The sequence below is a fragment of the Lygodium microphyllum genome, chromosome 20 (assembly GCF_053477565.2).
Source record: "Lygodium microphyllum isolate KBCC chromosome 20, Lygodium_microphyllum_v1.1.10, whole genome shotgun sequence".
Taxonomy (NCBI): Eukaryota; Viridiplantae; Streptophyta; class Polypodiopsida; order Schizaeales; family Lygodiaceae; genus Lygodium; species Lygodium microphyllum.
This window is the reverse complement of record NC_141154.1, coordinates 118,331,081-118,403,169: the sequence shown is the minus strand read 5'-3', so window position 1 is coordinate 118,403,169 and position 72,089 is coordinate 118,331,081. Positions and strand designations below refer to the sequence as shown.

Sequence of the window (72,089 nt, the reverse complement as noted above, 5' to 3'; positions counted from 1 at the left end):
TGTGTGGTGGAAGTGGTGGTGGCGGTCTGAGGTGTGAGAGTTGGAGGGAGTGAATGCAATGGGGCCTTGCCCTTCCCCACAACGACTGGGACTACTTTAGCACTTCTGCTTGGTTTGCCTTTGTGCCGTGGGCTCAAGGTGGTTATTCCTATGGAGCCATGGGTCTCCCCTACATACCTGTGCATGGCCTCCGCCATGTCTTCATCTTCCTTTCTCCTTAGCTCTTTTGCCTCTTTCTCGGATCTTCTCTTTCTCTCATCTTTGGTCCTCCTGGACTCTTTTTGGGCCTTCCTCAACTCGGCACATTCCTCCCTTGTCATTGTTTCTTTTATCTCCTTCTATAGCTTTGATGGGGTTTCCTTCGTTTGTGCCTTTGGCTCTCCTTGGCCAGTTTGTGTCTCCTGCTCTTCCTTATCACTTATAGTCCTTTCGCTTGACTGCACCTGTTTGTGGTGAGGCATCGGCAGGGATTTTCCCTACTCCCTCTCCACCTTCCTCTGTGTCCTTCAAGGCCTCCTAGATGATGGCTGTTAGGATCCCACCGAACCTGATGATGGATTCTTTGGAGGAGGACTTCTTTCGAGCTGATCTTGTTGTGGAGGTCGGGGATTCTCCTCCTCCTATCGTTCTACCACTGGTCAAAGCTTTCACTGAGCTTTCAATAGTTTTGCACAGATGGCATTCCAATCCATTTCGTCTGGGGATCCTGCTATGATGCTCTCCAACAACGGCACCCCGATTCTGCTCATAAGGGCATTGTACCTTTGACTGGAGAAGAGAGTATGGACCATCTTTGCTTACAGCTTGATCTTAGGGTTTGGAATATTTGCTAAACTTATCCCATCCACTGTGCATATGGCAGCCTTGTTCATCCCTAGCATGCTGTACACGTCCCTCTTTGGGCATTGCTCGGTCCTATTAGTTAAGCCTAGGGCCTTCTCCACCACCTCAAGGCTCAATTCGACCTCTACTTGGTGGGATTCTTCCCCTTTCCTGATCCTCACCATACCATGCTTCCTTTCGGCATTGAAGCTCCTCAGAAGCTCTGCGCATTTTTCATAGTTAACCTCCTGCCCAATCTTTTCTACGTACTTTTGTAGGTTGCACTGGTCCACGAGTTGTTTGACGGGTGGCTCTTCCATGACGACGTCCTCTAGGTTCACAGCATGCTTGAATGTGAGCTGGCTGTAGCCCCTCGTTTCTACCGTCATGCCATACTTAGCTTGCTCTTCCTACGTGAACGGAAGGTTGCTGCCTTTATGTTGCCCTACCATTTTAGGTTTGTGTCATATATCATGGTTCACCATTAGTATTCCTAAGACATTTTCTTGCTAGAAAATAAATAGGACATGATCATGCTTTTATGGCAAGAAGAACATGTTTTAAGCAACAAAAGGAATTTCCCCTTGAATAGCTCTATTCATTTCCAAGATCTTATGACACTTTTCCTTTATTTCACCTTTCTTCACCTTTACCCCCTCTCCCCTTGGGAATGGGAAGAATCCTCCCTAGGGTTGGACATGGGAGAGGCAAGACATTTGAGCACCGTAGGGTGCTATCTACTTTGGCATAAGCCAATCGTAGAAATTAGGGTTGTATTCCAAGTGGGCATGACGATCGAGATTATGAGGACTAACACATATTTGGGTAATGTAAATTAGGACATCGGTTAGAAAATCATTCGAGTTGATGCGACTAGCCACATGTAGCTCTTTTTCTGTAAGGATATGATCAATGTAAGGATGGGCTAAGACCTAGTCATCTAGGTGTTTGGATTGAGTGGTGGCCAAGACCCTAAACGAGGTTGGTGCTACGTAAGTTGAGTCATACTCAGTTGTTTTGATGGCATGTCGCTGCTCAGCATTAGTCATTATTTGGCAACCTTGTTTCTCCCATTGGAGACATAGGTTACACCAATTTTGTGAGAATGATGTGTTAGAGTCAGCGAGACAAGTGAGTTCCTCAAGCTCAATGGGTGATGCAGGCCTTTGGGGCTTGTGGTATGAGGTTATTAGTCATCTGATGAATGCATGCTCTTTTGAGATTTCACCATTATCAATCAACTCATTTGAGACCTTGGGGTATGCTATGATCATGAACTCGTATTCTTCCCAAGTGCAGGGTAAGGAATGAACCTCAGAGGCAAGGGGTTCATCAAGCAAGCCAAGGTTAAGTCTTTCGTAGCTCCTAGCGAATGTGGTGAAGGTGTTATCCAAAAGCTTGATGCAAGTCACCAAGTCATCTCCCGTATTCTCAACAAGGTCCTTGGCAATCAATAGAAATGTACGTCACTCGTAGGAAGACCTAAGACTTGCTGGTGGTTGGGGTGGAATTGGGCTAGACAATGATGGTTCTAGTGGCAATGGACTTGACCATGGTGTGTCTAAGGGTATCTCCGTAGTCAGATCCATGTGTCTAGTGTTGCTTTGGGGTACTAAGGGTGGCTCCAATGCCATAGATGGTGCGTTGCCTTCCTCTTGCGCAGTTACTAGGGTGCCAAGCTCTCTAGACTTAGATGATTCCAAAGTATCAAGATGCTGTTTGGGTCGATAGATTGGTTGGGGTTTTTTGACCAAAACCATCACGGGTTCTGTAGGCTTTGCAACTTAGATTTCCTGGGTGTTCACTGCCTTAGCGGGAGTGTGGCTATGTGGGGGTGGGGTGGTGAGCGATGGTCGTGGTTGGGCTATGCTTCTGGGATTTCCCTTCTTGGGAACCCATATCTAGGTGTTGCCTTCGTAGTATTCTTGGGCTCACAACAGATCTTTGGGGATCCATCATGGCTTGATTGTGTGCCTACATCGATAACATTGGGTCGGTCTCTTAGGTTTCGAATGATAGTTGTTAGCCCTACAGGGTTGTGTTCACTGGCTACGAGTAGGTCACTTTCGGTGCTTTGGCGCCCATTTAAGGGCGGGCACTGTGACTTTGGGGATGGCCTTGATTGACAATGGTTTTGTAGTCGGGGTGTGTTGTGATGACCCATGACCCCCCTCGCTAGGCTTGGTCCTAGGTAGCTCTATCGGTGGCATAGCAGGCTTGGGTGGAGCCTCGCTACCCTTGCTGAAAGCTGTCATGATTTGAACATTACCAATGGCAAGGTGAATACGCTATAGATCATAATCTACGTTGCACTGTGCTTGTTTATTGAAAGTGTGTCCTAACAACGACATGCATCCTTTGTGTTTGCCAAACATAGAATATGACTGATAGGCTCTCAGACTCAATAGAGACTGCAATCTTGCACTTCCCTAGGAGTGCATATGACTTGCCCATGAATGGACTGAGTTTAGCGTTGGTGGTTTGTAACAGTGGTTGACCAATGAGGGTCCAATGAGCGTCAGTCAAGACATTGAAGTCAGCTCCCTCATCGATCATGGCATCAAATGCATGCGTGCACTGGGCAGTGGCTGTGATGTTCATGTATGGTGGTGCTGGAAGTTCATAGAGAACTGGACACCCGCGATCTTCACTGGCCAATTCTTCAAGATTCAAAATGGCCTTACTTTCATTTCCATTGGCTAGGGTGATAGTGAACCTAGTGGTTTCGATAGGCGGGTTTCCCCAAGCTTGGAACATAGTGTGGCTCAACACACTCACTCTTGCCCCAGCATCTATGATTTCCTTCCATGTTACGTCTCCTAGGGCTAGGATAGGCAAAACTGTGTGCATCTCAACGCGTTCCCAAAAGGTGTTAACATGTAGTGACTTCGGCATTGAGTGCCACATCAAGCTAAGTATATGCGTGATTGCATCATGATCTTGCCAATCAGCGACAACATGCTCCATTGGCTCTTCTACCTAATGTTTCAACTCTTGCCATAGCGTGGGGTGCTGTCTGAGCAGGTCTCTTAAACTCAAAGTCATTGGGGTGGTCATTAATGTGGCGAGGAGATTGCCAGTTCCTTGCCTCTCTCCTAGGTTCATGCTTCTTGGCCATTGGTCTTGGCTGACTGGTTGGCCCGTGGTATCTAAACTTGGCCTAGGTGGCACCGCCTGTGGCATGGGTGCATCTCTTGACCTTGGTTGTGCAGGTGAGATTGGCATGCTCACAACAGAGAGGTCCTCAATCTTTTCCTCTAAGATAGGCTCAATGTCCTTGAGGTGCTCTTGGGATTCCTTTACCCACTCCTTGACTTTGGCTATTGCCTCGAGTTGGCGCCTAGGATGGAGATACTCCCCTACCTTGGCACTCCCTTTCTCTGCCATCTTTGGAGTGGTGGTCTCTGCCTTTGCATTTGTGACCTTCTTGCCAATCACTAGCGTTGTCGCATCCTCAATCTTAAGCGTGACCTTTGCGTCAGTTTTTTTTTTCCTTCTCCTTCAGATCTTCTTTCCTATTGAGGCTACATCTAAATTGATGGGCCCTGGCAGTGATATGCATGCCTGCTTCGTCTGTGCTCTGGTCATGATATGCAAGGGGATGGGTGTGTCCTCACTGTCAAATGTCTCGACTCCAAATGGCCCCAAGGGCACTAGTGGTATGATTTCCGAGCTAGGGGATGGCTTCCATCTAGGGCAATTAGCAAAGAGATGAGTGACGCCGCACTTGACACATCTGAGGTCGGATTTTTCCTTATTCACTTGTTCTCTCTCTGGACAGTGTGATGAGATATTGCTCAAGTGACCGCAAGTCCAACACGATATTGGATCTTGGGTTAGCCATGCAAATCCTCTTCCCCTACCTCTACCTAACACCATCACTGGTACTAGTTGATAGTCCATCAGGACTGGATTGCCCTCTTTGTCGTATGAGACATAAGGGTTTACATAGCCTTCATCTTCGTTAGGCTCCTCCACATAATGAACTGGAGCATCACTCAATGAATGGGTCACGTAGGGTCATGGTGGCTTGGGTATGACTGTCAGGTTGATCTCCATCCTAGGGATGATGGGTTTTGCATCATGTGGTGTTGGAAGTGCCAACTGGGCTCCTCTTTCAAAGAATTTTGGTGGCCTATTCCCCAAGTATGACAATGACGGGGTGTACTACTAAACATAGGGGGATCTCCTAGGCAACCTACAATGCATAACATCGTGGTTGAATCTTCCACAGTTCGTGCAAGGCCTAGATCTAGGATTTTGGCACTCGATTGGGAAGTGGTTGACACCACAATGCACGCATTGGATGTGTGGTTACGCTGGTCTCCTCACCAGTTCTTGTAGTCATGCTAGCTCCATCCTCACCTTGGCTAGCTCCTGGCCTTGATCTACACTCTTCCCTTTGTCCTGCGTGCTAGGGGTTGATCCCTCACTAGAGCTTCTAGACCTCTCTGAGGTCCTTTGACTAGAGTTGTCACGGTTCAAACTTCGAGAGCTTCTCTCTTAGCTTGTCATCCACCATAATTGCTTCATCAAAGACCCTAGCAAGCTAGAGTTACTCGTTAAAGAATTGCACAACTCCTCGCTGCGGATTCCGTTTATGAACATGGTGGATATCGCTCTTTCATTGGGTCACTCATTTGTAGGGATTCTCTTGAAGAGGCTGCGCATGTGAGTGATGTAGTCTCTTATGTCCTCCTTGTTCTTTTGACTAATGTTCATTAGTCAGACTATGAGGTTGTCAGAGTACCCCGCTTTCGAGAATCTCTTAATGAAGAGATCTTTTAGGTAGGAAAAGTTCGCTCGCTCCGCCACGTCTAAGCTAGTATACCACATCCTACCTTTATCGCCTAAGTAAAGCCCAAATGCCTGAGAGTGTTGTGCAAGGTCTGTGAGACTGTTGGACTCACAAACTTGCTCGAATTGCTCTACGAACTATATGGGTCGCTACTAAACTGGTACTTGTCCAACTGCTTAGCTAGTGCAGGGATTTTTGATTGGCTCTTTGCCCCTTGAGTAATTCCTAAGCCTGAGAGTAGAGAGGTTGCTAGTGTTGTTGCACTCTGTTCGGTAGCCGTATTGTCCATGAGCCACTTGGTCACAAGATCACTCAATGTGAGATTTTCCTCTCGCGCACTCTCTCTCTCCACTTTTGGTCCCGCCTTACTTTTTCTAGCTAAGGCTAGCATGCATAAAACTTCGTGCACATCTACATCTTGCTGCAGCTTCCTAGCTCTCTAATCGTGGTTGTAGGTCGCTATGCCCTACAACACTTTCCTAACTGCTTTCCTTTCTTCCTCTAGGCTTGCCACTACCTCCTCTACTGGTCTACCGTGGATTACTGTTTTGGTCAGTAGGTTGTATTCATTGACCATGTCTTGGACCCTGACTTGGAATTCACCCACATCCAGTTGATCGTCTTCCCGGTCTACGTTTGCTCTTGACATCATTCCTGCTTTCTGCTCCACGAGGTCGTCAATCAATCCGAGCAACTTTGGTAGTGCCTTGCCCTCAATCTTGTTGTCCTTTCAGTCCCCTTGCCATCTTCTCAGGTCCTATTAATGGGGCTCTAAGATACCCATCTATGTTTTGGGGTCTCCTCCTACTGGTAGGTTCCTTCGAGTTATTACATGTGAGTGTGTTCCTTGTTATTGAAAACAATCCTCAACTTATGTACACTCAGTGTGCTGGGTACTCTATTGTGCACAGTGCAAATTCAGGCTTTCCATCTTTCTGAAGCACTTATGTAAAAGAAATCATTGTGGGGTGTGCAAACAAAACAAAACAAAACAATATTACAAGTATGGCTACCCCTTGGCTTGTCTACGACCTAGTATGGCTCTAAGCAATGTCTCTGGTCGCTCCTGGAGTCTATGCTACTCCCTCTTCACTATATCAAGGTTGGGTTACTAGGTAAAGGTCAATCTCTAGCTCTAAGTCAAGTTGGTCCCTTGGCCAAGCTGTTAGGGCTGCTTCTAGACTATTCAATTGCAGTTTTCTCCAGTTTGTAGCTTCAGCGAGCTGGGTCGGGTCTCTAGGGGTGTTCGAGAATGTGTTCTAATTGGTCCTAACTTGGGGGGTGGTCATATTCCTAGTTCCTCTGTCTTCTGCCCAACTGGTCCGATTTTGGGTGGTCCGAATTTTAGAGTTCGTTCCAAATGTGGTGGTCCGACTACTAAAGGTGGTCCGATAGGAATCAGACAACTTGGTTCGATTCCTATTGGGTTCGATTGCTATGCCACGATCCTTGCCTGCCTGATTGACATGGGTTCGATTGAATGATCGTCTGGTTGGAAAAATGGGTCTCTGACTAGATATGTGGTCTGATTGGAGAAGATTGTTTGATTGGACAGTTGGGTGTCCGATCGACGGTTGGTCCAATCGGACCAAAGGGGTTGGTTCGATTGTCAAGTGTATTCGACTGGACGATTTAATGGTCTGACTCCTGGCAGTTGAATGGTTTGATTCTTCCAGTCAGATGGTTCGAAATTTCCAGTCGGATGGTCCCGACTACCCGACTTTGGGAATCAGACCAAGACACGTTGGTCCGTGATGGCGTAATGCGACCAAGACACGTTGGTCCATGATGGCATAATGCAACACGTTTTGGCTGATTTCTCCATGCAATGGTTGTGGCCACCTGCAAGACTTTCCAAATCAAGAAAATACACAAACATGAAGGTTTGTATCTACCTGGTATGGCTGAAAAACTCCAAATCAACAGGTATGATCTCTCTGTGAACTGCAACTCTCTCTCTCTCAAGCTCTCTTTCACTCTCAGTGTGCATAAATGAGCTCTTTCCCCCTATCCTTGGGATTTTAGGGACCTACCTTACTCAATCCTTACCTCCCAACTCACCCTCCTTAGTCATTAGGCTTGGAAGCCCATCTTTTCCCAGCTCTTTTCTTGGTTGTGCCATGTTTACAATAGCAAAACCCTATTGCTTTCTCATCTCTTGGTCCTATCCCACCTTAATGCAAACAAAAATCACAAGACAATGCTTGGGTTGCATCAACCTACTCATCTACACATTGGAAACCCAAAATACTTACTTGTTTTGTAGATTAAGATGCCTAAATCTCCTATCTACCTCAAGCACTGGTTCAGGGATGAAACCCTACTTCCATGCTCGATTCAAAGCGCGCGGCGATCAACGCTTGAATCAGTCGGTCTCGACAACAAAACCAAAATGAAGGGAGCTCTCTAGCTCAACCCGCGAGACCTACGGATTGCTTATTGGTCAAGCATTTCAAGCCAAGCGGCCATGGCTACCTCTCACATAGCCTATGTGCTATCCCTACCCATGGGACATAGTGAGCTTACCTTGATGCTCAATCGAGTACCTTCCTCTCTCTTGCATGACGGTAGCTCCACAATCCTTGAAGCAAGCTCAAGCAACCTCAATCCCTCTCTATCAAGCTCCATCCTCCATAGCCGCATGAGACAAGAGAAGAGAAGTGAAGAGAAGAAGATGAAGAGAGGAGATGGGAAGCTTCTTCTCCTTGATCCCTCACTCTCACACACTCACTCCCTCACTCTCACACACTCCCTCACTCCCTCACTCAAGCGCTCACAAGACAAGAGAAGAGAAGAAGAAGAAGAAGAAGCTTTTTGCCACATACCCAAGAATGAGCTCTCATTCATCTTTTGAACTTTATATACAAAGCCATCAATCCCATTTGGGTGGTCATCTCCTTTTTATATGGCCGGTCATAGCCTAGGCTCTTTTTTTCATTGTCCTCCTATCTTCCTAGCTTCCTTCCTACCGCCCATCTACCTTTACAATTTGCATGGGTGGGAGCCCAGCACTCTTAAAATAAATCATGGTGCACCTTGCACTTTTTTTACAAAAGTATTGACTTGTGCTTTTTCTTGGCGCACCTTCGTCTTCTATTTCACTTTTGCCTTGGCCTTGTCCTTTGCTTTAGAGTTTCCTGATGTTCCACCTTGTTTGTCTGAGGGTTAACACACACACACACACACACACACACAGAATTGGTTGTGGTTTTGACAAGGAGGAGGAGAGTAAGATGTGGTGGTGGTGGTGTAGTGCTAGTGGTGGTAATGTTATTGAGGGAAGTGAGTTGTCAGTTATTGGTTCCCAACATAGAGAGAGAGAGAGAGAGAGAGAGAGAGAGAGAGAGAGAGAGAGAGGGGAGAATTGGTTGTGGTTTCAATGAGGGGAGAGAGAGTAAGATATCATGGTGGTAGTGATAGTGCTAGTGGTGGTGGTGGTGGTGGTGGCAACTGAGGAGCAGCATTGGTGCTTGATATATACCCAAAAGAAAAAGAGGACCAAGTGGACTATGTGGAATAAAGCTCGAGGCTGCCAAAAAAAGCTTGCTTCTTGCACAAACTCAATCAATTTAAGTAATATGATTGAGGCATTGCTTTGTGCCAAACAAAGTATGTTGAGATATTTTTGTATAAGAGGATTACAAGTTTATTTCTACTATGGAGACAAGTTTGTAAGTAAAGCCTTCATGATGTTGGAGACTGCTTTGACATATTTCTCTACTCAGAGGTTGTTGAATACTTGATTTGTGTATGTATTACAAGGCCCGACGTTTAGTTTGTAGTCTCACAAATGATCAGATTTATGCAAGTAATGAAGCATATATTTTGCTATATGAGCAATACTTGGAAATCAAGGATGTTTTATCTCAAGGTGGAATTGTTTTCACCAAATATACATGCATTTTTGGATTTTAACAGGGTGGGTTGTTATGATGCTTGGGTATCCATAAGTGGTTTTTGCTTCCATTGTGGATTGTGAAGGTTTCACAACAGCTACTATTGACTATGTTTGGCTTGGATGCCTTTTGATTGATTGGAGGTGTTTGAAAACCATGTGCCACCACCATCTTCCCTAATAGTCAAAACATTTTAGCAATTGCATGAAACCTAGTATTCCATGCTTACACTAAGCATATCGAGGTGCATGATCGTTCTGTCAAGAAGAGATATTTGTAGGAGAGATCAAGTTGGCCTATGTGCCAACAAGATGGCCTTATATATTGCTTCATAGAGGCTTCACTTGTTGAGAAGTTTCAAGGCTTTTGTAAAACTTTGGGCTTACTCAGCTCCATGGACTGATCCTAGTCTACTCAACTTAGCACTTTCTTATACAAGTGCTAGCTCTTGTTCACCACATCACTTCTAGAGAGATTTGTAACAATATTTCATACTTAAGATTATTGAGGCACTTATTTCCTTCAGTAGGATATTTGTTTCCTTGGTCTTGTGTAAATACCCATGCACTGTAGGGTAAACATAGTCTTGCAAAACCACTTCTTCGATAACTCTCAAATACACATTGTGTTCTAAGCTCTCAAAATTCTCCCTCTCTGAGTGGTACGTGTGCATTCATGCAACCCTTAATCCATCAACATATTGTAATCTGGTATCTCTTTTGAAATTATGTCATGTCACTTCAACTAAGCACTATGTTCTAAGACAAAATAGTATGCAATAGTATATTCATTTAACATAAATACATTATTTTGTTAAAAGAGAGAGTGAGATAGTTCATGCAACCCAAAAAGTAGAAAATATAATTTTGAAAGAGAGATAAAAACGATCATTACTTAATTATGAATCAATCAATAAGCAATATAAGGAAATATGGTTGTTTGAGGTGGTCAAACCACAAGAAAATATTTCTAAATTGGAGGGAAAAGGAAGGATGGAAAAATAAATAAATATTTGATTTTGAATTTATGTATCTATCAAATTGTGTGTGTGTGTGTGTGTGTGTGTGTGTGTGTGTGTGTGTGTGTGTGTGTGAGAGAGAGAGAGAGAGAGAGAGAGAGAGAGAGAGAGAGAGAGAGAGAGAGAGAGAGAGAGAGAGAGAGAGAGAGAGAGAGAGAGAGAGAGAGAGAGAGAGAGAGAGAGAGAGAGAGAGAGAGAGAGAGAGAGAGAGGTTTCACCTAGTATACATAATATAATAAGTGAATAAATTATTATAAATTCATTTGACCAACTTAATTAGTAGATTATGTTATTTGGAGAGAGTGCATGTTTGTTATTGATCATAGTGTCAAGTTTTGCCTCAATATCATTTTTCCATTCATCACTAACATTGGTATATGTTTTTCATTTTGTCTAGCTCTATATCCTCAAAAACCCCACATGTTCAACCTCTCAATCTCCATAGGCACAAGATCCATAGCATTATCCTTACAAGCATCATTTGTAAACATCTAAAAATTTTCATTAATAGATAACTTCAAAAATTTCTACAAAAAGACTAGAGACTTTTCCAGTCTCCTTTATTATTTCCTTATCATCATCCTAAACACATTTGTGGCATTTCAAAACAAATCCCAATACATTATCATCAACATCATCAACCTATTAGATCACATGAACATCCTTATGGGTAGGCATTGCTAGTACTTCCACAATTTGTTATCTTTGAGACCTCATTATCATACCACAATTTTAGTTTTGCAAAAGCCTCTACATCCATTATAGACTTTCCAGACACGCCTTTCAAAAATTAACATACTTGGTCCACTATTAAAAGTTATGTAACACCTTCCTTCTTAAACATCTTTTTGTTAGATCCCATTAACAAAGTGCTCACTCTTTGATTCATTAGGCTTTGGTTCTCAATGCCACTTGTAGAACTAGACCCTAGAATAACAAACTTTTGCCCCAAATGAGCTCTAGATTTAGCTTTCCCAACTTCAACTTAGCCTTCTTAGTGAATATATTTTATCTATTCATTTAAAACTTAGGGAATAATTCCAAATTATCACAGATTTTCTTTTCTTTGCTTACATTGGATGCATCCTTGGTCACATTTAATGGTATGCTCATGGAACCCATAGGCATTATTAGAACTTGTAGGCAACTTTGCTTTGACCTTCCTTGTATGGGGGTAGAGAGAGATATTCTCATATCATGCAACTCCACATGCTTATTCAAAGATCCTAATCTTGTGCTCTCTCTCTCTCCCAAGTTCCAAAAAAGTAAACTTGTAGCATAATGTGCTCAAAACTAGATTTCCCCAACTAAGGACGCATTCATTTTGTGTATACCACATAATGTTGTAAGCATATTCAAGAATGGCATTAGTCTTCACAAGGTGCACGATGTACTCCTCTTGACTAATGGTGTTAGTCTTCACAACCTACATGGCCCACTCTATGAATTAGCAAAACGTAGTTTTATGAGTGATGCAAGATCTCACAAGGTATAAATATGGTGGGTCCCTATCACTTCACCAAACTCTCCTTGCATCTCACACTGTGAGCACTTCCATACTTGTGGCTTATCACTATAGGGCAAGTGAAAGACATCCACTAAGGCTAGACTAAATTGAACTAGACCCCCAATATTCCCCTTTGTTTTCCTCAAGGTTCCAACTATATCGGAGCATAAACATTATGCTAGCATCGTAGCTAAAGTAGATCATGTAGCCACTACTACATTTTTGCATTATCTGAATCTTTAAAAATGAGCCTTAGAATGTGCCCTTATTAGATGGAGATGGAACACTATAGCTCCTTGGGATGGTAAGTATTTAATTATGTTTGTGTAGAACATTCCTTAGCACTATCCAAAATATGAATTCGTGCCATGATGGTAGCTCCATCATCTCAACTTTCCTTGCTTTCTTCTTCATATTATAGGTGCACATCACCACGGTTGTTGAGAGGTTACAAGGGTGACAGAGTCAAGCTAAAGCCTCTTATGGCATTAGCTTTAAAGAAGAAATAGATTAACAACACATGGAATCTTCAAACAAAAAAGAAGTTGCATAGCTATTTCCCCAACTTCAAATCATACATGCCAACATAAACTCGTTCTTTATAAGTTGATTAACCCATGAATGCCTCCCACACTAGATAACACAAAACATATAGGTTGAGATAATTTGATGGCAACAATTAGTTCTACTTATGCTAAATGGACTCTTCAAGAGACAACTTGAATTCTACAACAATTCTTAGTTAAGGTACTTTAAACTCCATATGTCCACAGCTTCCAACCCATATATCGCATTGTTGTTACCTTATAGACAATCTAGAAAGCCCAAAGTGCAAAATCTAGTTCTTCTCTCCCTTTATTTTCGGCATCAAAATTTTGTTAGAGCTTTTAGCTTGATCATTCACCTATGGATGATAAGGAGTAGAATCTTCATGTAGAATAATGTTTTTTTTTTGTTAGGAAACATTTGTCTTGATTACTAATCAAATCTTTATGTCCTAATGTTAGAATACAAAACTTTAGCAACACTACTTGATGTATTATCCTTTAGGACTTGTTCTTGAACTCACTTTTGTGCAATTTGTGCGTACCAAAACATACTGATTATACATATACTTTGTAGGTGGCTTAATGGACCATAGAAAATTAATGCCCCATCTCTAAAGTGTCTCAAAAAGGAGTAATAGGTGGTATTGCATACTAACCCAAGCGTGTGGTTGGCCCTCCTTTGATGATATACTAAATATGTTGTGATGGAGGGAGCCTTTAACAAAAAAAAAAAAACAACAACAACATTTGTAAGAATTCAAGAAACCAAATAGCCATAGCCAAGTCACATTATGCTTATGACTTAGTGTAGCACAGACAAGATACTCCTTCAAAGCCTATTGCAGAGGCAAATAGAGAATTCAAATATGATAATTTTATGGTTATTCCTTCATCGAACAATGCATGTGGCAAGTACCTATCTAATGACATGTTGAGGGATATGCAATCAAAAAGATTATGCTTTAAATACAATGAAATATGGTCTCCCCATCACAAGGATAAGTGCAAGGCAAAAGAATGATACTTGTTTTAGAGTGTGTCCATGCCTATGGTATCTCATGGCAAAGAATGTTAGATTGATACTTATTTTTATATCTCATGGATATGGTATGTCCATTTTTGTATCTGGTGTAGATAAAATAGGTGTCCCATTGTAAGCATTTGGAACTCTTTTCTAATGCATTAACCCATCCTTGTGGTAGCTAAAATAGTATCATCATGCACCCTTGTTTTGGGTTGAAAATCATCATTATAATGAAAATATTCATCATAAGACCATTGCTCATAAGACAATTTTCCCAAATAAAAATGATCAAATACATCATGTTGCCCAAAAGAATATTGATTATGAGCATGCTTTCCAAAAGATGATGATGATCATCATGCTGCCTATATTCACACTACCCAAAAGAACTTTAACTTTGACTTCAAGTAACGACATTTTCATTTGCATGTTAACAATAAAGCTGGCCATACTCATGTTGCCCAATGGAACTTTGCTCATAGAAATAATAATTTGCAAGTTGCTTCCCATATGTATATACATGTTGTTTCCCAAATGAAGATGGTTCATATGGATGATGTGACTGTATGAATAAGCATGATGCTACCCATGATCATAACCATGACCATGTTGCATATATGATGGAAGTGCTTCATAAACTTCATGATTGAATCTATGGGGCTGATTTGAACGATTCATTGTAATTGGGTGTCAAGTGTTGTAATATGCTTTGTCTTATTAGTTGAGAAGCCTCATATTATTATGTCAAAGTCTGTGGTAGATGTTGCATATGATAAGGTTAAGCTATTGATGGTCATCGTCTTTACTTAAGCATTATAACAATGGCAATGAATTCAATAAGAGATACTACAAATTTTTGATAGATTTCTAGTGAAAAATACAATTATGTGGATTGCATTGATTTCAAGATACTCTACTCTAAAAAACTAGAACAAGTCATACGTGCTAAAGTTGTAAAATGGGGATTGGGGGGTGATCTCCTAGTAGGAAACACAAAGATGGATCTATATTGCCAATGTACCCTTCTTGAAAAAGCTTAGTAATTAATAGCTTGTCTGCCTATGCAAAACATTATCATAGATTGAATCATGAGCTGCAATTTAGCACCTATTGTACTTGCTATCCTTGAAAACATGCTATTGAAATCATAATATTGTTTCTCTAGATTTGCTGTAAGGTTCTTGAAAGAGGTGTTACTTGACACTTAAAAGTGTTACAAACCACCTGTGTTTGCCAAGTTTGAGGTAACTGCACATATTATTGCAATTGGGATATGTTTTGGTTTAGAATAGAAATTGAGATGAGAGATGTGAGCAACTAATGCACTTGGATTAGCAGTAGTTACAACTATGCTTGCCTTGGCATATGCAAAGTTTCTAGCATCTCAAGGATCAAGAGCTTGAACTTTTTGCAATCAGGAGCTTGGATTGTTTACAATCTTCAATGGTCATCTTGGATATCATGTACCACATTACTTGTAGGGTCACCTCTCCAATAATATAGTAATTCAATCTCATTTTATGAGCAATCCAATGCTAGCAATTTGCAAAGCCTACAAAATCATCGATAATATGATTCTCATGTTCTCATAGTTGCTGGTTCTAATTCAAGAGTAGGTGCAAGCATATAAGTTGATATAAAGACATGTGGTTTTCTAGGGGTTTATTGCTCCACTATTATGATAGCAATCATTAAGATTATCACTACTTTGTGCACACAATTGACTTCACATTTAGATTATGGAGACAAGAGATATGTTAGAAAACCAGTGACCTCTTTGCACCTATATAGTTGACTCTCAAGAACTGCACCAAGTGCTTACAACATTAGTAACATGCATCATTCTTGCTATGGATAGCATATAGAGATCTAGAATATTAGCAACTCTTTACAAGGATGAACGATGCTCACTATGTTTTTAGGGCAAAAGTTCAAGTTCAGGAAAACACATGCTTTGTGATGCTGATGCTGATGCTGAATCATGTCGTCCTACTAAATATGTTGAACTGTTTCCCTAAAGATAAATGGCTATTTTTCTTGAAATTTCACCAATTCTTATTGTCCCTAAGCATTCACCACTTGTCACAACTGTAATTACTATGTGAGCTTCACAATGTTAGTGCTTTCTACATCAACAATACTAGTGTCTATTGTCCTTGAATCTACACCAAAATCTCGCAAACATGTTGCTTTAGAATTGCCATGTTGCTATCCTATGAGCCTAAAAATACAGGCTATCATGTCAAACCTAAAAAGAAATTGAAAGGCTAGGCAAAACAAGTGCCATTTGTTGCATAACTCCCCATTGTTGCTACCTTAAAGCAAGGTAAAGATCTACTGTTTTGTCATTGTCTATTGTCACAAAGCGTAAAGTATTCACACTAACCTACTGCCACTATGGAGTAGATAGAGATGGATAACATCTCATGAGAGAATTCCAAAGTTATTCTAACTTTGAAAGATGTTATTTCTAAAGCCTAATAGACTTCATTTCCTCCCTACTGACTTGGGAGATAACAAAGTTACTGATGGAATGCTTGCTAGCAATGCAACTAATGTAGTCGTGCATTTAGCTGATGTGTCAAAAAAACTTATATTCTCTTCCACTTGTGCTTTTGGAATCCATGAAGAAACACAGTCTCCAAAAGCTTATGGTTGTTTTTACCACTAAAACAAGCCAATTGCTAATCATGCTAAGATATGCAAGTTGTTGCCGGTCACTACCTCAAATATGCAAGTTGTTGGTCCATGTTGGCTCTCCAAAGAGATGTCTTTAAGTAAGATAAATACCTTTCTAAAAATGATCTTTTTGAGCCAACATGTGGTTGTTATCCTCATGAATCAACTCTAAAAATTAGTGCCATCACATTGAGATACACAAATTGCTACCGGTCACTATATAAGATACACAAGTTGTTGGTCCACATTGGCTCTCCAAAGAGCTCTCTTTAAGTAAGCTAAAGACCTTTCTAAGAATGATCTTTCTAAGGAAAAATGTGGTTGTTATCTTCATGAATCAACTCTAAAAATCAATGCCATCTGCTATGTACTACTGCATTCTTAAATGTTTTTAGCCACATGAAATGATGCTTACTCCATGGCATTTGATGTTACTGATCAATTGTGATGCTCCTTGGGACAAAGGTAACTTAATGCTCAACTAAGAATGAAATTGTGGCTAATTCTGCCCTATTTGTAGATTTGTCATTCAATGAAATTTGCTCCAAATTCTTGGTTTAAATGGCTGCCTACTTGAAAGAGTGGATTATTGAAGAGAACAGCTCATAAATAAGGAATATTGCTCCCACAAAGTTCCAATGACCGACCTCTTGGTGTAAGAAAGCAATACTTTGATTCATGAAATAGCTCCAATGTCTTCAAATCTTGTTGTCCATCTAAGTGCCCTGCTTGTTAGGGTTTCCTTGTTATTGATATATCATGAAAGAAAGCTTGAGAAGGCTCTATTGTGACCAATGAACAATCCTATCAAAGTAATAGCAAAACTCAATGCTAATGGAAAATGATTTTGTGGAGATTCATGGAGATGATTGATGATGTCTAGGCTTGCATTCAACACATTTTGCACCTAAAATCTAACGGCAGTGGCCAAGTGAAACCATAAAAAAATGATCATGGATATGCTCCACAAGGTAAGTAGAATCAAGCTTTGGCAAGCTTTGAAGTCATAGTGAAGAGATAAGAGAGTAAATCCACCATGAAAGTTTCAAAGAGAAGCTTGAGAAGAGCTTAAGAAGAACCATCTTTCAAAAAGTAAAAATGATTTTAGTGGACTCTATCCCCTATAGGCTCCTATTTTGTCCAAAAGGGTTCAAACTTTGATGGTAGCTTACTGAATTGGGAAGAAGACCACAATGTTGCTCTAGATCTTGGACAAAAACTTCAAGATGACCATGATTTAAAATAGCATAGCTTGCCTAGTCACATTTAGAGGAAATAACCAAACAAAGACTATATCTTCAACAACTGCAAACAATCTTTCATGCTTGGGACCACACAAAAGCTTGAAAATGATGTCTTGATTGGATCAACGACTTGCTTTGATATCAATGTAATGGAGGGAACCATTAACCAAAAAATAAAACTAGTGCTTTCCAGATATAGAATAGCCATAAGACAAGTCGCATGATGCATATGACAATGTAGCCATAGCCATGAGATACAAAAGTGGACATGGATGAATAGCAAGAAACTCACCTCTTGCAATGGTGGTCATGGAAACTCATCGCCATGAAAGATGGGAGGATGGAAACTACAAAGGAGAAGAATTATAATTGATCTGCAATTACAAAGATGTTACATCTCTCTCCTTTTATACCTAGCCTTAGTTGTCACAACTTATGCTAATCTCTTAAACTAAGACTAAGGTAATTATGCTACTTGACATATGTTTTGGCAAATTGATAGGAGCCATTCAAGGCTATAGGCCACTACAAACCAATCGCAAAATCTTTCAACCTATAATTTCTCTTGAAAAATGACCACCCAAAAGACCTTTATATGCTTCCTTAAGGACTACGAGGGATATGAGCCTCTTGTGCTAGTCCCTCACCCCACGATGTTGAACCAAGTGCGTCATGTGTTGATATCACCACCCTTACCTATGAAACCAAGTCCCTCAAGCCCTTCGGCTCCCTTGAACATACTCTCTTGCCTTTATGCTCACTAGAAATACAACTCTCATCCCTTAAGAGGGGCCCTTGTTTTTTGACCCCATGTCACTTGGTGTTTACTTGTGTCATGTCGTGTTGCACTTTTCGTGCTTGTGGGCTTGCTGAGTGGTGGGTAATACCCCATGACGCAGGTCACCATGGCAAGTTTGTCACTCTTGCTCTCTTTGCTCTTCTTGGGGGACACAACTCCATAATGTATCCTTGTTTATGTAACCAAATAAAAACAACCTAAAATGACTTGCTATGATAGGCTATCTTCTTGCATTCATTGGCACTTAAAGAGTCAATTGCACTACTTGAAAGGAAAACTTCAGGAGAGCTGGTCATAATCAGAGTCTATATCTAGCACAATCAAACATCCCAACCTTAAGCAATTGGTCATTAATGCCGCTATCATGCTCCATCCAATTGACTCAAAAGGTATGCTTCTTCCTTGGTGTTTGCACAACTAAATAATAAAACTCATGTACTAGTAACATCCATTGAGTAAGTTGACTTATCAACTATTGCTTTTGATAAGATATAATAGAGCTTGATGATCCAAGTGAATTGTAACTTCATTAGCTAGCAAGTAATGCACTAGATGATACTAGCCTAGAACTTTATCTTGCATGAAAATAGCATTGATTGTCACATTTGATCCATCCATAAAACACGAAAGTGAAGATTCTATTGAAGAGGTTGTAAAATGGGAGTCACCATCAACATATTTTTAAAGGCCTTTGCCTATGTATCTCTCTATGCAAAGTGCATTCCCTTCTTAATAAAAGTAGTTAGTGGATGAATATATTGGCCAAATATCTCAAATACATGCTATGTCATTTACCTTGGCCAACAAATCACATGACTTCATGCACTATCTTTGGTTGCTAGACCTTGCTTACTACTTCAATCTTCCTAGGATTAATTGCCATCCCTTCTTCAAAAATGATATGACCAAACAACACATCCTACTTTAATGAAAATTTTGATTTAAAAGGTTTAAGGACATCGCAAACATGCAACACCTCTCAAAACACAACCTCAAATGATATAGAAGGTTCGCCTTAGATCCACCAAATACACAAAAACCATTCTAAACGTGCATATAAAAGAAGTCAAATATGGATCCAATGTTTGTTGTACTACTCCTTGAAATTCAATAGGGCCATTCTTCAAACCAAAGTTCATTACTATGTTTACAAATGCTCCACACTAAAAAAAAAGGTTATTTTATGCATGCCCATAAGTGTCATTATGCTATGGTTGTAGTTAGAAAACACATAAATGATACCATACATCTGGTGACTCGTAACATCATCTAGCAACAATGAATCTGCAAATGGCAATATAAAATGTAAAAAACAATTGTTGCATTCATCTTGCAATAACCGACACAAACCATAATTTTACTTTTTTCTTTGAAACCACCACTATGGGAGACAACCAACTAGCTTCATTGGTGTGATTGGTTTCTTGAATTCTACATTCAATAACTTATCAAACTCTAAGATGTTTTGAATTATCAGTTTAAGGAATAGGAATGCTAATAGGTTTTAACCCAAACCATTTTTTAAAGAGGTTTCAACCCAAAACATAGTTTTAAGAGAGCATAGCTATGTATTTCCTTCTATGTTTGATTGATACGTAGTGCGTTGAGGCATGCTCTCTACTACTATAGCACTTAGGAGCTCAAAATCATCATGTGTAGATAATGTTATTGTTGATAAACTGGAGTTCTTTGCTTCTTAGTAGCTATAACCACATCAAGTTTCATGAACTTGATAGGAATGCCAAAGCGTAGTAGTAAGGCACCTTCTTTAAAAAGTGACATTTGGATCCGCATAGAAGGAATTTAACATGTGTTCTCTTAACAGTATCGAGCTTAGATTTGAGTTTGATATTGAAATGAGATGGAGATTCCAACAAAAGCAATTCATCAAGCGTGTAAGGCACACCATGAGGACAATTAGGATCATGATTGGAATATCAATTCGACTTCCTCAAAATGCTTGGTAAGGAATATCACATCAATGCATTGGCTTACTTTTCTAGAAAACAAATGGCTCTGTCTTTCTTTTTTGATGAGGATGCATGATTCATTGTGGTTGTGTCACACATAGAAGATTGGATAAACAAAATCTTTGAAATTGCAATTTATCACAAGAGATTGTAGCAAAAAAGGAGTTTATAAATGCATTAGAAGATATGCATGATGAATATGGCCTATCTACACTAATACTTATGTATAAGTTGTACACGGCACTAGTATATGCATACATAAGGAAATATATGGATTTTGTACAAGACAAAAGTGCCATTAAAGTGAGAACCCCTAAAAGCAAAACACCCATACCCCAATTTAGTGGGAAATTTGCACAAAATGCATGAATTTTAACCATTTAAGCTATGATAGAGATCTTCTATATGAAATACAAGGCACTTTGTGCTTAGATTCTCCCGATGCTTTGCATCATTTTCTCCCAGTGCTTCACATCATAATTCTCTTTCCACTTCACACTGAGTTCAAAGCACCAATATTTGTATGACTCAAGGTACTTCGCATCCTAATGCATGTCTCATTTGACTTTATACATTTAATAACATTCTATATAAATGTACATAATATTTAAATATTTTTCAATATGATTCTAGGGTGTATCTAAAATTAAACTAAGAATGTTGTTCGAATTCACCACATAAATTTAACTTACACATGCACTTATATATGAATATGCAAGCAATATCCTTACTTATAGTAATACTAAAGTACCATAAAAAGATTAGTGTATAATCTAATTTTTTGTATCTCAAATATACTAAAATATAAATAAATAAAAATATACATTTTAAAAAATAAGAAAGATTCATTGTCTCATATCAAATTGAAAAAATAACTTGATCTTCAAAAATATAGTTTCACTTTTTGATAATGCATCAATTACAATAGATGATCTCTTAACTTCAATATCTAGAAAGAAATCAATAACATTAGTCACATTGCTCACATAAATTTGACTTATACATCCATTTATCTAAATCATCCTTAGTATTATTGGAAAGATAGCTTCCTCTTTCTGCTTGAAATATTGAAAGTTGATGTGGGTCACACAACATATAAGGGTGATGTGCCACGTCCCCTCTCAGATTAGCAAAATTTGGATGAAACTAATGTATAGTAACAAAACAAGAGAGATCCTAGAACTCCCATTTACTCCAATCGTTTGGTATCTGTCTAGTGTGTGAGTAGCATATAATGTAGTCATCATTTGTTTGCATAATGTAATATCACTAGATATAACCATAATATAAAATCTATATACATAAAGGAGAGTTTCCGTTGGTAAACCCATTTATTGGTAATCTTTTGATTACCCTCCAAAAAGATAAATGAATGATATCATTATTTGCTAATGGTGGTAATGCCTCTAACAATTGCATTTGATAAGGTCATGCATGATAATATTGGAAGACTAATTGTGCCATCTAATAAAACATATTTATAAAAGTATAAAAAAGTAGTCTTGATTTTTTTATTCTTAAATAATATCAACTATAAAGATAATACATCTTTGAACTAAGAATATTACACAAAAAATAAATGAGCAACGAAAAAACAATTGACTTAAGGAAACTAAAAAATAGTCATTATTATCATTTTTGAGTTTCTTTAATCAATTCAAAAGATAACTCACCTTATGATAATAAAATAAAATAAAAACAAACAAGCAAAGAGAACAAAGATAACAACTTTGATGATAGTAAAATTGAAACAACACTTGATACAGAAAATTCAAACTCAAATAACTTTTAGGTTTTACATTTTTTTACAATACTTTATATAAAATTGCTTTGTATATATGTAAATAAATAAAAAATTTATCAATAAATATTTTTATGTTTTGCAAAGACAATCGATGCACTATATCCTCTATTAGTGGCATCAAAAATGCGTACCAAAGTACACCATATTGGGCAAGGTGATAAAAAAAACAAAATAGACACAAAGAAAGCTCTTAAATGTGTGGTAATTTGTATTAATATAGCTTCATGCAAGCATGTTTTCCATTCTTCATTAGTTTCCAACAAACCCTTTGACATGCACGCCTCCTTAAATATAAAATACATCACATTCTCAACCATATGCAATGCCCCAAATGAAGTATATCCCTTGCATATAGTGAGGAGTAGATGCAAGTATTATCTCTCTCCATATGTAGGAGTAACAAAATAAATTTAACCACATGCATTTCTTTGCTTTTTTTTGTTCACATTTTTTTCTACACGTTCTAAACTTAGTACATTGGAAAGTATTAGTATAGAGAATGTTATTTGCCTTAGGATGAAGGTGATTGCAAGTAAGCCACTCTATAAGAGTTGGTTTTTTAGCATTGTCATTTTGGACCACATTATGAAAATTATTAGAGTCATGAAAAGCAATGCTATTTTCTCCAAGAAAATGAATTTGCAACCATTGAATATTGGGTTTCTCATCGTGAAGTTTGTATCTAAATATTTGCCAACATGCTTCCAAAGTTGATACATATCACACATCTAAATAGCTCTCAATTTTATCGATATTTGGCCTATCATTTCCATTATTGGATGTATAACCATGCATAGTTATAAATCGAATAGTTGCATGATCATGGCCCTTAAAAATGTAGTTATACAAATATTTTACTACTACAATTGTCGAGCACACCTCTACATTTATATGAGCATAGTACTTGGAACTCAAATAAGGATTGTAAGGCACAAACTATTGATTGTCCAAGATGTTACCCTTGACATTAAGCTTTTTTCTATCATCTCAATGTCTATATAAAGGATAGCCAATGCTATCAATTGTAGTTCTTTGGACATTGTTTTTGTACATTGGCCATCCCTTGTGCAAGGACCTCTTCCATTGAACACCTCGTTTGGACCATGTATGTTGCATTTAGAGATAATTTCATACAAAGATGGGAATTTTTCTTTATTAGGAAGCTTGACACACACCAATATGTCATAATGGTGTGGTTTTAAGGGCTTAAAACATGGCTCTAATATCAAGAGTGTGTGTGAATGAGGTAAGCCCCTCTTTTGAAACTCTATAATAGACACATACCTAGCAACCTTGCCGAATAGTTTTTCTTTCCTATCAATTTCATCGTGTCCTTATGTTTCTCACAAAAAACTTGTGCACTCAAATAGATTTCCCTGGCAACAAATCATCCATAATTTCTTGCCACTTAGAATTAAATGTCATGGTAATAAACAAATTATACTTTTCTTTGCTACACACAATTGCCATAATATCCCGATATAATTAGTGCATGAATTTAGGTCCTCTTGCAAAAGAATATGGCAATACTATTCTCTTGCCCACAACAACTCCAACAATATTAGTATCAACTGCATCCATGGCATTCATTGTATTTATATATTTCAACTTCCAGAGTTGTTTGCTATGACAACATCAAGCTAATCTACATTGCTCAATACTGTAACAAGTATCAACAATGTACTGTTGTTGTAGCAAGTAGCGACCATGTAAGAGATATGCATTAGTGTCATCGTGAATTTGAAATCGAAAAGCATAATATTGCATTTGACTAACACAACCTTTGTTTATGAGATTTTTAGTACATAATTAAGGATCCACATATCTATAAGGAACTCAAATATGCCATCCATTCTCTCCATTTGGAAATAAAAGAACATATAATAAAGGCATATATGCCTTAGGCAAGTTAGATATAGTAATCAAAATGCCCTTATCAAGTGCAAACTTGAATATTACAATGGTCAAGCGTGTCATCATCACCTTGTCCAGGCATAGTTGTAGCAACTTCACTCACAGTTGGAACATAATATTGTTTAGAAGTGGATAGATTCTCATACTCCTCTAATAAGTTTGACAAAAGCCCAAACATAACCTTCATGCGATTCGATAGCTCATGTTTGGTATCATAAACATAAAGTTGTGCAAACTTTGGCATCTGTTGTTCATTCTCATTTGGAAGTAAAGAACTTACGCGATGATATATTGATCCATGGACCTGAAAAGTTAACCAGTTCCATTTTGAGACAAAATCTCATCAAAGTTTGCATCCATAGAAACAAACACCAAAGTACTATTGTGTGCACATATGTTTTTTTTTTTAAATTTTATACTTTGTGGATGTGAGTCGTCCAACAAACTACACAAAAGTTGTGGATGTTGTTAAAAGTAAATCTTCACCTCTGCAATAATATTTCCAATAGAAACAACATATACATTGTTGGTCTTGGATTGCCATGACATAGCCATGCAATACTCACAAACCTCACAAAGCATATTAATTGTTTCCACATTTCCTTGTTGGAAACGTAAAATAGCTGTTGAGGGATGAACTTCTAGATTAGGTGGCATTTCATGGAGAATTGAACAAAATCCATCATTTTCAGGAGAAAGAATGGAGGGCCATTTTCATAATGCTTATATAGCATATCAATATTTGTATTATTTGTAGTTGCATTGATTTGTTGAGCAATGGGCACGATGCCGATACTTGTAGGGGTCTTCCATGGAGAGAAGGGAAAATTGGTACACTTAGCATTTGAACATGTAAATTGCTTCTATATGCATTATCTTGTTGATGGATTTTGAGTTCATTTAAAATCCCATATTATGTTCTAGCTTTTGTTGTACACCTATGTTTAGCTCTAGTAATGTTAAGCATTTGCCTACATGTACTTAATCCACCATTTGGATTTGTTTTATTTGCACTACACTCGTGTTGACATGGCATGGGTGGTATTTGAACACCTATACTGCTTTTATGTTTATCACATTGTTGGACACCAACTTCATTACTTATCAAGTGTGTGAGAGATTGCATGCCATTGCATCCACATATATCCCATATAAGGTGATGTAGCTATTATAATTTTACTCTTGCAATGTGTCTACATTTAGCTCTATTCATGTTCAATATTTGCCTACATACATCTAATGTGATCTCTACTCATAGAATACACTATGAGTACCATTGTTGGGATGACCTAAGATAAAATAGTAACATAAAAAATATCTTCATATTAGTTTTAATACAAATGTTGACATAAGTGTTAAAAAGAAACAATGCCAAATCAAAAAGCATACTATAACTAGAAAAAATATAAACTATCCTTTATATAGGAGTTAACTCACACACTCTATCCTTTGTATAAGTACTACCTCTCTAACCTCTTGTAGATGATGCTCCCTTTATATCTATCTTACAATTATTTCTCAATCCTCTGTAGAGAATAAGTTGCATCGTTGTTGAGAGAAACCTACATAGTTTGACTATTTCATAACATTCTCAATTGTTTCTTAATTGCATCTAACAATGCATGATGCATTGAAATGAGAGAGAGAGAGAGAGAGAGAGAGAGAGAGAGAGAGAGAGAGAGAGAGAGAGAGAGAGAGAGAGAGAGAGAGAGAGAGAGAGAGAGAGAGAGAGAGAGAGAGAGAGAGAGAGAGAGAGAGAGAGAGAGAGAGAGAGAGAGAGAGAGAGAGAGAGAGAGAGAGAGAGATTGTAAACAATATAACAAATAGACATAAAAATGTTGAGAGTTTCATAAGATGATTCATCAAAAAGTTCTTTCAAATATTGCATATGTAAAGGGAACTATGGATTTGGAAATGAGCCTAAGAGACGACTCATCTGGATTAACATTGTCGAAAACCTATTGAGACAAAATTTGAAAGAGATAACTTGTACATTTAGAGAAGTGCTCTGTGTTGCATGAATGTTATCATTTTTGTGAGCAAGTAACTCACACACTCCATCCTTTATATGGCCAACACTCTTAGCAAGTTGTTCTAGCTTGTCTTCTTGATTTTTCAAAGATGTTGGTGGCCACTATTTTTGAATATATTTATATATCTCTCCTGTATAGTATTTCTTCTAACTTGCCTTGCATAGTCACTACATCAGCCAAGTTTCCTTCATATTTTTCATCTAATATTTTCTCGATCCTCTACATGTGAGTACCAACATCTTTACTAAGAGAAATTAAAGCACTTTGTTGTTTATTTTAATGACTTCATTTGCTTTTTAATTGCATTCAATCGACGAATAATCCTTAAGCATCCAACATTATTGTTATATTCATTAACATGCTTAAGCACACAATGAACAAACTTTTTTCTTGCAATCTCTTTCATTTCACACACAGGTAATCATGTAGTGGGGAGGCAATACACAATAGATGATACAAATGCATTGTTCATTGCACCAGAAGCTTCAATATGCTCCATACTGTGCAAAATATGTGCTTGGAGATTAAGTCGTATATAAATCGATAAGCTTCAACATTATCCATATTGTGCAAAATGTGTGCTTGGACATGAAGCAGTTGACATGAATCGAATCGAGAGTAAAAAATTACATTGATTCTATTTACAACTATAGATCAAATACATAAATTTCTAATTAAACTATGTTTTGCACAAATACACACACACACACACACACACACACACTCTCTCTCTCTCTCTCTCTCTCTCTCTCTCTCTCTCTCTCTCTCTCTCTCTCTCTCTCTCTCTCTCTCTCTCTCTCTCAATTAGTTGCCTTGCCTCTCCTAATATATAATGATCATGAGAAAGAGAGAGAGAAACATGAGAAAAACTAATATTGAATTAAGCTAAATTTATAAAAAGATAAAATCATTCGTAATTGTAAAAATAAAAATAACATATTTTATTGCAAAAAAGTTCAATTAAAAGAGAGAGACAAAGAGAGAATAATTCTTTAAAACGTTTATTGTAAAAAATAGAAGATAAATAATCAAAAATGCATGAGAGAGAGAGAGAGGACAACATGAAAATAACAATTATTACATAAAAACTAAAAGATCTATTAATCAAAACATATGAGAGAGAGAGAGAGAGAGAAGAATGGAAAAAAAACTATTACACAAAAAATAGATTAAAATGTTTGAAATTGTAAAAATAAAAAATAACATATTTTATTATAAAATATTTAAATAAAAATGAGAGAGAGAGAGAGAGACAACATTTTTAACAAATAATTATTATATGAAAAATAAAAGATAAATAATCAAAACACATGAGAGAGAGAATTAGAAGACAAAAAAATCAAAACAAGAGAGAGAGAGAGAGAGAGAGAGAGAGAGAGAGAGAGAGAGAGAGAGAGAGAGAGAGAGAGAGAGAGAGAGAGAGAGAGAGAGAGAGAGAGAGAGAGAGAGAGAGAGAGAGAGAGAGAGAGAGAGAGAATGAAAGAATAATATGAGAGTGAAAAAATAGATTATATAAACCCTAAACTAATATTTATAAATCTAGATTTATGAAAATAGACAAAAGTGTATGTAATAGTGAGAATATAACACTAATAGATCCCTTCTAGGAGTGTAGAAAAGGAAAGTGCTATGACTAGTGGACTACAATCAAGCTACAAAGGGGAGTAAGTCTAAAGCCTTGTGAAAATCTTCAAACTTCTTAAAACATAAAGCCTTTGTAAAAGAATATATAAGGTTATCTCGTGTTGGCACATAGGCCAAGGTGATTTCTCCTACAAAGAGTGTCTCCTTTACATAATGGTAATGCACCTCAATGTGCTTAATATGAGCATAGAACACTAAGTTCCATGTAATTGCCAATGTATTCTAATTAATAGTGCAAATGGTAGTGCCAAATGATTGTGCAACACCCAAATCAACAAAAATGCATAAAAGGAAACACATACAATTGTAGTTGTGAAAGCTACCCTATACTCAGATTCACAACTAGAACTAGTCACATTGGGTTGCTTTTTACTCAACCATGATATGCATGAGTTGCCAAACATGAAGCAAAAACTAGTTGTGGAAATAGGAGTGTCATAACAACCAGGCTAGTCAAAATCTAAAAAAGCCTGTAAGTTCATAGTAGTAAAGATCCCCCTTCGGAATAAAACAATCCAAGGTGTTGAGCACAGTCAAATATCAAAAGATATGCTATGTGTAAACTTGCTCATCTATGAGATTACGAATTAAACATTGGGCCTCATACTTCATAGATAAATCATACATATAACAACTTGTTGATAGAGTCTGCAATAGTGTCTTGACATAATTTTTTTGGCACAAAGCAATACATCTATCACATTGCATTAACTAAATACCTAAATAATGATGCAATAGGCCCAATTTGACATGTCAAAATCCGCATTCAACTGAGCCTTAAAATCAACAATATGTGACTCATTAGGATTAATGATAAATATATAATTGAAAATATACCAAAATTACTAGAGGCACTCTTCATGTCTAACATATAAGATGCTCACAGTTAGAGACTATTCTAGAAACCAATGTAGTCAAGTATATATGTATCTTCTCGTACCAATCCCAAGGTGCACTTCGTTGAACTATTCTAGAAACCACATGGAGTCAAGTATGTATCTATGTTCTCAGACCATACAATGCTTTAATTTGCACACTTTCTTTTCCTACCCCTTTTGAACAAAACCACAATTCTATAAACACATACACTTCCTCATGAAATCTACCATTCAAATATGCAATTTTAATGTCCAATTGATGTACATTCAACCATTATGAACTACTAGTACACAAATGTTGTATATCATGTAGCAAGTGGGAACAAAGGTTTCATCAGGGTGAGTGCTTGTCTACTAAGTATAACCCTTTGCCACAAGTTAAGCCTTATACCAATCAACTCAACCATCTAGCTTTCCTTTCAACTTGTAAACCCACTTGATACCAATGGCCCTTTTCCCACAAGGCAAGTCACATAAGAACCAAGTACCATTTTTGACAATAGCACCATAATGAGATTGCATAATAACCATCTAATTTTGTCTTGTACCCCTTCAAAAGAGACAAGCTCATCCTCATCTCACAAATTAAAAATAGCGAATGTATAAATATATGATGCATAAGAGGCATTATGAGAGTTAGAACAAGTACGACTAGATAAAGTGTGTCCAATTTACTGTAACAAAAAATTTGCATTAGCCATTTTGGCATAATCCTAAACTATTCAATTTCTACTCTCTCATTAAGAAGTGTATCATTCACATTTGCATTAGAAATAGCGTGATTTGTTGATTTGAGAAACTTGTGTGGGTTGAAACTACCTCATTTGGTGCTAATTTGACTGCCCATCATTGAAAGGAGGAACAAAGTGCCACAAATATCTTGTGAGCATATGTTTATATGTTTGGTATCAAAAGTAAAGGCTAAACAATATTTTTCACAAAGATAACATCACACCTAGTCAAATATATTAGGATCATATATCTCTCTCATTGCTATACAAAAGTAAATGTTGAATACTATCTTCCACAAGGACAACATCAAACTAACTAAAATGCACTTACTTTGTGGATGATATAACTTGTGGCATTTGCTTTTAGTACTACAACCAACAAAGATGCATTTTCATAGCTTTGTAATCCAATTTTTTTGTTGCACTCCACAAGCTCAATGATGGGATGTTGGACACCCTCTTATTTGTTCAAGAGGTTCAATCCATGAAGTACAATGGCTATATCTTACCTACTCTCTAGCATGATCCACAAACATAATGATTCGCTTGTAGTACGCTTGCTAGGCATTCCATCGAACATGATAATAACACATGGCAAACTCCAAGATCCAAGGGAGTGACCTTTGATTCTCAACCCTCTATGACCTCCACATGTATAAGAGGAGCATGGATATTGCAAGAGAGAGTGAGGAGAGAAGATGAAGAGCTTTACTCACTTAGTCCCTCACTCTCACTCACACTCTCCCTCTCCCTCTCAATCTCTCTTCCTCACTCACTCACTCTCACAATGGAAGCAAGAAATCAATCTCACCAAGTTTGCACACACATGAATAGCTCATTCTATTCTTTCTCATCCTTTAAACATACACTTTTAGGGGTAAGGCCTTCCCCTTCCCTCTTAAGCATTCAATCCTCTTTTTGGTCCAATGTGATTGGTCACGATTTATTGCATGCTTTTCCTATGGTGATTATAGAATTAAATCTTTTTCTGTTTTGTCTCAAAAGTCTATGCTAATATTACAAATTGCATGGGATTGAGCCTAAATTATGGGTTTACATGGCAACTTAATTCAACTAATGTAATTACTCGGTGATTTAATTATCCAACTACTTTGTGCACATTACAAATAATGATCTTTGAATTACCATGGAACAATCCAAAAAATATTCTCCATTTGTGCCAATATATTATGCTCCAGCATTGCTTCTTGTGGGCAATGTTATCCCCCCCCCCCCGCAAGACTAGTGTTAGTCCCATAGAACTCACCAATCATAGATGGCATGATCTAGCTTGCATCAAAGTTGTGGATTCTAGAGACAATTGTGTTGTCCATCGAGGATTACTTCAAATTGTTGATTGCAGGATCTTCTTGGTACAAGGTAAGTTGTGGCTGGAGTGGTGGTACAGTGACATGTCTCCTATAGTTAGGGTATTCTTGGGATTTGCTTGGTGAGTTTTCATGGTGGGTCGAAGGTCGAAGGAGCATTGAAAAAGAGCTAAGGGCACATGGATCCTTGGAATCTTCGGTACCTACAATTGAACATAATTCTCTTGCAGTCTCTCCCTAAGGGCAAGCGCTAATCTTCTTTGTGTGCACATGACATACCTTGGTGGTTTGGGAGATGGGTCAATGTGTTGTCTTGTACTTGAGAGCCCAAATTGTGCATAGGTTTTGGTGCAAATATTACATGCATGCACATGCATATTTAGATAGTACTTTAGTTAGAAGACAACCATTCTGTTTCCTCATACCAGTATTATTAATGAAGTAAGGGGGTACAATAGGTGGAAAAAATGTTTCATTCTGTGGGAAAATGCACTTGAAGAGGGACTTGAAGACACCATCATTATATTAGACAATATGTATCATAGCCACATGGCGTGAGTATAAAGTTCTTCAATAGTTGTAGCTGCTTGCAGTAATTGAAGAGAATTGTTTCTCCTTCCAATTACTTGATGGAAGGTTAGGTTTTCATGTATTATGTTATCTAAGGATAGTGCATTAAGGTGGAACTATGCATCAGTGCAAGTGTATGTGTAAGCATGTACAAGAGCACACAAGTGCACATGAGTGTGCATGTGCCTAAGTGCAAGTGCATGTAGGTTTGAGTGTAGATGCACCTAAGTTAAAGTACAAGTGCAAGTTTGTGTAAAGGATTCGGATAGTGCACAAGTATATGTGCACTAGGATATTACACTAGGGCATGTGCTAAGTAAGGCTCAGTACACTAGTAGTGCACTAGAGTCGAAAGTTTGTGTGCAATTGCAAGCAAGTGTGCTAGTGCAATGCACTAGGCCTTATTCACTAGGGTGTGCAAGGTGTAATGAATTGTGTTAAGGAATGGATTTAATGTAATTGCAAAGTTCTAGTGCACACTACTACACACAAGTGCACATGCTAGTGCTAGCTTGTGTATGCTCAGGTGCACATAGGTACACTCAAGTGTATACAAGTGCACAAGGATGTGCAATTGGGTGTGGCAAGTGCATGTACAAGGCCTTACTATCTTCCCCTACTACTCCCTTGAACCTTCTTTGTGAACAAGGTGGGCATAAGGTTGTGGAGGAAGAGAGTGCAAGTCTATAGTGATTTTCCTATATATGGATAACCTTCTTATTATAGGTGACTATGAAGATATGATCCATGAAACTCAAAAGGCTTTGAGCTTGGAGTTTGAAATGATGGACTTAGGCTTGTTACACTATTGTTTGGGGATTGAAGTCTAGCATGGCAAAAACTTCATCTCTCAAAAGAAGTATGCATGTGAGATCTTGAAAGCATTTGGCATGACTATGTGTAAGGAAATAGCTATACCTATGGAAGTCAATGTGAAGTTATCCATTAACAAAAAAATACATTAATTCTAGGAGATATTGGGAGGTAAAGGAGATTGATCACTAGTCTCATCTATTTGTGCAACACTAGGCTAGATATCCGTTTTATTGTCGGTGTGTTGAGCAAGTTCTTAAATAAACCATGAGAATGTCATTGGCAAGCAGGGATACAAGTACTCAGATACTTGAAGCGAACTCTTGACTCTGGTACCACATACAATTCCAAAATTTTTCTTGTGGAGAACTATAACTTAGATTGGGCAGGTGACAATGATTCCAGGAAATCAATTTTTGGATATTATTCCTCTTTGGGTTTAGAGATCTTCTCTTGAATCAGCAATAAGAAGCAACCAAAAGTGGCATTGTCTTCTATCGAAGCAAAGTACAAGGAAGGTTATTTTACTACATGCAAAGTAATATGGTTAAGGAGGATCCTATGGCATATGGAAGTGCAAGATGAAGATCCAATAGTGCTAATATATCACTATGTGCATGACTTGATCAAGGATGGGATAGTAAGGCTTGTAGTTCATATGTGGGTGGACATTGAGGGGGGATATTAGATATGCTCAATGCCCCACCCTCGTAAGGTGCCTTGAGCCCCACCCTCATAAGTTGCCACCAATGATCCATGGTAATGTAAGTTGTAAAGCTCCCATTATGAGGAGAAGCTATGTGTGAGCTTGGTGGATCGTGACTTGTATGTCAAATGAGGTATATGGGGCAAAATGGCAAAGAGGTGACCTTTATGGATCTAGCCTTTGGGTTAGATAGAGTAGTTATGATGTTAGTAACTCAAAGCACAATGCATCGAGTTACAAGATGTGGGAGTTATCAAGAAGCCCTATTTTGAGGTTCTACAACCCCTAGTTGGTGGCGTGACAATAAAGGAAATATTCATTTTTTAACATTCCTTGATCAACTAGGAAAGACTTTTAATATGATCAGATAGGTCGACCATACTATCTTTCTAGGCTATAAAAGAAAGATCTCTCCCAAGCCATCATTAGACTATTTTTCACCCAATTAGAGTTCTTCCAACTAGCCTTAAGCTCTATGCCTCATTTGTCTGGATCACCATCTAAGCTTCATAGTGGAAGTGCACATGCAAACAATACCATCTTTGTATCAATTCATTTGTTTTTTTTCATATTTCATTGTGTATTCTCTGCTCCTTTCTCAAATTTTGTCCACTATTTTTACATTTTCTAGCTACCTTCATCTTGGCACTTGGTGGTGCTTTGAGTTATAGTGGTATGAGCTCATCTATGATCTACAATTTAGTTCCCTTGAAGCATTTTGATTGCTTTAGTGTTTCTATTTTATCTAGTACATCTCCAAACTCAAAGGTTGTCTAGTTATTCACTTGTTTGGTGATGCGCAATGGTGTTATCCTCTTGAAACCTTCATTCTCAAATATATTGGCCTTAGTTTTGTTTCTATTTTGTACGACTCCAAACATTCTTGGAGATCTTCATCCTCTAGTTCCTTTTACTAGATGTAACTAGCTCTTCTGCTTTAACTTGCCTCACACAAAGTACAAGTTTAAAAATACAAAATTATGTGTACTCATGTGCATGTATACATTAGATTTTGTTTTGAGCCATGTATATGCAAAGGTGCATCTCTCTCTCTCTCTCTCTCTCTCTCTCTCTCTCTCTCTCTCTCTCTCTCTCTCTCTCTCACCTTAGGACAATGAATCTAGACACTTCTAGAAATATGAGAGAGCATAATATCATGCCTTAATAATCCTCAAATATTGCATCTAAATTTCTAAAGCATGTCATTGCCTTATTTATGTTTATATTCCTCACTTCTAAAACTTTGAGAGAGAGGAAGCATATCATCATAAATTAAATTATGTAGATGGTTAATGTGTTTGTAGGAGAATCAATCCTGTCATATTTTGAAGCATATCTTTTACATCGCGCACACACACACACGCACACGCACACACACACACACGCACACGCACACACAGAATGTCATTGTCTTATTTATGTTTATATATCTCACTTCTAAAACTTTGAGAAAGAGGGAGCATATTATCATAAATTAAATTATGTAGATGGTTAATGTGTTTGTAGGAGAATCAATCTTGTCATATTTTGAAGCATATCTTTTGCATTGCATGTGTGTGTGTGTGTGTGTGTGTGTGTGTGTGTGTGTGTGTGTGTGTGTGTGTGTGTGTGTGTGTGTGTGTGTGTGTGTGTGTGTGTGTGTGTGTGTGTGGAGAGAGAGAGAGAGAGAGAGAGAGAGAGAGAGAATGCATTTGCTTTTTCAAAGAATCATAGAAACACTTCGGTTTAAGTGTTAGAATCGGTCCTTTGGTTAAGAAACTATGGAAATTGAATAGCAAGTTTCCAAAAAGAGTCAAGAAGGTATGGAAAGTTGACTTGAATGATAGGGAGCTAGAATAGTTATTAGCAATCAACTAGTAATTTGCTCATTTAGGGCAAGGTATTTTTGTGGAGGTTGATGGTGGGAGCCTTTCTAGCAAAGGAGCAATTAAGTAAAAGAAAGATCATTGATGGAAAATGCTAGTGCAAGGAGAAGGATTCTCATTCCCATCTCTAGTGGAATGGATGTATTGCCACATATTTATGGCAAGTTTTTGGGCATCCTCCCATTGTTTTGGTGGTCTAAACTGGTCTTCTTTCGTTTTATGCTCATACTTCTATTTTACAAATCTTTTCAAAAAATTTCAAGTTGAACTTCTATGCTCATGCCTCACTCAAACCATACTACAACTTGCATAGTGAATTTGTTCTCATGTGTCTTGTTTTTGTCTTTGTCATCTTAGAAAGGGTTAACATTACCCCCATCCTAGACATGTGCAAGTCCCATGGTACTCTGCAATCTAATGATTAGTATTGTATGGTCAACATTCTTGGATCATGAAAGAGGGTTGCTAATAGTGATGATGCAGTTTCGAATCATTATTGGTGTGGGGGAATTAGCTTCTTGATTAGTCTTTAGGAGTTAGCTTGCAAATGAAGAAAAAGGAAAGAGTGTAGAATGATAAGGGCCACTGATTTTGTTGAGTTGGTTGAGAAAACCTTCAAGTTGTAACCCTACAATAGAAAAGGATGTGCACTCCCTAAGGGTGTGTGCTTGCCTTTTTGTGACATAACTAGTCATGCGAGTGAGAGTGCAACTAGGAGATAGTGGATCAAACCCTAAGCAAGACTAAAGTAATATGCCACACCATCATCTCCTATATGATGGTGTATGAACCACTACCATCACCTCCTATGATTAAAATAGAGTAGGATCTAAAGAAACTTGAAAAACCAATGCCATAAGAACCAAAAATTAGTGCAAGGGCTAAGGAGGAACCTGCTCCCATAGAAGGGGTGACAAACACTATCCAAAGAAGAAGAGAGAAGGTGAAAAGAAGAAAGAGAATTTTGCCACCACTCCTAAACAAAGTGCCAAACATGCCCTTCCCACAAAAAGGGGAATACATTTCAATAAATTGGGATAGGGAGATTAGCGCAAACCCAAGAAAAATTGATGCAATTTACCTTCAGTTTTCCACGAGGAATCATGAAGTTCCTACCACTTGACACAATGCAAGAGGTAATTCACGTGTCCTCACATTTGGGGAAGAGATTACTCATGCATAGAACTCAAGACCCTAGATTGTGGTAGTGGGAACTCTTAGACTACTATGGCAAGACAAGGTGTTTGAAGTGCCAAGGATAGTGAGAGGCTATGAATCTTGACCAAGGTGGAGAAAGAACATGTTATATGGTAACTTGGAAACTTGGGTCGCATTTTGTAGTGGTCTAACTTTTGAAAGAGGGGATATTAATAACATGACTTATCCTATGATAAGGTAGGGGTTGATTATGGCCCCAAAGAGCATGGAAAGAATGGCTTTCCTTTGGTCTTCAATGTTAATGCTTAGAGACCAGAGGATAGCCTTGAGCACCATGAAAAGGACTTAATACCCTCTTACAAGCAATTTCTGGATTGCTTTTTAGCTTGCCTTGGCCTTGATTTTATTACCACATGCAATTATCTGCGGTTATTCCTCCAACTACTCAATCAAAAGAAGGCTTACATAAACTCTTCTTTGATGTAAATGCATGTATTGATAGACATGCCATGGTGAGGTTGCTCCTTCAAGCCACGTTACTACCGGCATATTACTTTGAGCTACTAGAAGATGGTGTAGCTTGTGAACCACTCATATCTTCTAGTAGCTCAAAGTAATATGACGGTAGTAACGTGGCTTGGAACGATTCAGTGCTTTGTTGCTTTGCTTTAGAAATAGTCTGGGCATAGGCTAAAATGCCTAATATTAGATAATTGGGGTGAGCATGTATCCCATGCTTTTGAGCAATTCCATGATGGTTGGGGTATAAAGCATTTGTTGACCACTCCTTATATCCCAGCCCAAAATGGTGTTGCCAAGCACATGAATAGCACCATTTATGAGAGGATCCATATTATACTTAGTTGTATAAGCTTAACCTGTATGTTTTGGGTTGAGGTAGTTACTACTACAATTTATTTGATTAACAGATGCCCATGCGCTGCATGCTTACCCTATACATTTCGGGCTAAGGTAGTTACTATTGTAGTTCATTTAACTAACAAATCCCCATGCATTGCTTGTAGTGGTAGAGTTACAGAGGAGGTATGGTTTGGTAAAACTCCTTCATATGCACACTTAAGAGTCTTTGGATGTGAGGCATTCTATGACATTTCCAAAGACAAGCACACCAAGTTGGATCCTGTCTATTAAATGCATATTCCTTGGATATGGTGATGTAGGCGAGATGGGGTATTGTCTTTGGGATCCATAGGCTAGGAAAGTTATCCACTACCATGATATTGTATCTCATGAGAATAAGATGCATAAGAAACCTGAGCAAGTGATTTAGGGGTGTGCATGATGATCTTTTAGGAGGAACCTCTTGTTACTGTACAACTAGCCCCCCATTAGACAACTTACAGTTGCTATTAACGCTCTAGTGGCTTAGGATTCACCTATTGTGTCAAATCATATTGATGTTGGACAAAGACGATGTGATGTACAGGCTTCATAGCTAGTTTTGTGATGCTCTACTAGAGCCTCATGTCCTCATGATCATTATGAGTCCTCTATGGATTATGTCATAGTGATAGATCTTGCTATGACCCTTTCTTTTCAGGAGACTATGTGCTGAGGTGATAGTTCTTCTTAGGAGAGGGCTATGTAGTATAAGTTTGACTTATTTCAAAAGAACCATATGTGGAATTTGGTTTCCCTACCTAGTGGAAAACATGCATTGCCATGCAAGTGGGTGTATAACCTAAATAGCATCCTTGGTTGCCCTAAGCTAGTGTATAAGGCCTATTTGGTTGCAAAGGGTTTTCAACAAAAAAAAAGGAGCTAATCTTGATGAGATTATTCTCTCCCGTGGTCAAAATGACAACCTTTCACTTGGTTTTGGTATTGGTTGCATAGTTAGATCTAGACTTATATTAGATAGATGTTAAGACAACTTTTCTACATGGGGACCTACATGATGAAATTTATATACAACAGCCTAAGGGCTTTGTGGAAAAGGGTAGGGAACACCTAGTGTGCAAGTTGAGAAAGAGCCTCTATGGACTTAAGTAGGTACCTAGGGAATGTTATATTAAGTTTAATGCCTTTATTCATTCATAGTCATATTCCCACAGTGCTACAGATCCGTGTCTCTACAAAAAGAAGACATGTAATTGTATCCTTATTATTTAGGTACTCTATGTTGATAATATGCTAATTGTTGGGAGTGCCCATGATGACTTGGAAGACTTGGCTCAAGAGGAGCTTTGAGATGAAGGAAATGGGGCATGCTTCTCATATGCTTGGTATGCGTATTATATGTAATTGCTCTAAGGGACCCCTCCGCTTGTCAAAAAAGGAGTACATTCGCAGGGTACTTAAGTGGTTCCATATGTAGGGTGATAATCCATTGGCACCCCTTTACTTTCTCATGTAAAGATCATTTTAGCAAATTGTCCCTAGTTAGATGATGAGAAGGTCAAGATGGCCAAGACATTTCATGCATCCATAGTGGCTAGTATGTATGCCATGATAGCCACTAGATTTGGCAACCCATAGTTGGTGACATTGGGATGTCATGCAGGGTATCATGAGATACTTTAAGGGCAATGTAAACTTGTGCCTTTGCTATAGTAGCCAAAATACTGGAATCGTGGGTCATATTGACTTAGATTATGAAGACATACAGATAATAGAAAGTCCCCTCTAGCTATGTCTTCACCTTCGCTGGAGGTGCTATTTCTTGGATATCTAGGGTAGAGATGCATTGACTTTTCAACTACTGAGGGATAGTACATTGTAGCCACTAAGCCTTGCAAGGAGGCCCTATGGTTAGACCATCTAGTTTGTAAACCTTGATATTACTTCTATGACTCCTATCTTACATTCAAATTCTATGAGTGTCATCAAGTTGGCACACAATCTGATCTTTCATGCAAAGACTAAGTACATTGAGTTATGTTATTAGTTCATCGGAGAGGTGATTGAGGACAAGCACATAGAGCTTGTTAAGATCTCTATAGAGATGAGAATCCTACTAGTTTGCTCACTAAAAGTATCCTAGTGAAACATTATGCCTTTCTTAGGAAATCGTTAGGCATAGGATGAGATGATGTCTTTCCTCATTCAATTGTACTCTTATGTATATAATGCCATTTCCTCCTCACCTAGGTACACTCACCTTTAACTGGGAGGCTGTTGGGGGCCAAAGGCCACCTGTGCATAGGAGGTAGCTATGTATCACTACAATTTGTATTCCTTATTCTTTACTATGATAGAATAGTAAAGGGAAGACAAGTCACATGTTGTAATTGTTGGAAGTTCCCACACACTAGTCTTACTATCTCTTGTTCAAACTTCCATAGCTCTTGCTCTTTCTTCCACTTATGCTCTTCCTACTCACCCTTTCAATAGTTTGTATTAGTCAAATTTTTGGTCAAGATTAAGGTCTAGAAGCATGGAATAGGAGCCATGACTGGTCAAAAGGCCATAGAAAGGGCCAGGCAAGGGACATATGGAAACTTGAACCCTAGATTCCATGTATAAATAGGAGGAAAACTAATAGAAGAAGCTATTCATGTGTGTGCAAACTTTGTTCTATTGATTCCTTGCAATCTTTTTTCCTTGAGAGTGAAAGTGAAGAAGAGGGAGTGTGAAAGCATGTGAAGTAAGGGACATGGAGGGTGAAGCTCTTTGTGTGCTTTCTTCTTCTTCTCCATCCCATTTAATGGTGAGTGTCTTCATGAGTAAAAGCGTGTGAGTCAAGAATGTGAGGGGGTGAGGGATATAGAATGAGAATCCTTCTTCTTCTCTTCATCCCCTTGAGCTCATTGTTAGTGTTTCCTCTCCATCATGGCAACAAGGTAGTGAAGGAGTGTGCACACGGATCAAGAACGACGTGAGCCAATATGTCGACTACAATGAAGGTAAGTATATGGTAAGTGTATTCTCTCATCACTGGTATGGATCTGTCGTGTAAGTAGGCTAGGTGAGAGCTCGTTATGGATTGCATATATGTTGAACCACTTATAGTAATAAGAGCATATCTAATGGTCATGATATCAAGCTCATAGAGAGTGACAAATATACAAAGTGACAAACTATGCTTTTCTATGAAACGAAAATAGCCAAAATGGATGTGCAAAATCAATTATCTACATTGGAATAAGGTCAGTTCACCACAATATATAGTATCAACAACAATAAAAACAAAAGGGAACATATCTACTTGCTTTGAAAGCAACATATGAGAACACAAATATTGAATAGTATACAAGTGGCTTAGACGTAGCTTGAAACCAAGTATAATTGAGAAAAGTGTATATAAACTCCACTCGCTCGAAACATTAGCACAAGTGGATGTTGACCATACTTACTCAGATTTGTGAACTTGTACTATGATGTAAAGTTGACTTGTTAGGACAACATGAGCTTTGGCAAAATAGGAAGGGCACATATGTATGGCACTCATGTAGCTCTACGCACCACACATAGATAGATGGGTATTCTTTTAACCCACAAAGGTGTTGTATGCCATTTACAAGAATGTGTAGCTATTTTCAATTGTTTTAGATCTTTGTTTTATTCTTTCAAGATTTAAAGAGCCATAATGATATTGATACCCTTCCACTCTTTTCCATTCTTTACAAATTTGGCCTAGATCTTTTGTGAACACCATTGGGCACACGTGTATAGTGAGACAGATTTATACTTGCGGACTCGGGGAGCATTGAGTCTAGGAAAGCGAGAAGAAGGTGGGAAATTATGAACAAATGATCGTGACTGACCCATTAACGGCGATGCAGCACCATCATCATCGTCTGCACAGAGATATATAACCCTAACCCAGTTCCCTCGTCAGCTTCAACTCCGTGTGTTAGCCTTTACAGACGAGCTGTACCCTGCACAGATCCCTGAGTTCATCAGTTCAAGTGTATCATTTTTCTGCCTTCAGAGTCCCCTCCAGCCTAAAACAACAGTAAGTGCCCCGCTTCCCAGCCCCCCCCGCCCCCCCATAATTGAAGTTTTTCTTGTTTCAACCCATGGGCCTCATTCTGCCATCTCCAAAGCATGCGAAATCTGAAAGCTTACCTAAACCTTCAGTTAGTAACAGGTTTTGTCAACAGAGTCCCCGGTTCGTAGCATCACTGATATGCAATCCGAATTGGCTCTCTAATTTGTTCTCATAATCAGCCTGCATATTCGTTTGTGCTCTCTTTCCTCACATTCAGCTCTCTTTTGATAGTGGGCAATAGAACCGCTGAGATAAAACAGTTGCATTTGCAGATCTAGAGGAACCCCGTGTACGAGAGGTATCGATAAGTAGAGTACCAAAAGTCCATATCAGGATGCAAAAGCTGATTTGGCACTGATTGTACCTGGATTAATCATCCTACCACAATGCTCATTGGCTGTCCGCTGCATGAATCTGTGCAAGACATAGAACATATTTAGCAGCACACATTCGTGAGGATCACTCTGATGTTTTTTTCATGCACTGTTGCAGTGGTTGCTGTATTTGATGCCCTGGAGGTTGAAGGTGTTCCCTTCTCTGCTTCCATTGTTCCACCTGGATGTTCCAAGTCCTTAGTACTCGGAGGAGCAGGTAATTTCAAAAGTCTCTGGCCTTATTCTCTCCATCCATGTTGTGAGTTAATTTCCAAGAAGAGTAGGGAATTGAATTAGGGAGCTGACTCATCTCCATTGCTTCGAGAGTGTTGGCTGACATTGGTACAGTTAAGTTCTGGATTAGCCGGAATCGGCTTCAGTAAAATATCAGTCTCCCTTGGGCTTGTTGCTTCTTAGGATGCCATGTACTGGTGGTGCCTCTGCCAGTGAAGCTACTTTTCGAAAGCTATCCAAATTACATAATGTGAATGCCCACATTACCTGAACGTATGCACAGCGGGGTGGATAAGGTGTTCGTCTATCACAGAGACAACCTGAGGTCAAATTCAGTAAGAGCACTGTGATCAATGTTTTGCTTCATGGGGGTCATTTATTTTTAACCAGGAAGACACCCATGCCATGCTACAATGCAGGGTGTTATTCAATGGCAGTCATTGGAATTAGTCTCTGACATGCTTTCTGAGTACCATTGTTTCGTGGAACTGGTTGTTGGCCATGGTTTGTTGGTTGACTGAAACTTTACCACTTTGACAGCACATTTGATTAGGAATGCAGAGTAATGAACAGGATTACCAGAAATGTAAAGTCTGCCATCCTGCCCAGGAATTCATCATATAGACATTGTATTAATGTTCTTGGAGATATGGATATGTAGTTGCTCACAATTTGGGTGGCGATACAATGAGTGCACAGCTATTTATTTTTTCAAGTGCGACTAATTAGGACGGGATGTTTTTCTTCAGGAGCTAGAGGCCTTGAGATCAATGGGAAGTTTATTAAGTTCACAGCAATTGGAATATACATTGATGAGGAGGTTATCCCCTATCTCTCTCCAAAGCTCAAAGGCAAGACTGCGGAGCAGTTATCTGAAAATGAGCTCTTGTTTGAAGAATTGTTGAAAGGTATAGTGATTCATCAAGATGTCAGGGATTCTGTCTGTAAAACCTTGTGTGCTGCTTTTCATTATTGGCTGGAAATGATTCCATTACTGTTTTGTCAGCTCCTCATGACAAGTTTGTTCGAGTCGTTTTTCTCTTGCCATTAACTGGTCCTCAGTACTCGGAGAAGGTGCTTGAGCGAATAGGTGTACAATCTCTGTACACTAGTCTACAGGATGAGCACAAACAACAGTTTGTAGAGATCTTCAAGGCAGAGAATTTTCCTCCTGCATCATCTGTATTGTTTTCCTTCACTCAAGGTGGTCTGAAGGTCAGTATTACTAGTATATCAATCATATCTCTCCAAGTGGTATTTTTGGTGATTGTCTTCTCAAAATTGTTGGCATATGCCATTCCTGGATGCAATTGTCACATCTGAATGATTGCATCTTTTGTATGGTTTTGTGTTCATAGATATTATCGCTTTTAATATTTGCTTGTATTCCTGGATCAGAATTGTCCGTGTTGCATTTGGTCAACATTATCATTGGCTATTGTACTTGAAGGAACTCAATGGGCTAATTGATATCTATGCCCTGTTTCAGATTGCTTTTACCAAAGATAATTCTATTCCTGAGCAGCCAATTGCCACCATTGAAGATGCAGATTTTGGTGCTGCTGTGCTTGCCACAATCATTTGGAAAGATGGAGTGTCGCCTGAAGCCAAATCAGTGTTGGCTGAGAATTTGTCCAAGGCTTTTTAAGAAACCCATTGCGTACCGATAATGTTTTCAACAGTAGGGAGTGCAAGAGTAATGGGTACGCTCATATGCACATCTTAGGCAAATTCTGAGATTGTATTTTTGAATGTGGGATGTATCCCAGCAGGTACGATCTGGTCATAGTGCCACAAAGCATATTACACATCTTTTGTAACAGAGAGTACCCTTTCAAAGTTGATTTTGCATCCTTGTCAATAAGGTAGAAATGGAAAGATCATAGTGTTCCTATTTGTTATTGCAAGCTTTGAGGTGTTGGTACATTACTTCATTCCGAGATTCAAGATTTAGCATGGCTGAATCTTACAAGAGTGTTGTGTTGGTTTAGTTGTTACCAAGTGAACATTTGATATATCAGTTAGTGGTTGTAAATACTTTGCATCTGGCAAGCCTCTCATTGTCATGGTCTAGATCTTTTAGCTATACTAGTATTCCTTGCATGGAATGCCAGGTTGCTTTGTAGCAGTGTGAGGGAAGTGCAGTCGGCATGTTGCTCGTTGTAGCTTTGCACCCCTATGTTGATTTGTTGCAATGGTGCTTTCTTTAGGTCAGTTGTCTATGATCATATGTTTGTGCACGTTGACGAGCGGTTTTTTTGCACTCTAAACACTCAAAGAGAGCAACAGACTCAATGAGAGACAGTGCCAGGGTTCTAGATGATTAACGTACGTCTCAGCACCAAGGATGTATTGCTTTGCAGCAGCTTCATGCAACATTCAATAAAGCATGTCTTTTTGTGACCACATTTTAAATGAACAATGCCCACACTGCCAACGTGATTAACTAGAGACAGAGAGCCATGATATTCTGTGTTTAAGAGATATATAAACTACCTTACTCTCTATTACAAAGTTTAAACAAAGTATGTCTCTCAAGTACATACTAGAGTGGGTAGAATGAGAAGGTTGTGATGAAGTCACACACACACACACACACACACTCTCTCTCTCTCTCTCTCTCTCTCTCTCTCTCTCACATATCGGACTCAATATTACTGTTAATATTTCAGTCTTGTCTAATGGTAGTCAACATCATTTTCAGCCTGAGCAGTATACTTTGTCTTCTAGCTGCAGGACAGTTAAGAGCTACACAATATAGAACTAAATTCATCTTTTGGTGTGTCCATAGTACAAATGGTCTCTCAACTTGCCCATAATACAGTTTACATTGCTTTGGTCCTCAGTTACGTATGTGTAGGTATGTGTAGATATATGTATTTATACAATTTGGTAAGTTTGCCAACAGACTTATCCCTAATCAAACTTGTCCTGCCCTTCAAGCTTTTTGGAGTTAAAATTTAACTTTTCCATCATCCTCCCCTATGTTGCAAGGGTAAGACATGGGGGAGAGGGTTAGATGCAATTGTTTGCCCATTGAATGCTGGATGTACCAAAAATATTTTAAAACTTGGTTAATGATTTTGGCAACAATGCTTAAGCCTGCCAGAGAGCTGAATGTGCAATGTATCAAAAACTTTTAAAACTTTCTCAACAATCTTGGCAACGAGTCTTAACCTTACTAGAGCGCTATGCATGTGGGGTGAATAACCATGCAAGTGAATTTACAACTTGCAAGTATGTATATCTTGGGTAGTGAATTTGTTGACATATTAGACAATTAAAATGATTTGAGTGAACCAAAATGTGGATCATGAATAAGATCATACCAACATAACTCAGTGCAATTAAGTGAGATCACTAGATGTAGATAGCTGGAAAGAGGGGAAAATGGATATTTAATTGGGGTGGCCAAGCCATCATGCAAAGAGTTCAAAAATGATAATGAATGGACTTTACTTTAGGGTCATTGATTTAACTATTAATTGGTGTAGATTTAGCATTTTGTTTTAGCTTGTACCAATGGTATTGTAAAGTGAATTGTAATGAAAACCTTGAATTTTGTTGCACTCTCCTTTGCACTTTTGAGGCATCTTAGCGGATGTGAATATAATCTTTGTGTGTGCGCACAATCCAACCATCTAATGTGTGTACACACAAAGAAATAGTAAATATGTAGTACAAAAACATGGGGCTAGTCTTTGGATGCTATCAACAAATTAAAGCAAAAATGTTCCATAGTAGATATATATAGTAAAAATTTTATCAGAGTGTTTCAAAGAGTTTTCATCTCAACAAAGAAATAGGACTTTCTTCAAATTTTGTACAAATACTCAAAGTAGGGCAGAAGTGGCAAATTACAATAAAATGAAAAGAGAGCTTTGCATCCTACTCTAAGCAAAGCTACCACTTTCTTGAAGAATCCTTGGGAAACTTTTCATCTTGAAGCATAACACAGCGAAGCAATGTTGAAAGATTTTACCAACATAGCAATGTGTGACAATCTCTTAGTATTTTTCTTTTCATGTGCGTTACAAGTGAACTATGATATAAATGCATCTAAGAACATAATACATGGCCTACTATTTGTGGAGCATCATAGAGCTGTTGATGTAGGGTTGTCAAGTGGCACAATTTTTATAACTCATACTTAGCGGCCTGGGTCATAGGCATAATCTACATGTTTGATCTCAATAAAACAATGAATGAATAATGTATATGTAATCATTGTTGTCCAAATGCTCAACTTTTATAAGTGTTATGCAGAGATATCATGCTTACAACACCCGGTGTAGACCTTTCTAATGCTAAAAAGACGGATAATCGACAAAGTACACATGTAAAGATTGTGCAAACATTTAACAATGGAAAAGAATCCATCCTTAAGCATCATATGCTAAACACTCAAATGGCATATACTAATAAACATAATAGAAGAATAATTCAAAAATGTGAGGTATGTGAATTGCCCAAGCTATCAACCAACACTTCTCTCCAAAAAGAGGTACATGTCATTGCCCTTTCAAAGCACAACCTTGTACACAATGTCATGGTGACACTCATGGTGCTTCATTTTTACTTGGCAAAACTTTCACATCACATGAAAAATTTGCCCATGCAACATCTATATATATATACAATCTTACAATTGATGAATCTATTGAAGCCTAATCATAAAATGCTCTCAAAGTTTAAATGAAGAAAAAAGGGTTAAAATGAAAAAAATAAACTATTTAATCATTTTCTAATGTACTTGCTAAATCTATTAAGACTAAAATTAGTTTAGGAGATTACAATGATACCTTGGAGGCATGATACCTATGTGCCGAAGCGCTCAATTCTTGTGATATCACGCATACTTAGCTTCACCAAAACAAGCTACCACTAGCCTAGGGAGACTAGTTGTAGCCCGTAGGAACATACTTCTACGAGCTGATGTCCAAGATGGGCACTCCATATGTAGGAACCCATTAGGATGAGGCATTTTATTGAATAAGGGTTAGGGTGATCCTTTCTCAAGTCTTTAGTTACTTGGGCTCTTAAACAAGGTGGTTAGTGCTCAATCTCTGCCAGTGTAATGTTGGTCTTATTAGAGCTATCAATGAAGGGGGTGCAAATAAGCATCATACATAGATGAAACCAGGGCCTTATAGGTTTGGCCTTATGATAGCACTTGCATAACTTGGTTGTGCATAATCTCTCTCTCTCTCACACACACACACACACGCACATTGATGTCCAACTATGCATACACAAGTAGTGGCTTATAACTCCAACTCCACACTCACATTGATTGTATGCCCAAAATTGATTGAGATTCAGGTACATCGGATACGATGGCTATTGCACCCTCTCCTCATATCGACCTTCTGCTTCTTAGCTTTTACACGCAAATACAATTGTTACAAGGATGGCTATTGCTCTTGCCAAGGGTGGCTCATTGTTGGTGCATGCATGGGTGGAGGTCTGACTAAAGATTAGTTAGTAGAAAGGGGGTGGAAGGGAAAATCTGTTAGATATTCCACAAGAGGACTATTCAACAGCTACAAGAAGGAGACACAATACACTACAGGATCTGCCACAGCCACAACTTCTCGATTAAACATCAAAAGGAGGTCACAACCATTCAAAAAATACTTTTACTTGTGTGCTTCTCTAAGTGCATTATATCCTTCCTCTCACCACATGATAAAGCAAAAGCATTGGTAAATTACCTATAAAGTGTTTTTAACAAGTCAAATCCCGTGACCTCATTGTTTAAGGAGAACATATTCTACATATTATTAAAAGGTTTGGTTCAAGATTCCAAATTTTGGTTCAAGGATTCCAAACTAACAAGAAGGCCCCCAAGCCTACAGGAAGGAGGTTTTGTATGGATAAAAAAAGAGCTTTGCTTCAATCTTTCTCTTTACTTGGTGTGCCAATGAAGAACTCTTTGGAATCGATCTCGTGGGGGGTTTTGAGTGTAGGTTTTCAAGGGGTTTCCATGCAAAATTGGATCCCCTCAAGGCCACATGGTTAGGTACCAATTTCTCAAGGAAAACCTTTGGAATTCCCTCTCTCCCATTTTCCCTTGGAAAACACCTTTCTAAAAATTGGGAGAAGAACCCCCCACCGAACGGAAGTGGAGCCCGCTAGTCAGCCTATGGCCATTGGCACCAACACTCAAGCCAAAATTGCATGGGACAAAATTACACCAACCTAACGATCTTTGAAGAGCTCATTTAAGTAGTCCCACATTGAATGGGAATGATTCACACCAAGTCTTGTTCAATTATCACAATGGTCTATCCATCTCCATGATGTCACATGAAAGATTTGACACTAAGGAGTAGAGTGAGTTTGAAGGTGAACCAATAGAGTATCAAAGTGATACAAATTCCAATTAAGACTATGACCCTAATGGAAGAACAACTTAGCAAATCGCAATCGGTCGTCAAAAACCTTTCAAAACATGACTCATTACTCCTTGATGCATGCCTTGTCTGTGTCAAGTCAGAGTTAGAATGGTTGTACTTGAAATCAATGGATTACGATTAGTTGGAGTTACATGCCCTTGACCCAACTTCCAACCTGGATCTATCCACTATTGAACCCTCAAAAGACCTATAGTTTGATGTTCCACCAATGTTAGAGGGGTCAGATGGTAGCATTAGCTTGAATGCTAGCATTGTTCACTATTGAAACCCTCAAAAGACCTACAATTTGATGCTCCATCGATGTCAGAGGAGTCAAATGTTACACCTAGCTTGAATCCCAAAATACCTCAGCCTAACCCAACTTACTGAAAGATGCATTTGCCAATTCATTTGAGAAGGAAGCTTCTTACAAAAGCTCAAAAGATCCCTAACTTCAATGCAAGCTGTTAATGTAAGCCTCAAGATCTCCCTAAATGCTTTACCAAGTTCAAGCTAGGAGATCAAAGTATTATCATGCTTGGTACCAAACGACAGGGCACAACTAGCAAAACCATTGAAGGCCCAACTAAAGTAAAGAAAGTTGACCTTGCTAAGGAGGGAAAAATGCCTAAACCCATGCTTATTCTTACGGATCTGAGCAAGAAAGATGAAGAGGCACTCACTTGGTTACTCAAGGAGTTCCATGATGTGTTTACTTGGAATTATACAAACCTCAAAGGAGTGTCACCTTTGGCACTTGCACATTTTTTTGCAACCAAACACCAAACCTATGAGCAACCTATCAACTAGAGGCCCTATCCTATGAATCTTCACTATGCCCACCATGTGAATGAGGAACTTGATAAATTGTAGAAAGCAAGATTTGTTTATGGAATTGAGCATATTGACTAGATATCACTCATTATCATGGTCATTATTTGTTGCCATACACAAATTACATGATTGAGAGGCGACATAAGGCTACTCTTCTAACCCATACAAGTGCTGTGTGTGTGTGTGTGTGTGTGTGTGTGGAGCCGATGGGGTACAAGTATGTGAAACGTGTGTTAGGATAAAAATTGCCCTAATTGTTTTATTGACACTAGTGCTTCAAACCACATGGGAACATTGGTGTGAAATGTCGAGAAAATATAGTGCTTGAGTGCCTAGTTGCCATATCATAGAGGGTATCTCAAGTGATGCCCCGTATATCATCCTACATAGGGAGACACTTTGCAAAGTTCATTTTATTTTCCTTTGTCGATGTATTTCACAAAATAATCCCCAAAACAAAAGATGTAGCCTTTGATGGTGAACAAATGGTTGCTGCAAAGAGCTCAAAGGCCACAACTCTCTTACAATTATAGTTCTTATGATTTCAAATAAACCTCTATCCATAGCCTTACGATAACAGTATGTTGTACTTAAAAGGATCCAATGGGCAACTAAATTCTTAAAAGCCACCATAAAGTTAATTAAGTTCCTCCACATCACCTAGAATCTACAAATTTTTAATAATGACAAAGGGGAAAAAAAAGGGAGAGGTTCTTGGATAAAGAAAGAGAGTATGTGCATTTACACCCTTAGAGTAAATCTAGCAAATTAAATGTGCATTGCCTCCATAATCCGAACCCTTACACATCTATGAAGGATAAAAGAGATGGGATGTGTACAAATTGTAAGGGGAATAATGGATAGATCAAGAATGAGAGTTTTCCATGGAGTGGTAATTTATGAATATAAAAAGCATCATAGGAGAGGATTTTGAGATCATGGATTCATTATTAACATGACTATGTTGCAACATATTGGCATGGTGTATGATGACAATATCATAATGCTACTAGTAGCATTGATGTGGCATTAGAGAAGTAAATAACTCAATCACTGGATTTGGTTGCATTGTTTAAGGGTGAATTTGCAAATTGTAGGTAATCTTATAGTGCTAGTGATGTTGATCTCATGGTCACACATGTAAGATACATAGCAAGATATCCAAATTGCACAATTTTAGCTTACTAACACTCCCTACAAGCTATTCACAATTGTATTCGTAAATAAGGTCACGTGGGAATCGAGGATTATACAAGTAGTAGCATTTTGCCAATCCTAAAGGATCTTCACTTCTACTCTTGTTGTACTTAATATTTTGGACAAAAGTAAATAAATAAAACAAGGAGTACAAAGGTTTTTGGCCAATCTCTCATGGTGTCTAGCTGAAATTGAGCAACTCTACACATTTTGCCGATCCTAAAGGATTTTCACTTCTACTCTTGTTGTATCTTATATTTTGGACAAAAGTAAATAAATTTGACAAGGAGTACAAAGCTTTTAGGCCAATCTCTCATGGTGTCTAGCCGAAATTGAGCAACTCTACAAGAGAAACATACCTCCACTTGGTTTTTGCTTTTTGATTGAACGTGTTGAATCAATACGACAATGAAACATTCACTTCTACGAAAGACCCAAATGGCCTATAAGATATTGGGATAAGTACAACTAAAGTGGCATGTCATAATAGATAATTAGAGTATGACTAGAAGTAAGGCCAACCACAAAATCCTTCTATTGCAAAGGAATGATGAAAAGATAGAACTTTTTAAGACCTATGATGAGATCTAGTCATGCCAATAGTGCGAACCTGGCATAAGTTTGATGTAAAATATGGCTGCCTCAAAATCTCCCGAAGGAAGTTGTAAAATATGCTCCAATGTAGGGAGAGAAAAGTGCCTTGGCAGGCATCTTCTACAGCAAACAATGATGGCCTGAATCTGTTGGCAATTCGGATGGAGGGGTCATTAATCATAGCAGTTGAGAACCCCTCACCTTATATAGGATTGTGGCCCACTCTTGGGGACTCCTCCCAAGACCTACATACATCTGGAGAGCCACAGAGAGAGAGAGAGAGAGAGAGAGAGAGAGAGTGTGTGTGTGTGTGTGTGTGCGTGTGTGCGCGCGTGCGCCTGTGTGCGAGAGCAAGAGAGAACTTGTTAACCATAGTAGTACAAGTGAGGGGCAGAGTGAGAGATGACTCATATCATTGAAAGTATTGCTATTTCTCATATCAAAAAGTAGTCTTCGTTCCAACAATTGACCACTAAGGTTATCCTGTGACAGACCAACGAACTCTCATGCCATGCACAAATCTATGCAAACTTCAAATTTTCAGATATCAGTACAAAAAGTCCTCAAGTGGGTGATAATTTTGAAGCAGAGGCATTAGTAAAAGAAACAAGAATTAAGAGGAAACTCCTTGAGAGATTCATAATTAATGAGTAGCACGTATTGAACTAATGGAGTGCCTAAGCAATCCTGCATTTCAATTAGGCAACATTATGATGTACACATTTTGGATAGGTAAATTTGATGCAAATTTTTTGGGTGCTTAAATGCTGTCATCCCCAACTTGTTGAACTCGTCATGAAGAAGGTGAGTCAAGAAGGTCAATTATCTCCGGATGTTTTTCTTTTTCCGGGGTTGATGCAATTGTTATGCAAATGCTTGAAGGGCATTTCGGGATTGGCTGCAGTGTGTCAGTCATTTCATCAGTATCCCCAATCATGACCTTGGATAAGCACCTTGAAACACTTGAAGGGCATTTCAAGATTGGCTGTAGGGTGTCAGTGATTCCCTCACTATCCCCAGTCATGACCTTGGATAAGCACCTTGAAACACTTGAACGGGCATGGTGGACAGGTGAGGGAGACCACAAAGGTGAAAACTCCAAATCTTGCTTCCTTTCATGTAGAGCAGTGTTTCCACCGTTCTCCAAAACTTCTCTTTCTGCATTAACTTCACAAGCCATGCAAGGGGGTGTCCAACAAGCCGATGTTACTTCACAACAGGGCATTCTAATAGAATCCTGATCCACTACAAGTCTTTCCTTATTGTTTGGCTTCAAAGAAAAAGACTCACTGCAGCAGACACTGCCAATGTTTGTACAAGCCATTTCTCCCCACACTAGTGGACGAAGTACTTGTGAACCTGCAGCAAGTGCACAGCAACTTTGTCCCTCAGTGACCATAGAATGGAGCTTAACTTGGTTATCTCGCACACAGCCATATTCTTCTAGTGATAAAGAAGAATGCTGAAACTTTTCCTGATAAACATTGGGTCTTTCAAGACTAGGACTGCTATCATATACAGAGGATTGTTCTCTATCTGATGTTTTAATTTCTGAGCTGCCATTGATTTTTGGTTGTTTTTTCTCCATCAACAAGGGGTTCATGCTTAACCCAGCTTTTGTTTTTTCTTTGTTGCTTTTCTTTGTATTCACACTTTCCCTTGAAAAGATGTTTGTCTCATGATAACACCTTTTGCGTGTGATATATGTGTCATGGCTGTCTCTTTCAGCAGGACATGCATGACCTACATCCTGGCTAGGAGTGTTCTCACTTGCCGAGAAACTTCCCATACACCTGTCCTCTTTGCCTTCTTCAGAGGCACTGTCGTAATTAGCAAACCTACCAACACCATCATTAATATCTTCTTCAAATATAGGCTCACCGTCGAAGGGTGCTGTCTCTGAATCTCCATAACAAGGAAGGTCTTCAAGAGGTCCGATTTTAATTTGCATTTGAGCAGGAAGACTTGGGCATCCTTTTGCCAAAGAGAAATGCTGTGTTGTCAGAAAATGTATAGTAAGGTCCAAACTGCAAACAACACAGTTTCCGGTCATGAAACTACAAACACAATGAACAGCTATAAACACATACTTGGTTGGGTGTGTGTTGATATAACATATGCATCATAAGCCTAAGGACAAACCTCTTCCACTCCAGCAGGTTAAGCATGGTGTACACAAGCATCAGCTTGCCCTTGATTCCTCGTAATGACTTGAGAGCGGAGGCTGCATCCCTCACTGCCACTGATCTACGAGGATGCTGCCATGCCCATTCAAACTGGAACAGCAGCAAAACGAACATCTCAAATCACTGTGAAATCATAGTTCAATGTTTCAGGTTTTGTTTGCAGCTCTTGACAAAGTAGAGCTCCACACCAACAAAACATGAATATGACTTGGTGGCAGATAAATGTATAAGAAAATCCAAAGCTCTGAAACAAACTACAGTCAATAAGTTGGTACAGGAATGCTAGATCACATCTACCTTGCAGTTCATCAGTAGAACTTTGATCTTTCTTGCTAATTCTATAAGTCGATTTCATCATTGAGTGCAAAAACAAGTATAGCCATAAATAAACATCTATGCATATTTGAAAACATAAATATACCAACTCTATAGACTAGTTTAGAACTAGCTCATTCAACGTTCACCAGATGGACATTAGACTAGCTTAGAACTACACCACTTAATATGCAGGGCTTAGGGGTTGGACCACCAGTTATCCAGGGTGGTTTCTTGATGTGGAAAATTATGAAAAGGTAGCTGGTGAAAACAATGCTCCTCCTCTGCATGGTCCCTTCAATCTCCCAGCTCTGTACTTGACCACTCCTCACTATGTCTTGTGGAATGCTCAATCCCGCAGTGCTTAATCTCCCCTTACAACATGTTCATAGGACATTTGTCTGCTCTACAACTGCCTTGTGTTTCATCTCCAAGCTTTGAAGTTTGTACTCAGCCATAGCTTCTTACTACTAGCTGTCTCTCATAGACTCGCAGTGAACTTTCCATGCACATCATGTTCTGAGCATTTAGTGTGTCGTGTCCATTCACCAGCTTTCACAGACAATCTAACGAGCCCACACCACTATTTTGTCAGCCTTCGCATGTACGTATGTCATCATGAACCACCATCAAGCAGAGTTTGTCTTTCCAACACACTACTTGTATTCAACCTTGAGAAATTCATATTGAGCTGGGCTTTAATTACATTTGAGAAAGACTCTATTAGTTCCAAGCATAGTTGGCAAGGGTTTCTGAAACAGGAGGTAGGAAACAGGTTTCATACGAGTTTCATAAACTGTTAGAAACGGGTTTCATTTGAGATGAAAAAAGTATGGAAGTTTTATATACATATACTATACGACTCATGTGACATAGAAAACATAGATTGCCATTATTCATTATTTTATACAATACAAATGAACATTCAACATAGCATCAATATTTGCATGCATTACCCGCTATCCACGCCCAACATCGACTTTAGCTGTAAAAGGAGCCATCAATATATGCAATCATCATGGATAACAACTCAAAGCAAAACTCCGGATAGCAATGCCAATATCCACGTAAATGTGTTAAATGAATCGGTGATAAACTATGATTACAAAGTCCCAAGACATTTAGGTCACGGCATTTGTGAAAGTTTAAAATAGGTGTTTCATAAGTTTATGAAACACCAAGGTTATGAAATGAGTTTCCTAACCTTATGAAACAGGTTTCTTGGCAACTATGGTTCCAGGCTGCCACTCTGAAGTAAATGTTAGTATGGATTCATAACTGCATCAGAGATATATGTAGTACAGCAAAGGACAAGGAATGTCCCCAACATCACAAGATGGTCAAAAAACTTTTTTATGAACTGTACAGATAACAGGTAGTGCAGGCTGACAGTGCTCACCTGGGCTCAAAAGCACATATAAGCAGTCTCCTGCAAATGACACAAACCACTAATCAGCTGCCACATGCCAAGCCAACCTGCCATTTCAGACTCCTCGGACAGCAAGTCAAACTGGCCTCCCAAGTTGGCTTGGATCTTTACTACATTAATTCACTAAACCTTTCCATTTTTATTCCAACCTTGTACTTTATCCCCAGTCTATCCCAGCCATTCTGTCACTCACACACATATGGATAATGGCCTTGTATTTTTATTTATTTTGTTAATCCCTGACATCATATACTATAAACTAGTTATATTCAACTTTTCAGTTTCATAGGTCATTTTGGTCCTCGGTAGACCTTAATATGAGTTGCTTTTCTTCCTTTTTATTTTTCTTTCTTCTTTCTTCTGCATAGTATTTTGGGTATATTGAAACCGGTCTATGACTCAAATAAAGCAGTAGTCCCTTCAATTAATACTGGTCTTTTCACATACACACAAATAGAGATCTCACTCTCTCGCTCAACACCAAATTGGTCCCGAAGACCGGCGCCCCTCTCAATATTTCTTTATCAATTAAAAGATGGAAGGTTACCCAAAAAAAAAAAGTTCCAAAGTACAAAACCTGTGAACAGTTGGTTAATCCCCGCAAGGTTTGGCGTTATAAAGTAGCTATTGGATCCGGGAGCTGGAAAGTGCACGATGGGGCCCATGTTTATAGAATTTGATGTCACGAAGCCAGCCATCCAGTCGGATCGTGAATCAGAGTCCATTTGTCCCCCTCAAAACTGAAATATCCACTTGCCGGACAGTGTAAACACGAAAAAACCGAACTGATTATTTTAAAGTTTTGGCCTTATGCTTAATAAAAGCCTTGAAACTAATGGAAAAACTGACGAACAGAGAGGGAAGCGTCAACACCCTCTCAAAATCTGATTGGTGCCTCTCTAATACACACCCGTTTGGAGAGAGAGAGAGATTCTCGATCAAGACAGAGAGAGGAACGAGATGGGTGTAAGCTCGTCCGTTTTAATGGAGGATTTAAAAATCTGATTTTTTAGTCTTTCTCTGTCCTCTCTCCTCTTGTGGATTGTTCATATGCATCAATGAAAGAGAGAAGAGGATGGGGGATGCTGACGATTTTGAAGCAAACGATACTAATGGAGCGGTAAAGGATGTAGATCAAAACCGGAGAGTGTGTCAGCAGCAAGAGGGAAGTGTCAAGGGGCCTCTCAATCTCGAGATACGTGCCTTAACATGCGGGTTTCTATGAGTAAGTGTTATTTTTCTTCGTTTGATGAAAGATAATTGAAGAAAATGATTGATCTTGGTTGCATATGTTGAATTATCTCTCAAATGAAATAAAAAACCAGAAATTTTGATGACATGTGATTTTTTTCTCAAAACACGTAAAACCTGCAAAGTGCATTTTTTGAATAAATCATGGAAATTGGAGGTTTTAGTGAGTGTTTTGAGTTCCCATAGAATAAAAATGAATATAAAAATGGGACTGAGTGCTTTTGATCTCACTGAGAGCTTACAATTTTGATTTTTCATAATTTTTAAAGAAATCAATAGGAATAAATAGAGAAAAATGGAGAAAATTAGGTTTTTTCACAATAAATAATTAGGGAAAAATATGATTAATCCCCTGCATTTCTCAAGTTGTTTTGAGCAACTTTTATCATTGCAACCACATCAAAAAGTATAATGTGACTCAATTACGGTGACTTTTATTCCGTGAGCATTCTCACATGTGCATCTTCTGTCTTGGCCAGGCTCATTGTCCTGCACCATCTCCAGTGGCTAAGTATACAATCCCAAACCACTGGCATTCTATTCTTCAGTGCCCATTCAATATGGAACCGGTCCCAAGGCTCAAACAAACCATTAGTCCAATTTGTCCCAATGGCTGCCTCTTTTGGCCATGCAAAGATCTCAACTTGATCCAAGAGAACTGTGGGGGTAAAAAAGTAACAGTAACTAAAGAAAAGAAAAATAAATATTTAAATAAGTAAATAAGGAAAGCAACTACAAAAAGTATCACCACCTGGTGACATATATTATCTTCTTTCTTCACGATTCTATACTCACATCTCTTCACTACTACATACTGTTTCTTCATGATTCTGTACTCGTTTTTGGTTCACTGCTACATAGTCAACTGTCTTGTAAGTGAGGTTGAGGAGGAACCACACATTTGATACATTGGACATCTGTGGATCATAAGCTCCTTGCTTTCAGCAAACTAGTTGATTGTTACCCATTCTCAAAGCCTTTCAACAAACTTAGAGATTTGGATGAAAATGGATATTGTATCATAAAAGTTGCTTAATGAGTTAGCAATTTGGTTATCTGCTACTTTGTGATCGCAACACTCAATCAATGAGGGTACATCAAGATGCGCACGTGATTCTCCTCTCTCCAATGCCTTGATGATTATATGAGTTTTTCTAATTGTTGTGTCCTTGTGCCTTTTGCTCTTTATTCACAACATGCTTCCTTTGGCATTCTAATATGGTATCAAACATCTATTGAGCCTTCGCAAACAACCATGATTATGGTGCATTAATCCCTAATTTAGTCTCCTTAAAACAGCCCCAAAGGCACATTAATGCTTATTTGTTATTATTAAGTGGCTTATTTTTTGTAGTAGGACAAATGCACCCCCAATCCTTTGTAAATCTCTTGTATTTATGCATCCTTATTCCTCAATCATTCCAGCAAGCTATCGTCAACTGACATCATGCCCACTACTATCTACACCCCTCTTCGGCAGATAGCTCAGTATATGGAGGTCGTCTAGGTGCTATCTCAGCTTCCAACACTGTCTTACCAAGGAAGTGTTAGCAAATATGTCAGCTCATGTGTGAGTCTGAGCTGCAGAGGCTTGGGCACATTTTAGGTTATTTAGGCATTTTTTATTGTGTCATTTTATGGTCATCTTGGGCATTTATTGCTGTCCGACCTGACATTTTTTATGGCATTATTTGTGCCTATTTATTCTAGGCTCCTCCTCCTCAGTTGGTCAACTCATCACCTGGAGGCCCCATGGAGAGAGTAGTTGTGCCGCTACCCACGCAGCCAGTGACTCACTGTTGTATGCAACAATCTCGTATCTGATATATGGATTCCATTTCCCGAGCATACATCTCAGTTCTCATTTGTATTGTGTTCTTTCTTTCCCTTTCTCTTTTGTCTTGTGTTTCAGCAGTTTATTACAGCTTATATTTTTACTTCCCTTGCTGCACCACTTCTAACATGGTATCAGATTTCAGGATTTGTGCTCTTGCTGCGTTTTCTTGCTGATTTTAGGACTGCTTTCACCCTTGCTCATCAAGTGACTACTGCACCATACAAGCAACCTGTTTTACCGGCATTTTCTGCAGATTTGCCATCGCCTGCTGTCTACAGCCCCTCAGCTGCCTGCGTTTTCAGTTTTCAGGCTGCTGCGACAGTTTTCCAACCTGTTTGTGGCAGTATTCAGCCTATGTTTTGGTGTTCCTGACTCCTGCCTGGCTGGGCGACTGTACTTTCAAGCCATTTTTGCTGTTTTTGGCAGTTTTTGACTGATTTGTTGATTTTTTGCAGCAGCTTTTGTCTTCTTTTGGTCAGATCTAGGTTATATTGTATGTGAACTCTTGTTTTTTGTAGTCTGTGCTCGTGTTTTGATTGTGTTCCCTCTCCAAATACCTTCTCTTCTCTACTTCTCTTCTAAATCCTCTATAGACGGCTCCTCCATGCACATCCACTAATGACAAGCTCCATGGACTTGATTATTATACGTGGAGTGCGGTGATGAAGGCTTGGTTTATCCAGAAGCGGTTATGGTATGTGGTTGGCGGAGCTATTGCATATCCTCAACAGCCTTCTCCTATTCCAGCTGATTTTGATGAAGACAACCATGAGGAAGCAATGCTTACATGGGATTCGGATGATGCCCATGCTTATTCGACCTTACTTCGGTGTATTTCCAAAGAAGTCCTACCGGCGGTCACCTCCTGTAGGACAGCTTCATAGGTATGGTCGAAGTTGTAATAGATGTACGAGGCTCCTTTCACCATGAGGGCCGTTACTCTCTATGGCCAACTTTAGCAACTGAAGTTTGAAACCAAAGATACGATCCAATCATTCCTACTTCGAGTTACCCAAATCCAAGACCACCTTCGCACTGTGCAATCTGCCCTATCAAAGGCACATCTTGTTGGTATGGTACTCTACAAGCTTCCGCGGGAGTTTGATGGAGTGGCGAATGCTTTACGGGCGCAGACATCTACGACTCTTGTCAATTTTCTTCATACGTCCTCGATGTTGCTTGAGCATGAGGCGACTTTGGGACTACAGGAGCGGCTTCTATCACATTATGGAGGTTCAAGTGAGGCTTTTACAGCTTTAGAGAGGGGTTCGAAGAGACGAAGAAGTCAAAGGCCCAATGTTACCACTATGGCAAGAAGGGCCATTTACAGAAGGACTGCAAAGAGTTAGCGGCTTCCAGGAAGAAAAAGGAGCAAAAGATGAAGCAAGATGCGAACTCCTCCGACGAGTTATCATCTGCCTCAGATTTCGACTCATATCCTCTAGCCAAGGTGAAGTCCAAGGCGCGAAAGGGATCCTCTTCTTCGGATCGTGGGAAGGGCTTGGTGGCCCCTTCCCCAACTGCTTTCTACTGGTGGTGATGAGGTCATCCCTCACGACTCTCTAGTGCTAGAGAGGGAGTGTGAGAGGGGGGTTCGTGTTAGCAGAGTATTTGTCAGCTCATGTGTGAGTCTGAGCTTGATCTAGACTGGGCATTTTTATTAGGTATTTTAGGTATTTTTCTGGTGTGGCATTTTATGCCAATGGAGCATTTTATGCACCAGTCCGCCAGCATTAATGCTGGCCGACCAGCATTTATTGCTCCCCACTTTTCAGCCTATTTATACTCAGTGGCTCCTCCTCAGTCATTATCATCAACTTCACCATTTGCAGACTCTGTGGAGAAAGGAGCCAGAGCCAGTGCCAGTGCCCACGCAGCCAGTGACTCACTGTTGTATGCGACTGTCTCGTGTTCAGATATATGGATTCCATTTCCCGTGCATACATCTGAGTTCTCATCTGTATCATGTTCTTTCTTTTCTCTTTTTGTCTTGTGTTTCAGCAGTTTATTTCAGCACATGTTTATGCTTCCACCGGTGCTCCACTTCTGACATGGTATCAGATTTCAGGATCTGTGCTCCTGCTGTGTTTTCTTGCTGATTTCAGGACTGTTTTGTACCCCTGCTGATTAGACGACTGCTATCGCAGCCAGGCGACCTGTTTTGGGGCTGTTTCAGCCTGCGTTTTTTGCAGTTTTGCCATCGCCTGCTGCCTACACACCCTCTGCTGCCTGCGTTTTCCATCAGCAGCTGCTGGCGACAGTTTTCTACCTGTTTTTCTGCAGTTTACAACCTGCGTTTTGCAGATTCAGCATCTCTTGTGGCTGGGTGACTGTTAATTCAGGCCGTTTTTGCTGTTTTTAGCAGTTTTTGACTGATTTTTTGACTTTCTGCAGCAGATTTTGTCTTCTATTGATCAGATTTTGGGTTATATTGCATGTGAACTCTCATTTTCTGCAGCCTGTGCTTGTGTTTTGGCTGTGTTTCCTCTCTATATTCCATCTCTTCTCTAATTCTCTTCTTATCCTCTCTATATGGCTCCTCCGTGCACTTCCACTGATGATAAGTTACATGGACCTGATTATCTCACATGGAGTGCTGTCATGAAAGCTTGGTTTGTGTAGAAGCGGTTATGGTAAATCGTCTGTGGAGCTATTCCTCGACCTCTCCATCCTTTTCCTCTTCCTGAAGACTTTGATGAGGACAACCATGAGGAAGTGGTGCTCACATGGGACTCGGCCGATGCCAGTGCTTACTCGGTGTTGCTTCGGTGTATTTCTAAAGCGGTCTTACCGGCAGTTACCTCCTGTAGGACATCTCCTGAAGTATGGCAGAAGTTGCAGCAGATGTACGAGGCACCTTCCACCATGCGGGCCGTCACACTTTATGGCCAGCTCCAGCAGATGAAGTTTGAGCCGAAAGATACTATTCAGTTTTTTCTTCTTTGTGTTACGCAAGTATAGGACCAGCTTCGGCACATGCAATCTGCTCTTCCCGCGGCACATCTCGTCGGGACGGTCCTCTACAAGCTCCCCTCGGAGTTTGATGGAGTGGCCAATGCTTTGCGGGCGCAGACATCATCGACTCCTGTCAGTTTTACACATATGACCTCGATGCTTCTTGAGCATGAGACATCCTTGAGATTACAGGAGCGGCTTCCGGCACATTATGGAGGCGAGGCTTATGTAGCTTCAGAGAGGGGTGACGGGAAGAAGAAGTCGAAGGCCCAGTGTTACCACTGTGGCAAGAAGGGACATTTGCGAAAGGACTGCAAGGCGTTAGCGGCTTCCAGGAAGGAGCAGAAGACGAAGCGGGATGTTGACTCTACCGATGAGTCCTCTCCTTCATCAGACTCCGACTCAGATCCTCCGACCAAGGTGAAGTCCAAGGCGCGGAAGGGATCCTCTTCTTCGGATCGCAGGAAGGGCTTGGTGGTCCCTTCCTCGGCTGCTTTCTAGTGGTGGTGATGAGATCATCCCTCACGACTCTCTTGTGCCAAAGAGGGAGTGTGAGCGGGTGTTCAGATGGGGCAGCCACGCCTCATCTGTACTTTAATACAGGTGCACAGGTTCTAGAGAGGGATGTCCCTGACGCATCGACTTCAGTCTGGCGGAATTCAATCTTGGAGCTGGGATTGACATCTAGGTTCATGATGAGCTGGTTATCTAACAGAGAGCGGGAGGCTTTCGTCTGGAGCTCACATGAGGGGACACTTTGGAGGTCTGGCCAAAGGCGGGGAATCCATGGTCACATATGTTCAGGGGCATTTTTGACAGGATGGTCTTGTATGCTACTACGAGACATTGGTAACGGACACAGAGACATGCTATGATCTTCTCTATTTTTAGGTGTTTGGTACGATCGACATCGACATCAGGTTCTCTCCGAGGCACCTTGGTGGTGGCTTGATCACCCACTGCTTGGGTATCCATGGTTCTACTTGGTGGTTCTATGTTGTATAGTTTTTTATCCCTTTTCATTATCCTATTGTATTGTATCAGATCACCCATGCTCTGAGAGAGGGTGTTAGCAGAGTATTTGTCAGCTCATGTGTGAGTCTGAGCTTGATCTGGGCTGGGCATTTTTATTAGGTATTTTAGGTATTTTTCTGGTGTGGCATTTAATGCCACTGGAGCATTTTATGCACCAGTCGGCCAGCATTAATGCTGGCCGACCAGCATTTATTCCTCCCCACTTTTCAGCCTATTTATACTCAGTGGCTCCTCCTCAATCATTATCATCAACTTCACCATTTGCAGACTTTGTGGAGAGAGGAGCCAGAGCCAGTGCCGGTGCCCACGCAGCCAGTGACTCACTGTTGTATGCAACTGTCTCGTGTTCAGATATATATGGATTCCATTTCCCGTGCATACATCTGAGTTCTCATCTGTATCGTGTTCTTTCTTTTATCTTTTTGTCTTGTGTTTCAGCAGTTTATTTCAGCACATGTTTATGCTTCCACCGCTGCTCCACTTTTGATAGTTCGATGGGGCAACCGCACCTCATCTATATTTCTATACAGATGCACAAGATCCAAAGAGAGACATCCCTAACGCATAGGCATTTTTTATAGTGTCATTTTATGGTCATATTGGGCATTTATTGCTGGCTGACCAGCATTAAATGCTGGCCGACCTGACATATTTTATGGCATTATTTGTGCCTATTTGTTTTGGGCCCTTCTCAATTGGTCAGTTCACCACCTAAAGTTCCCGTGGAGAGAGGAGCCGGTGCCAGTGCCAGTGCCGGTGCCCACACAGCTAGTGACTCACTATTGTATGCGACAGTCTCGTGTCTGATATATGGATTACATTTCCCGAGCATACATCTGAGTTCTCATCCGTATTGTGTTCTTTCTTTCCCTTTCTCTTTTGTCTTGTGTTTCAGCAGTTTATTACAGCTTATGTTTACCCTTCCATTGCTGCACCACTTCTAACAGGAAGCAACCTGTTTTCTCACCTACACCAGCTGCCTCTGCTATCATACTGTTGTGCCAGCTGATCCAAACACTCCGGCAACCTGTGGACATCATCCACACCTGCATTTGCTGCTGTATCAGGCTGCCTTGCTGTGGGAGAGACTCCAATTGCTGTCACCTTCAGTTCTACCCTACGTTTTCATCACCAGATGTCACTTTATCGGCTGGGACAGCAGTCGGAAAAGGCTGCCCAACACTCTATAGGTGCCAACCAGAAAAATGCAGGACAGTAGACTCCTCTTCAGCGAACTCAGCTCCCACCAAGGTGAATGATACCATGTGAGAGTGTGTAATGGAAAGGAACAATGAACACAGGGTGAGAGAGAAGAACAAGGAGACAGAAGAAACGTAGTGACCTGCAGGAACAAACTAACTGAAATGTGAATGGTACCAAGCTGGTCTCAGTCAGCCCCTACACAGCTCAGAGCATTAGTGAGGGCACTAAATGGAGGTCAGAGAATGAGAAACAGAATGATGAGGAAGGTTCGCACAAGAGTCACTGAATCAATGATGCACTGGAGGGGCAAGCACATATAAATAAGGAAAAATGCTAAAACTAGTGGACCTCCATTTAATGCAGATCAGGCTGGCATAAATACCCAAAAATGCCAAATAAAATGCACCCAAATATGTTGCTCATGCCTGGTAAAATTCATTCCACCTCTACCATTAAATCCTTGCTTGGAAATGACAAAAACAGACCGCCAGGAGACAAGTGTAGGGACAAATCTCCACCTTAAATGTCTAGGGCAAATACACTGTTAGAGTTCCGAATGTCCTCATCTGGTTCAGACTAAGGCTCACCAGCAAGATATGACCCTACATGACATACATGACTACTAACATATACCTGGTTGGTTGTACTTGTCATAGCAAAGTTATTGATAACTTGGAGTTGGCTAAACTAGTGGACTCCAAGCTAGCAATAATGTTGTGTTTCTCATTGAACAACCTTGTTGTTTCAAGGGGAGAGCTTGATGACGATGATATCTTTCAAGCGACTAGTAGGTGGAAAGGCTAGATTTAATGACATCTTTTATGTGCAAAGTATTTACAACAAGATAGCTACTACCAAAGTTCACCCTTCCTAGCAATTGGTAAGTGGAAAAGCTAGATCCAACAACATATTCTATGTGCAAAACATTTATCAATAGTTAGCTACTTACCATTAGAGTATGGTCAAATTGAGCAAGTGGTTGACTTAGGACTATGACTTGGTAACAGTAGCTTTGAATTTCTGTTGCTCATGCAATATGAGTTCAAGTCTGGACCAAAAAGTCTCCCCACTAAACACATGGAAAATTATTTGCAAGACAGAGACAATTGTTGACATAAAGTCTGGGTTTGAAAACATTTACACCAGAGCAATGTTTGTTGGAACAATACTAGCAGTTATGAAAAAGTGGCAAAATGTTTTATATATTTTCTAGTTTATGACATAACAATGTAACCCTTTCAGTACACAATTGAAATACCTGAAGAGCTTGTACTTGAGATGGAAACCCATAAATGCATAAAATCATTTCCCAAGGACGCTTTTTTTTTGTTCTATAAGCTCCTGAGGTGATCTCTCCATTGTGTTGCCTGATACGCCGCTTTGGGTTGACAGTAAATCTGCATCAGTCAGATTCATTAAACCAACTATTTGGAATAATAATAACAAAAATCAATTAGTAACTCAACAAGCTGTACAAACAACAATGGTCCACACACACACACACACAGAGAAAACCATATGAGAAAATAAGTATTATTACTGTTGCAGTTAGCATGCCAACTATCTTTCATGGGGAAAAGAGATTGTGCATAAAAATCATCCAAATGCTTTGCAAAAGTTACCTAGGTCTCCACAATGAGCTTGTTGCACTCTACACCAACCAACCAAAGTAAATTAATATGCTTTGAGGTTTGAGAAAAGAAAGAGAGAAAGAAAGAAAAATCTATGGACATCCTTTGGATGCCAAAATTGACCTATCGGACGAATCAGGTAATTCATTTCAGCATGGGGTGCCACATAAAACCCCCAGCCCCCCAAAAGGCCCCCCTGATGAGCAGGGCCCCAAAGCCCCTGGAGTCATGAGACTGGAACCATGCTTGTGAACAAGCTGGATCACAAAACAGATACATAAAAGAACTCTGAGCAGCATGGCCAGAGAAGGAGTACAAGACAAGATTGTTCAGTAGGACAAGCATATTTATTTCGCTTGCCAACTGATCAGCAGCACTAACTGATTCAAACAGAATAATCATGCACTACAAAAACCCACAGAAATGCATGCAGAAACTGTCCACCAATGGGGCTGACGACTGTACAACTGACTGCATTCAAAAACCTACCACTCTGGCAAGACCCTCCATGCTGCTACTGAAATGCACACTTGCCAGCCTGCTCACATGTCCTGACTACCTCATGTTGTAGACACCACTGACAAGACCCTTGACATACTTAGTTGGAGTACCAAATGTCCAGACCAAAGCCTCCAGCATGACCATATCCTGAGCTGATGTGGTAGAGCATAAAAGCAAGGGCTGACAACATTGCTCCATGGAGCCAGTCATTGCAGCTGCAACTCTCACTGCAAAACCTCTGATTCATCCTGAACCACACCAAACTATTGTCTTTGAAGGCATCATAGTCTCTTCCATACATTTCCATATGGCAAACGCAGATGGGTACAGATGTATGGTTGGAGTATGATTCAGTTCATGGAGCTGAATCTTACACGACCCTCATTTTATTTATAAATTAAGCAAGAAAATACAGTGATATCCAGAGAGTTATAAAACATTAAATTTTAAAGTTTACTTTTGAATTTCGTGGTCCTTGCATGAGAGATGCTTTTGCAAAACAGCATGTTTCTTTATGTCTGGGACCTGAATTTTTTAATATCCCATTGGTCAAGTATGTTTGCCCTTTTCCATACCAATATAAAGTCAATCATTTCCCATGTCCTGTCCAATCAACCATGCGAGCATGATTCAAACTACAGGAGGCATGGTGCTGGTATCTGAGACTCCACTTCTTGCTACATTGCCACATATATCAAACAACCTGTAAGAATTTCCTGAATGATGGGAGGCAGCAATCAGAAAACAAACAAACTATGGTGCTCCAAGCTCTCATACCAACGGTGACACCCCTCTTCACTCAATGGGTTTTCAATTTTACACGGGCACAAAACGCTGTCAAAGAGAAACCCAATTACACTGTTCCAATTCAATTTGACTCTGCATTTGCCTGCTGTTTATAAAGCAAACAAACTATTGTGCTCCAAGCTCTAATACCAAAGGTGACCCCCCTCTTCACTCAATGGGTATTCAAATTTACAAGTGCACGAAGTGCTGTCAAAGAGCAACCCAATTACACTGTTCCAGTTCAATTGTACTCTGCATTTGCTTGCTGTTAATAAAAGAATAGATAAGGATAATCATTAAAGCATTGTGGAACAAGCAGTCTGTGAATCTTTTCTCTTTACAAGACAACAGATCTATCCCCGCTCTTTCAACGAAATGGCCTCGCAAGGCCAGGAACGATACTGTTAAAAATGAAGACAACGCCATGACGAATATCTCGAAATCATACATTGTCCGGAACGGAAGAGCATACCCGATGTAAGTGAGGCCCTTGTGCCGGGGGTTTTGAGAGCGCAGGAGGTAGCAAGCGAAGAACCCAGGCTGCTTCTTCGTGTCCTCCATTTTTTTCCCCTCCCCTTTGGAGGTCCTAAGCAGGTGCTTTGAACGCATCCTCCATGGGAATCGTTGCTTCCATGGACCAAAATCGTGAAAGCTATATTAAAATAGAGGATAATATTCACAGGGAAGGATCCTTGATCTGATTAATCACAAAACCATTAGTGCTCCACGCTAGGATGGCTATTCCCAAACCCTAAACTCACTTCTTACAATGTACAAGCAACACACAATCCTTTCTCATTATTTCTCACAACACATAATACATATTTGAGAGAACAAGACCAACAAAAGACAAATTATCAAAGCACCATTTAGTCTTCAAATAGATTTCCTTTGTGAGCATCTATTACTAATGATATGTGCCCGTATTTGCAAACATAACTAAAACATTGTGTGCATTGGGCAACTTGTAGTTCATCAAAAAGTACAAAAGAGCCTTAAATCTATAGCACTTATTTGTGCATATATAAAACATGCACATTTGCGAGAGGGGGAAAAAACAATGACATCTCAAAGTAGCTTGCACATCCAAATGATCATCTAGTTTTCAAACAGTCTCCTTTTTCGAGCATCTATACTACTTGATTATTTGAGCTACAGGTTCCAAAGCACCATGGAGCTCCCAAACCTGCCTCCCAAACCAAAGTAAGGACCTTATTGATTGCCTATGATTGGGAAATCTTGGGAAGTTGTGTCTATGATTGGGAAGTCGTCCTCCTTCTCCTCTCTTTCTTTCTCACACTTTAATTGCTCATGATTGGGAAGTTAAGTTGTGTACATGCTCTCTTTCCTCCTCCTCCTCTCTCTCTCTCTCTCTCTCTCTCTCTCTCTCTCTCTCTCTCTCTCTCTCTCTCTCTCTCTCTCTCTTCGTTGCTCCTACTCCCACTCCGGCTCGAAGGCAGCTCAGCACCAAGCACAATCGCATTGAGGCTCTCTCTCTCTCTCTCTCTCTCTCTCTCTCTCTCTCTCTCTCTCTCTCTCTCTCTCTCTCTCTCTCTCTCTCTCTCTCTCTCTCCATTGCTATACTACTTGATTATTTAAGCTACAGGTTCCAAAGCACCAAGGAGCTCCCAAACCTACCTCCCAAACCAAAGCAAGGACCTTATTGATTGCCTATGATTAGGAAATCTGGGAAGTTGTGTTTATGATTGGGAAGTCGTCCTCCTTCTCCTCTCTCTCTTTCTCACACTTTAATTGCTCATGATTGGGAAGTTAAGTTGTGTACATGCTCTCTTTCCTCCTCCTCCTCCTCCTCCTCTCTCTCTCTCTCTCTCTCTCTCTCTCTCTCTCTCTCTCTCTCTCTCTCTCTCTCTCTCTCTCTCTCTCTCTCTCTCTCTCTCTCTCTCTCTCTCTCTTTGTTGCTCGTGCTCCCACTCCCGCTCGAAGGCAGCTCAGCACTAAGCACAATCGCAAGTGACTCTCTCTCTCTCTCTCTCTCTCTCTCTCTCTCTCTCTCTCTCTCTCTCTCTCTCTCTCTCTCTCTCTCTCTCTCTCTCTCTCTCATTTCTATACTACTTGATTATTTGAGCTACAGGTTCCAAAGCACCAAGGAACTCCCAAACCTGCCTCCCAAACCAAAGCAAGGACCTTATTGATTGCCTATGATTGGGAAATCTTGGGAAGTTGTGTCTATGATTGGGAAGTCCTCCTCCTTCTCCTCTCTCTCTTTCTCACACTTTAATTGCCCATGATTGGGAAGTTAAGTTGTGTACATGCTCTCTTTCCTCCTCCTCCTCCTCCTCCTCTCTCTCTCTCTCTCTCTCTCTCTCTCTCTCTCTCTCTCTCTCTCTCTCTCTCTCTCTCTCTCTCTCTCTCTCTCTCTCTCTCTCTCTCTTCCTCTTCGTTGCTCCTGCTCCCACTCCCGCTCGAAGGCAGCTCAGCACCAAGCACAATCGCAAGTGAGACTCTCTCTCTCTCTCTCTCTCTCTCTCTCTCTCTCTCTCTCTCTCTCTCTCTTTGTGTATCGTGCTTGCATCATCTGCCTATATCATCTATCTCTGTGTATCATGCGTGCATCATCTGCTTGCATTAGACGTCAGCACTGCAGGTAGTCAAAGAGACCTGTAGTAGTGCAACAAGACTCACTTTGAAATTACGCATTCGTATAAGTAATCTTCGAGCCTACGTAACATCAGCAAACCAACGATGTTAGCAACAATGGCATTAGTAGCAACGATGTCAATATCAGACGTCAACGTCAACAACAGTAGCGTCAACATTGGCATCAACATCAACGTCGGCAGCAACGTTAGCAACGTCAGCAACATTAGCGTCAACAGCAACAACGAAATGTTAGGCTACAGTTATTTTAATGTTTTATTTACATATTATAGATTTATTGATTTGTAGATATCAATTATTAAGTTAGAGAGAGAGACATTTATATTGTTTAAATTATTTACAGTTATTAATTCTTTTAAATTCTTTTATGTTATTAGTTATTTTAATATTTATTATGTGATTAGTTATTTTGATTTTTTATTTATTTACTTTAAATTAATTAAAAATCATTGATCGATGATTAAGTTTGTTTGTGTGTGTGTGTGTGTGTGTGTGTGTGACGTTTATATTGTTTAAATTATTATCTATTTAAATTTAAATTATTGATTCGTAAGTTAGTAGGTTTGTCTATAGTATCAAGAATGGTTAGTTAGGTTGTTTATTTGATTGTTTAGATTAGATTGGTTACTTCCCTTAGATAGTTAATTGATCGATAGATTAGATTAGATTAGTTATTTTAATCTTTTGTCTTTTATCTATAGTTAGATTTATCTTCTATTAGTTAGTTTAGTTAGAAGTTATTTAAATTATTATTTGTTTACTTTAGATTATGTGTGTTGTTATAATTTTTTATTTATAGATTTATAGATATAATTTAGGGTTAGTTTAGTTTTTTATTTTGGTTTATTGATTGATTTGATTAGTTATTTTAATTTTTAAATTATTTATTGATTTATATATTATAAATATAGTTTAGGGATATAGATTTATAGATTTATCTGTTAGTTAGTTTAGTTAGATACTTTGCTTTAAATTGTTTAGATTACTGATTTATAAAGAGAGAGAGAGAGAGAGAGAGAGAGGTTTGTATTGTTTAAATTGTTATCTATTTAAATAATTGATCAGTAAGTTAGTAGGTTTGTTTACAAAATTAGTAAGTTTAGATTTATAGATTTATCTATTGGTTAGTTTAGTTAGATAGTTTGCTTTAAATTATTGATCGATGATTAAGTTAGAGAGAGAGAGAGAGAGAGGTTTGTATTGTTTAAATTGTTATCTATTTAAATTATTGATTAGTGAGTTAGTAGGTTTGTTTATAATTAGTTAATAATTATTTTTTTGTTTTGGTTTATTGATTGATAGATTGGATTAGATTAGTTTACTATCTATTAGATAGATTATAGATTGGATTAGATTAGTTTATTATCTATTAGATAGATATTGGATAGATTAGTTTACTGTTGAGAGAATAATAGTAGTTGTATGTTAGTTATTGGTTATTATGGGTTAGTTATAGAGAGAGAGAGAGAGATTATAGATTGGATTAGATTAGTTTATTATCTATTAGATAGATTAGTTTATTGTTGAGAGAATAATAATAGTTGTATGCTAGTTATTGGTTAGTTGGTTGGTAGGTTATTGTGAGTTAGTTGTAAGTAGGTTGGTTGTTAGTAGCTTGGTTAGGTTAGGTAGGTTGGGTTAGTTATGGGGGGAGAGAGAGAGAGAGGAGGGAGGTTGGTTTGCTTGGTACACTTTAATTTGTTTGTGTTCTAGTTTGCTTGGTGCAGTTTTGTTTGCGAGGATTGGTCGTTTGGCTAGTTTTTTACGACTATTGTTCAAGTTGGTGGTCTCTTTGTCTCTCTGTCTCTCTGTCTCTCTCTCTCTCTTTCTCTCTCTCTCTCTTTCAGGTTGTAATTTTGTTTTGATGTATTTGTTGTTATCGCTAGTTTGGTGAATAGGTTGGTTAGTTATGTTGATTGATTGGTTAGTTGGTTGTTGGTAGGTTGGTTTTATGATATTAGGTTATGTTTGTGATAGTTGGTAGATTAGTTAGTTAGGTAGTTACCGAGAGAGAGATATGATATTAGTGAGTTTGTTAGCTATTAGTAGGTTCTCTCTTCTCTCTCTCTCTCTCTCTCTCTCTCTCTCTCTCTCTCTCTCTCTCTCTCTCTCTCTCTCTCTCTCTCTCTCTCTCTCTCTCTCTCTCTCTCTCTCTCTCTCATTCTTCTTCATGTTGTTCTTTTCTCTTTCTCTTTCTTTTGTAAGTTAGTAAGTTATGTTAGTGTCAATTTTGTTAATAGGTTTCTCTCTCTCTCTCTCTCTCTCTCTCTCTCTCTCTCTCTCTCTCTCTCTCTCTCTCTCTCTCTCTCTCTCTCTCTCTCTCTCTCTCTCTCTCTCTCTCTCTCTCGGTTGATTAGTTTTTTTTCTTCTTCTCTCTCTCTCTCTCTTTCGTTTTCTTGGTGGTTACTGAGAGAGTGAGTATATGATATTAGTTGGTTAGCTATTAGTAGGTTCTCTCTCTTCTCTCTCTCTCTCTCTCTCTCTCTCTCTCTCTCTCTCTCTCTCTCTCTCTCTCTCTCTCTCTCTCTCTCTCTCTCTCTCTCTCTCTCTCACACACACACACACACACATTCTTCTTCTTGTTCTTCTTCTCTCTCTCTCTCTCCTTTTTCTTGCTTAGTTAGTTAATGAGTTGGTAATTTGTTGTAAATTAATAAGTTATAATTATGTTAGTGTCAATTTTGTTAATAGGTCTCTCTCTCTCTCTCTCTCTCTCTGTGTGTCTCTCTCGGTTGGTTAGTTAGTTCTTCTTCTTCTCTCTCTCTCTCTCTTTCTTTTTCTTGGTGGTTACTGAGAGAGTGAGTATACGATATTAGTTGGTTAGCTATTAGTAGGTTCTCTCTTCTCTCTCTCTCTCTCTCTCTCTCTCTCTCTCCCTCGTTCTCTCTCTCTCTCTCTCTCTCTCCCTCATTCTCTCTCTCTCTCTCTCTCATTCTTCTTCATGTTCTTTTTCTCTCTCTCCTTCTTTTTCTTAGTTAGTTAGTTAGTAGGTTGGTAAGTTATTATAAGTTAGTAAGTTATAATTATGTTAGTATCAATTTTATTAATAGGTTTCTCTCTCTCTCTCTCTCTCTCTCTCTCTCTCTCTCTCTCTCTCTCTCTCTCTCTCTCTCTCTCTCTCTCTCTCTCTCTCTCTCTCTCTCTCTCTCTCTTTTGGTTAGTTAGTTAGTAGGTGGGTTGGTTGGATAGTTAGGTTCTTTCTTCTCTCTTTGTCTCTCCCATCATGTATGTCTCTCTCTCTCTCTCTCGTCATGTCTCTCTCTCTCTCTCATTCTTCTTTGTGTTCTTTTTCTCTCTCTCCTTTTTCTTAGTTAGTTAGTTACTAGGTTGGTAAGTTATTGTAAGTTAGTAAGTTATAATTATGTCAGTGTCAATTTTGTCAATAGGTCTCTCTCTCTCATATTTCTTCTTCTTCTCCCTCTCTCTCTCCCTCTCTCTCTCTCTCTCTCTCTCTCTCTCTCTCTCTCTCTCTCTCTCTCTCTCTCTCTCTCTCTCTCTCTCTCTCTCTCTCTCTCGTTTAGTTAGTTAGTATGTGGGTTGGTGGATCAGGAGGTGTTGAAGTACCAAGGAGCTCTTGAACCTGCCTCCCGAACCAAAGCGAGGACCTTATTGATTGCTTATGATTGGGAAATCTTGGGAAGTTGTGTCTATGATTGGGAAGTCATCCTCCTTCTCCTCTCTCTCTCTTTCTCACACTTTAATTGCTCATGATTGGGAAGTTAAGTTGTGTACGTGCTCTCTTTCCTCCTCCTCCTCCTCCTCCTCTCTCTCTCTCTCTCTCTCTCTCTCTATTAGATAGTTTATAGATTGGATTAGATTAGTTTACTATTGAGAGAATAATATTAGTTGTATGTTAGTTATTGGTTAGTTGGTTGGTAGGTTATTGTGAGTTAGTTCTCTCTCTCTCTCTCTCTCTCTCTCTCTCTCTCTCTCTCTCTCTCTCTCTCTCTCTCTCTCTCTCTCTCTCTCTCTCTCTCTCTCTCGGTTAGTTAGTTAGTAGGTGGGTT

At 39.2% G+C, this 72,089-nt stretch overlaps 2 protein-coding genes across 5 annotated transcripts; one reads left to right on the top strand and one right to left on the bottom strand.

Annotated features, from left to right (window-relative positions):
- Window positions 1–40,391: 40,391 nt before the first annotated feature.
- LOC148019303 (chalcone--flavanone isomerase-like) lies at window positions 40,392–43,218 on the top strand. The gene is made up of 5 exons (XM_087660900.1): window positions 40,392–40,667; window positions 41,196–41,294; window positions 42,061–42,219; window positions 42,318–42,526; window positions 42,801–43,218. Coding segments are annotated over exons 1-5 (627 nt in total). The 5' UTR covers window positions 40,392–40,666; the 3' UTR covers window positions 42,960–43,218.
- A 7,776-nt stretch (window positions 43,219–50,994) lies between these two features.
- LOC148019302 (uncharacterized) lies at window positions 50,995–66,236 on the bottom strand. Of its 4 annotated transcripts, none has more exons than XM_087660897.1 (5): window positions 65,936–66,234; window positions 63,804–63,942; window positions 52,425–52,610; window positions 52,216–52,327; window positions 50,995–51,693 (listed from the first exon to the last, which is right to left on the bottom strand). In XM_087660897.1, the coding sequence occupies exons 1-5, from the start codon at window positions 66,070–66,072 to the stop codon at window positions 51,128–51,130; spliced, it is 1,140 nt and encodes a 379-aa protein (XP_087517023.1). In that variant the 5' UTR covers window positions 66,073–66,234; the 3' UTR covers window positions 50,995–51,127. The 4 variants fall into 4 exon arrangements, with proteins under 4 accessions (XP_087517023.1, XP_087517021.1, XP_087517022.1 ...); XM_087660898.1 differs by having other exon boundaries at window positions 51,521–51,693; window positions 52,477–52,610; window positions 65,936–66,236; XM_087660895.1 differs by having other exon boundaries at window positions 50,995–52,327; window positions 65,936–66,232.
- Window positions 66,237–72,089: the final 5,853 nt, after the last annotated feature.

What these genes read in the sequence shown, in the direction of transcription:
- LOC148019303 (XM_087660900.1), top strand. An exon ending in CTTAGTACTCGGAGGAGCAG is followed by an intron (nt 41,295 to 42,060) that starts GTAATTTCAAAA and finishes GTTTTTCTTCAG; the next exon opens with GAGCTAGAGGCCTTGAGATC. An exon ending in TCACTCAAGGTGGTCTGAAG is followed by an intron (nt 42,527 to 42,800) that starts GTCAGTATTACT and finishes GCCCTGTTTCAG; the next exon opens with ATTGCTTTTACCAAAGATAA.
- LOC148019302 (XM_087660895.1), bottom strand. Translation starts at nt 66,072, where the DNA reads ATGCGTTCAAAGCACCTGCTTAGGACCTCCAAAGGGGAGGGGAAAAAA. An exon ending in AAGGGCCTCACTTACATCGG is followed by an intron (nt 63,943 to 65,935) that starts GTATGCTCTTCC and finishes TGACTGATGCAG; the next exon opens with ATTTACTGTCAACCCAAAGC. An exon ending in CTCAAGTACAAGCTCTTCAG is followed by an intron (nt 52,611 to 63,803) that starts GTATTTCAATTG and finishes CTGCTGTTCCAG; the next exon opens with TTTGAATGGGCATGGCAGCA.